At 38.6% G+C, this 72,089-nt stretch overlaps 1 protein-coding gene and 1 long non-coding RNA gene across 14 annotated transcripts; one reads left to right on the forward strand and one right to left on the reverse strand.

Annotated features, from left to right (window-relative positions):
* The first annotated feature begins 14,943 nt into the window (after window positions 1-14,943).
* Window positions 14,944-55,888, forward strand: TANK (TRAF family member associated NFKB activator). Of its 13 annotated transcripts, none has more exons than XM_034426131.3 (11): window positions 14,944-16,836; window positions 22,881-22,979; window positions 28,809-28,967; window positions 32,961-33,060; window positions 37,086-37,216; window positions 38,918-38,983; window positions 43,022-43,201; window positions 44,445-44,518; window positions 45,877-45,995; window positions 48,497-48,804; window positions 55,135-55,888. In XM_034426131.3, the coding sequence occupies exons 3-11, from the start codon at window positions 28,869-28,871 to the stop codon at window positions 55,309-55,311; spliced, it is 1,254 nt and encodes a 417-aa protein (XP_034282022.1). In that variant the 5' UTR covers window positions 14,944-16,836; window positions 22,881-22,979; window positions 28,809-28,868; the 3' UTR covers window positions 55,312-55,888. The 13 variants fall into 13 exon arrangements, with proteins under 13 accessions (XP_034282022.1, XP_034282032.1, XP_087738081.1 ...); XM_034426141.3 differs by having other exon boundaries at window positions 22,881-22,971; XM_087881955.1 differs by having other exon boundaries at window positions 14,944-16,825.
* On the reverse strand, window positions 40,940-55,213 carry LOC148116588 (uncharacterized). Its single transcript, XR_015731129.1, has 2 exons — window positions 55,175-55,213; window positions 40,940-41,847 (listed from the first exon to the last, which is right to left on the reverse strand). It is a non-coding gene; the product is annotated as an uncharacterized LOC148116588 (long non-coding RNA).
* Window positions 55,889-72,089: the final 16,201 nt, after the last annotated feature.

Below are 72,089 nucleotides of genomic sequence, written 5' to 3' on the forward strand. Positions count from 1 at the left end.
ACAATTACTCACAGCAGCCATTTGGGGACTCTTAACCATTAAAGCTCCCAAAAGATGCAAAAAGGTTGGAAACCTTAGAAACCCTTGTGTGTTATATTGCCTGAAGAAGAAATTTGGAAACGATAAAAGCTCGTTCACAGTTTAATCTCAATAGAGGTAGCTTTGATTTCCCCTCCCCCTTTATTATGGATGAAGATAGGTGAGTTTATTTTCAGATTTTAATTGCAAAGCATAAATTAACCCTCTAAGTTAAGGCCTAGTAAAGTTTATTCTGTGACGACTGGAAATGGCATTTTCTTTTCATTAATGTTTTTCATACAATCCATAACAGGGGTCTCCAACCTTGGCAACTTTAAGCCTGGCGGATTTCAACTCCCAGAAATCCCCAGCCAGCAAAGCTGTAAGGTCAGCAAAGCTGGTTGGGGAATTCTGGGAGTTGAAGTCCACCAGGCTTAAAGTTGCCAAGGTTGGAGAGCCCTGATCCATAACATGTCCTGCTATAAATCTCCTTCAAATCAAGCTTCACTGCTGATGAATTCATGGACATTTTGTTGGCAGCAATAGAATGTTGTCACTCCTTTCATTTTTTAATTTCTTATTTCCGAGTCAACTTCCCAGTAGGATTTCCTCCGTTGAACTAAACCTGGCTTCACTTTTTGAGATCAGTAAGATCAGCTGGTGGCTATCATTTAACTTTTATGGAAAGGTTACATAAAATTAACCATCCTTTCTTGTTAAGACAGGCCATGATAGGTAGCAGAAGACCCAATTCACTCCTTAAGCCTTATTTCCCATTTTTTTTGCAAATTGTTTACAGAGCAATTGAATGGCCCCCATATGCCCCCATATGTTTGTAATGGTTCTTATCATTTTATTATAACATTAATAGGCTTTTTTTTAAAGAAAGGTTGTTTTGTTTTTCCAATATGCTGGGCTGTTTGACTGGCTGAAGTTTTATTTCTTCAGTTTATGAATAAATAAACTTCTCTCATCCAGTAATTTGAAAATGGTTGGCATTCTATTTGGTGTAATTGGTAGATGGAAGCAAAATAATTATGTTTTTGTAATATAACTGATACATTCAACATAAGGCTTATGATTTAATAGCCAACATGTTCTCTTTAAGTGGTTCCTTAAGGGAAGAAATTAATAAAGCAACAATAAGAGTAGCAACAATTATAATGATGATGATAATGAACCATAATAGCATCTTTCCTTTGTTATATAACTCACCTAGTATTTAAGTCTATTTCTTTGGAATTTACATGATTATGTCTACAGAAGACTAAAAACAGATAATGGTCTGATGGGGGCAGGGAATGAGAAGGAAGTTATTTTTGTTTACTGCATTTGTTGTAATTTGCAAATAAAGGTTAATTGAAATGGAGTTCAGGTAAGTATTTTATTATACTTTTAAATATTATATTTCAAGGACTGTGATAGTTGAGACTTCTGTGAAATTATCCTTAATTAGTATTGCTGTCTCTTATTTTTGTGTTCTCTCTCTCTCTCTCTCTCAGAGAGAGAGAGAGAGAGAATATGATGTGTTTCAGTTTTAAAATGTACTGATATATGATGGAGGTGAAGAAGTGATCTGGTAACTGAATGACTTTCCTGGCAGAAGAGAATCTGACAGGATGGCATTTTACTAATTAAGAAGAGTGCTGGACTAACCAGATGGGAGAAATGCAGATTGGAACTTAAAAAAAAGATGGAAAGGAAAAACAAATAAATACATAAAATGAAAATATCAGAACAATGATTTCGTAGGCACTTGGGATATATTGGATGACGGTCAATACACCGCAAGCATAATTAAAAGCTCTCCTAAGAGCTAGACAGAGAAGACACAGAATTTGGAGGCTAGTAAGACGAGGAGAAGAGTTTGCAACCTAACTGGATCATTAATCTGCAGAAAATTGCAAGTATTAGGTCCCAGAGCCACTTGTAGGCTAAAATGCCACCTGCAGAAGGCTTTGCATAGGTAAAGCCTTTCATCCCTCCCTCCATCAAGCCACATGCCACAAAATATAATCCAGGTTAGTTCGGTCCCGTGACCTGACACATATTAAGGAAGTGACTCAATCCAACTCTTCCTAACCAATGTTGTTATTGTAGATAAAGTCCCTCTTCTGAACGTTGATACTCTTCCCTTTCTCAAACATTATAATGAACATTCCTTTTAACAGAGACAAAGAATTACAGCCCCATACCTCTATCCTCCCACATAATACTTTTCTTCTTGTATGCGGGAGTCCCTGGCTTCACAGCATTGTGATATCTCACACTTTGGGGTGGGTACCCTTTTCCCCAATTTTAGTGGCAAAATTCTAGGAAACTGAACACTGAACGAATTGGGGATAAATATTGTGGCTACCAGAGAGCAGCTTCTCCTTTCTAACACAGATGCAATCAGGTGCTTGTATCACCCTTAAGAAGTGGTGCTGCCAAATGGAGCTATACAAAGTTATACAAAGACAGGGTGGGTGGGTGTTTTTATGTCATCCTGCTGAAAATCATGCAAAAGGAAAAAAGAAAAGATGGTATTGTCTTGCCCCCTTTGCCACCTGAAGAGACAGCCAGGAGCAATACAAGCCGGCACCCCAGCAGTGATGCCAGGCAGAACAGTCAAAACAACAGCTTTACCCTGAAGAAGGGCAATTATTCTTGGGTCCTGTCTGAGCAAATGGCCAATGAACATTGGATGAAATTATTTATTCAATTTCTATATATTTATAGTTATTACTGCTGGGTCACCCACTATTGGGGTTATAATATGAGTGACTTAAGGTATTTTTTTTAAATCTCATAAACCACCTTGAGGGCAAGAGCCATGATTAGGATGACTGGAAAAGGATGCAAAGAATTGTAAAGTGTACTGTATCTACTAAGATGTTTTGGATAGGAATTTGGTTTTCCTCCTGTATCCATTCAAATCATTATTTTTAAGAAACACACATCCAAAGCACTCTCTACATGATTGTGTCTTCTCTCATTGTTTGGTGTTCCGTGTCATCTAATTCACTCACTCACACTCTCTCCCCCCTCTCTCTCCATCCCCCCTCCCCTCTCCCACCTTCTCCCTCCCTCCCTCCCTCTCTCTCTCTCTCTGTATACACGGAAGTATGTAAGTGCTGCTTTTATATGTGCTCTGTGAGTGGCGATTCTATTACCCGTTGCCCTGCTTATGCTCTAAAAGGTTTTCTTTAAGAATATGTCTATAATTTCAACTGCCAATAGAATTTATTTATGTAAGTCAGTATGAATAATGCTAAGTTTACTTTCATATAGAAGAGTGTCATCTGATTATCCCAGTTTTTATTTGGAAGTATGTCTTATGAGTGGAAAAAGTACTTACCTTCAGGTATATGCTTAAGATTACACCATCAGCAAAACAACTACCAATTGGGGGTGGGAGGGAACAGTTTTTCAATTCCTTAATTTACATTGCACCTTCAAACAGGTATTCCCGAGAATTCTTATTTACTTTCAGATTGGGCCTGCAGACTAAACTGTACAAGCTAAAGTTATACCTTTCTTGCTCCCCCCCGCTGCATACCGCTCACAAATTTTCAACACAAAGCTCTTTTAAATGGTAACAAATTCAGAATTGTCAGACAATCCTCTTATAAAAATGATCTTGGATTTCTTATGAGCAGGCAGCCAACAGAAAATGGGTACAGTGTTAGAAGAACAGGTGTGTTTTCATTTGAAAGAAGCCGCAAGATATATGAAAATGACTTAGCAGCTGGTGAATAAAAGAAATTGAACTTGTGCCAAGCAAACTGGTGTGTGTGTGAGAAAGAGAGAGAGAGCGTGCACACACGTTTTTCATTTACTAAGGGCTTGTCCAGATGGCATCTTCCCCTATGGCTGGTTTAAACCGGAAATAGTAGTGGAAAAAGTATTGCAATTAATCCGTAGCAATTAGCCTCTTGATTTGGACCTCATTCACTCTTTGGGATTTTTTTTTCATCTGTACCAAACTTTAATCTCATCTATTATTTGGACTAGCAGAGATAAGGACAACACACTTTACAAGGAACAGGTGCAACGGCGGACTTATTCACCACCAAGAAATGAAAGGATAATTAATGCAAAAGTCAATCACACATCATCAAATTTTAATTAAAAATACTAGCAATACAAAATGATTGGGTCATCGGAAATTATGTAATAGAACAGTAATTCTTTTATGTAGGAATGGATACCTTTACCTGACCATAGGAATGTATCAAATTTCAAATGCATATGCAAATGCATTTATGTTAATATTGAACACACCTTTATATAAAATATATTTTCACATACAGAAAGACTTTCTAAACATACTTCATCAAAATCTATATATCTCTAAATCAATTTTTTAATAAATTGTGGCTTTTAGGGGATATTTCTGTAAAATTCAGAAAAGAATGAAACCCAAAAGATCATACATTTCATTTTGCCCATTAGTCCAATAACTATGAATTGAGTCAGGACAGGAAAATAATTGTAATCTTCCCACTTTCTTATTTCTATTTTTACTTATTTGATTTATATTCTGTGTGTCATTCAGAAGGTATCATAAATGAAACTCACTCTTATTTCCCCCTTCCGCCCCCCCAACTTCCCTGTCAAATAATTTGGGATGACCAAGATTGCCTGATCCAAAGTCACCCAGTGACTGAGGCTGAGAGCAGACTGAAACCTGGGTTTCCTTGTTCTTAGTCCAACAGTCCTCAACCTCTGCATCCCATATGGTCTCATTTATGTCCCATGTTGGTTTTATTTGGGATTCTTGCACTCAGAAGCAACACTGCAGTAAAACTCCCCTTAACTTTTATAGCCCTGTTCCACACATTTTTTTTTAATTTAATTTATATGCCACCCTTCTCCGGAGACTCAGGGTGGCTTACAGTGCGTTAAGCAATAGCCTTCATACTTTTGTATATTTTATACAAAGTCAGCTTATTGCCCCCACAAACTGGGTCCTCAATTTACCTACCTTAGAAAGGATGGAAGGCTGAGTCAACCTTGAGCCTGGCAAGATTCGAACTTACTTTAATTGCAGACAGCTGGTGTTAAATTACAGTGCTTAGTCTGCAGAGCTATCCAGGCTCCATTAAATGCCATCTAGGAAAAGACCTGTCCCCTGATTGCTATCATCACCTATACCAAGGGTGGACAACTATAGCGACTTTACAACTTGTGGACTTCAACTTCCAGAATTCCTGAACCAGCATTGCTGGCTCAGGAATTCTGGGAGTTGAAGTCCACAGGTCATAAAGCTGCCACAGCTCCCTATTCTGATCTATACGAAAGCTGAAGTTAATTAGCCTCCACTTTATTCCTATAATAAAGGTAAAGGTTCCCCTCGCACATATGTGCTAGTCATTCCTGACTCTAGGGGGCGGTGCTCATCTCCTTTTCAAAGCCGAAGAGCCAGCGCTGTCCGAACACGTCTCCATGGTCATGTGGCCGACATGACTAAATGCCAAAGATGCACAGAACACTGTTACCTTCCCACCAAAGGTGGTCCCTATTTTTTCTATTTGCATTTTTTACGTGCTTTCGAACTGCTAGTTTGGCAGAAGCTGGGACAAGTAACGGGAGCTCACCCCGTTACGTGACACTAGGGATTCGAACCACTGAACTGCCAAACTTTCGATCAACAAGCTCAGCGTCTTAGCCACTTCCTACAATACCTCTGTGCAATAGATTGGGCTAAGAGAGGGGGGTGGACCCAAAGCCACCCCACAAGTTTCTTGGTTGCCATGACAGACCTTTAAAGCACATCAACACCTTGAACTGTGCTCAGAAACCAGTAAATCTCTTTAAATACTGAACTGTCTCTCCACAGACCTCCAATAATCTGACTCTACTGTCCAGGTTGCCATGGCATAATTAGGATTCTGATGGGTGGGGCCAGTGAACAGCCAAGCAGCTGAATGGAGATGGAGTTTGCCAGTTTTGTTTTGATTTGGCTTGGCATATTTCAGGAATGGTAAAAGATGGCACATCCCCATCCCAATAAGCCACCTTTGCATAGCCTCCTCACAGTTGCAGTGACACAAATCATAACTGTTTTCCTAGTCTTGGCTCTGTAAAATTGCAGCTGGTATGATGGGGAATTTCAAAGCTGCAATGGCCCTGCTGTGCAGTGAACATAAGGTGGACATTCCCAACACCTGCTGTCCAGAATCACCTAATTCTAGAAAAGGCCCATTCTCTTTTTAGTTTATCTAAGAGTTAAATGTGCAAATTACATTATGTTTCTTCACAAAATTTAGCTGAAATGCTTCAGATATTTTTCTTTCTTTCCAACCGTTATAACAACAACAGAAAAAACCATGCACTAGTGACATTTCATTTGCAAAGAAATTCTTTTAAAGTTATTCTGTGGTTCAGCCTGACTACATCCCCTGCAAAGACACGTTCCAAATCAAAAGAGAAATTTGCTCGAGAAATACAAGTTGAGGCTTATACAGTAAGCTGCTTCCATTGCAGCTCTTATGCAAATATGCTCAAAGCAATCATTCATGACAATATGAGGCTGTTGTTTGTGTTTTTCTGTGAGATCACAATGTGACTAAGAAAGCCAGAAGCCTTTATAATGGGTTTAAGTCTGTAAATTATGTTTTGATTGGTTTGTTTTCAATTTACCACAGATTTGGTGATGGCATTAGATGTTTGTTTGTGTGTTGTTAGCAATCTTGTAAATGTTTGGTATAGCTGTAAAGCAGATGTTTTAATAAACAATAATAAACATAATTGGGCTCTGCTTTCATTTTAGATCAGTTTCCTTCATGTTGCCATCCCTTCCACATAGACTAAAAATATTTCTCTCCACAATTGTGATATTAAAGGTGTCTGGTGTACTTGTCTATTGTGCCAAAGAGACTGTGAAAGGTGGCCATTTTGACATTTAGTATAGGCAGTCCTCGATTTACAACAGTTCACTTAGTAACTGTTCAAAGCTACAATGGCACCGAAAAAAGTGACTCATGACCATTTTACACCCTTGACTCTTGCAGCATCCTCATGGTCATGTGATTTACATTCGGATGCTTGACAATTGGTTCATATTTATAATGGTTGCAGTGTCCCAGGGTCATGTGACAATCAAAGTCAATGGGGAAGCCAGATTCACCTAAGAACCATGTTACTAATTTAACCACTGCAGTGATTCACTTAACAAATGTGGCAAGAAAAGTCGGAAAATGGGGCAAAACTTACTTAACTAATTTCTTACTTAGCAACATACATCCTGGGCTCAATTGTGGGCGTAAGTCAAGGACTACCTGTACACATTCTAGACAATGCAGATCTTATCTTGAGCTCCATCTCAAAGAAATGAAAACAATAATCTTCCTTTAAAAAGCTCTTAAGGAAGTACAGAAATACTTTGGATCAGCCTACTCAGTCACCTCTTGAAGGTGTTACCGTCAGCTTTTTCATAGATGGAAGCCAGGTATGGGGAAGACAGTGTCCATCTCTAATGCCACTCTTCAGATGTGACCTTGGAAAGTATCACTGCTACTACATCTGATTGTGTAGATCATAAATCAGGATCTCTCTGTGGCCTAAACAGTTTTGCATCTTTAGCGCTCCTTTGAAAGTTTACATTCTTGTCATTGTTGCAAAAGCACATCCTCTTGCAGAATTATCAAAGGCGGGGGGGGGAAATGTCTTTATTCTGGAGACCTATCACTAAAGAGCCAAATATTGCTATTTTCTAGACCCTAAATCCTCACAAGAACTGCAACATTGGGCTGCCTGCCAACTTAAACAATTGCCAGTAAGCCCGATGATCCGGTTGCAATCAAATAGACAGAAAAAAGCAGTAACCACTCAAAAATTTTGAAGAAACAGATTTTTCATGTTTAAACAATTTCAAAAGAGGGCTTGTTCTACACCCATCAATATAAGGAGCAGGAGTAATGTATTACTTTGAAACATCACCAACAATGTTAAATAAATCCAAGAACTGTTATCTGATAGGAGTTGCTTTCAGGTGCTTTTGTAGAACAATGCTGATTTCTTCCCATTCCCTTTGGGTTTTATTTTTTATCAACAAAGGGACAGATAGAGAGAGAAAGACTGCCCTTCTAAAGCTTTAATTTAAAATTTATCACCCCCACCCATGCATGTTGAAAGAGATACCTCTTCCAGTGTGGTATGATGTTATATTCATAGTCTTCCCTTCTATGCCAAAACTCAAAGTATAGTGGTGAAAGAACCAGTATAAATCTAAATACACAACAGGGGTGAAATCCAGCAGGTTCTGACAGGTGCTGGAGAAGTGGTAACAGAAATTTTGAGCAGTTCGGAGAACCGTAGCAGAAATTTTGAGTAGTTTGGAGAACCGGCAAATACCACCTCTGGCTGGCCCCCGAGTGGGGTGGGAATGGAGATTTTGCAATATCCTTCCCCCAGGAGTGGGGAGGGAATGGGATTTTGCAGTGTCCTTCCCCTGGAGTGGGGTGGGGATGGAGTTTTTGCAGTATACTTCCCTGCCACGCCCACCAAGCCACACCCACAGAACCGGTATTAAAAAAATTTCAATTTCACCACTGCCACACACAAAAAAAGCAGTGAATGAAAAAAAAGTCTGACTTCCTACTGGCTTCTCTATTGACTTTTCTTGTAGGAAAATGTCAGGGAACACTGGAAATAACAATCACACGATCGCTGCTGATTACGCTGAAGCGGCCACAACTCATCCAAATTACAGTTCCACGGGAGTCATGGGTTCCAGATTTTGACTGCATTGTGTAAGTTATCCCATTTGAGGTGCGTTGATTCAAAAACTGTTTAAATCCCACTATTTAAGGTGTTCCAGATATAAGTTGGCTGTCTTTAGAAGATCATTTGACGGCCGTGGCCAGGGGGGCTTTTTATCAGGTCCGCCTGATACGCCAGTTGTGCCCCTTTCTAGATCGGAACTCCCTACGCACAGTCACTCAGGCACTCGTCACTTCCCGCCTGGACTACTGCAACACTCTCTACATGGGGCTCCCCCTGGGGTGCACCCGGAGGCTCCAGCTGGTCCAGAACGCAGCCGCGCGGGGGATTATGGGGGCGACGAGGCGCTCCCATGTGACACCTCTCCTGCGCGAGCTATACTGGCTCCCGGTGGTCTTCCGGGTGCGCTTCAAGGTGATGGTGACCACCTTTAAAGCGCTCCATGGCTTAGGGCCGGGGTACTTACGAGACCGCCTTCTGCCACCAATAGCCTCCCACCGGCCAGTACACTCGCACAGAGTGGGCCTCCTCAGGGTGCCGTCTGCCAGACAATGTCGGCTGGCGACTCCCAGGGGGAGAGCCTTCTCTGTGGTGGCGCCCACCCTCTGGAACAACCTCCCCCCAGAGATACGTACAATAACAGACCTCCGGATTTTTCGTCGGGCCCTGAAAATCCATTTATTTCAACTAGCTGGGCTGGCTTGAGTTAAATTTTAAATTGATTTTAAATTGGGTTGTTTTAATTTTCGGCCAAAATATTTAATTATTTTAAATTGTTTTTAAATTTTGTATGTTCTGTTTTTTACTTTGGCTGTTCACCGCCCTGAGTCCTATTTGGAGAAGGGCGGTATAGAAATAGGAACAAACAAATAAATAAATAAATAAATAAATAAATAAATAAATAAATAAATAAATAATGCAGGGGTGTCAAACTTGATTTCATTGAGGGCCTCATCAGGATTGTGTTTGACCTCGGGGGGCCAGAGTGGGCGATGCTGGGGTGGCCAGCTTGGTATCACTCATGTTGGGGGCATCTGTGGTGGCCCAAGCGCTCTACCAGAGAAAACGGGCTCCCAAGCTCCATTTTTGGCTATGACTGCCTCCTGCAACTGCCAGAGAAAATGGAGCTCGGGAGGGCCGCACACAAGCCTCCCGAGCTCTGTTTTCACTGGCAGAGGCACCATGGGCCAGTCCTTTACTGTTTCCAGAGCGGCTCCATGGGCCAGATCTAAGCACCCCTTGAGTTTGACACTCCTGGTCTAATGGCTACGTGGTTGAGCTAGACGCAGAGGTGTCAAACTGGCGCCCCCAAGGGCCAGATGCATCACACACAGGCCATGCCCACCCCAGCTCCGTGAATGGGAAAAACATCGCAAAACATCATGTGACGGCAACGTGACACAGTGAGTTTGACACCTATGAGGTAGAATGAGAAAGACTACAGCCATAGAAAGTATTTGGGTGATACTTTAGCCCTACTTAATGTTGTGAGCTAAAATGAAGGAAAATTCCCTTCTATGTTGCTCGCGTTCCTGAATAAAAGGTGGGAAACAAATCTGACATAGAAGTAAATATAAATCAATAAATTATGAACTGGCCTCAAGTAAAGAAATCAAAAGATGTGCATTCATCCATGAATTTTACAATAAAGCCTAAACAAACATGCAAACCAAGAAATGTTGGAGTGGGGAATGTTTTGATTCAGTCCTTGCAAGGTAGCTTTTAACTATAAAATAAAATAATATAATTTATCCATTTCATTATATTCTACCTATTATCAAAATGCTCAAAGCTTATTTTTCAACCATACCAAAAGACACTGCTTTACCACAATGCCTGGAAGGAACAGGAGATTTGATTTGGGCTTGAAATGCAGAAATCTCTTGCAGTGTTCATCCACTGAGATCAGTTCTAATTTGGCTATAATGCCACAAGATTTAATTTCTCCACAAATTATTTGCAGGAAATTATTCATTGCATTTAAGTATTTAGTATTATGTTTTCTATGCAATATTCTGCTAATAACAATCCAGAAAGTCTGCAGAACAAAAAGTTTCATTAAGTAGGTTCAAAAACTCATGCACCAAAGTTAGGACTGATAGGACTACTATATAGAGGTAGTCCTCGACTTCAACACTTCATTTAGTTAGTGACCATTTAAAGTTACAACGGTACTGAAAAAAGTGAGCTATGACTGTTTTTCACAATTACAACTGTTGCAGCATCTCCGTGGTCATGTGACCAAAATTCAGATGTTTGGCAACTGGTTCACTTTAATGACCGTTGCTGTGTCCTGGGAGGGTCATGTTGTCCCCTTTTGCGACCTTCTGACAAGCAAAGTCAATGGGGAAGCCAGATTCACTTAACAACTGGGTTACTAACAGCAGTGACTAAATTAACAATTGTGGCAAGTAAGGTCATAAAATGGAGCAAAACTCACTTAACAAATCTCTCACTTAACAACAGAAATGTTGGGCTCAATTGTGGTTGTAAGTCGAGGATTACCTGTAATAGTTAAGCAATCTGATCCAATGTATGGTTCCATTAATTCATTCCACCAAATGTCTTCAAAAATCTTCTAGACTACAGAGGGCATCCCCCACCCCCAATTCCCCCAAGTCTGCTGTGGAGAGGCTGAAAATCAAATCCCTACAGTTTTACATATATTTGCTATATGAACTTAAAACCTTATGTTTCCTGTTTGGTATAAAAACATGATAGTAATATTACAAATATAGCTGCCTATTCAACATTGTGCAAAAGGATTTCTGCTCACGCAATAGGATTTGTATTATCCTCCACACACTGTATTCTTGCCCAAGTCCCCCAAATCATCAGTTAATTGGGAAAACAAAAAGAAGGATCTATTCCTATTTTACACTAGTAAATACCAAAGATCAAGGGTTTGTTTTTTTTCACTCTCGGCGGCTTTTAAAACTGTAATTCTATTTCTGTGTCTCCTATATTTTTGTCTGGCACTCATCTTCAAGACTGTTTGACCAAACACTATCAGATCTGCTGATGTCTTTAAATTTACTTTCTCTGAATGGTTCAACTTATAGACTGTATCATCGTTCCACATTTGGCTAAGTGTAGACAAACTTTTACAGCCATCTGTTTATGAATTATGTCTACCATGATGATGGATGATACAACTGATATAGTTGGTGCAGGCTGTGTATTTGTGGATCCCTGCCGTTAATAAACTTTCCCTGTAATCTTTAATTCTGTCCTTTGTTCTGGAAACTTGTACTAAGTTTCTTAAGTCATTCTAACTCATACAGGCGAAAAAACTTTTCCAGAAAAAAACAGTTTTCTTATTGGCCAACATAATAAAAATACAAACAGTAGCGCCATTGTTTTAATTGCAGCTGCTCAAATTCACACAAAAAGCTATTCTTAAAATAGTTGTTGATTTGCTGATTTGAGATTTTGCTTTAGAGTAATCTACTGGATTATCTGTTTATAATTTGATTTAACAGATATTTTAAATTTGTAACTGGATTTGTATTTTACATTCTAATGTTGTTCTGCAAAAGGGTACACATCAGTGTTATATATCAGCACTTTTACTCTGGAAAATTGCAAAGGCTTTTAACTAAACACTAACAACTATTCCTTTGCTACCATACGACCAATTTAAAAGTTCATACAGAACTTTGCTACAGAAACTTCCAATTATCCAGAACATGCACCACCATTCCAATTTGCCACCTGATTTACAGCTACACAGTGGCTCAAATTCCACCACAAAAAGATGACTCAGAGTGTGCAACACTTTTCAAAATGCGAAAATGGCAACTCCTTTTCAGTGCAAAACTTTTATCAACAAAAATACACCTAACCTATATGTAGCCTCCCAAATCTGAACAAACTGTGCATCTTCCCCCAGAAAATATTTGTAATTATTTTTCATAATCTATTTGTCTGGTCAAAATAAGCCTTACAAAATACTCCTGAGTCTCTGCCAATTAAAAATCATTCAACACCTCCATCCTTTAATTCATATCCATACAGCAGAAGTTTTACTGTAGTACATGGCATTATTGACAGGATATTAAAGTTCTACGGCTAGTTTATATTCTGTTTTCACTTTAAATTCTGATTTAGTGAGAGTACAAATTATAATGATCAGCTCTCTGTGGCTACATACAAGGAAGTATCATGTGGGGGATTTTTCAGTGGAAGTTCCCAGCTAACATCAGTCATTAGCTAAACAAGATAGTACTGTACTTCTAAGCTCCTGTTAAGAAAACTTTCTGATAACAAAACAGGGATGGAAGCAGACTAAAAAGGTGTGTTGCCAATGATTTGAATGTTCTGGAAAGCAAAGACTGCTGTTGCTAAGATAGAAGGTATGTACTCTGCATCAAATCCATGTATTAAAAAAGGGTGTGGATTTTATAATTCACTTTACATTTAGGGCCTACTTCCTCTACGTGCTTTGGTGTAAATAATTACAGTTGGGCTACCTGCGATTATTCTGTCCTTTCATAATTTTATAAGCAATAAAAATATTAACTCTGCAATTGGAATTACTGATAAAAACCTGGGACTGTTCTTTAATAACATCTCCCCCCCCAAATAAAAGCATCACAACTTGTTAAAACAAATCAGAATTCTAAAACGAATACATGTTTTTTTAAACTGTATCTCTGTTCATGAGGATACCAATTCCTTCTCCTAGCTATCTTCCATCTGCAACAGAAATTTTCTCAACTTCTTCCTTTAAATCGAGGCAGCATTTACTAATCCGAAACACACTAATTAATTAATAGATTATTAATTTATGATTTGTCACAGAGTCAGCCAGATGTTCAAACTGGATTTGGCATTTTTGTCTACCTATTGAGTCCTTTCCAAGGACCTGGGATAGGCAAATGTGGATGTTTGATGGTGTTATAGATATCATTGCAGGATGTAAGCTGTTCCAAGGAAAGCTGCCTTGTTGTTGTTGTTGTTGTTGTTGTTGTTGTTGTTGTTGTTGTTGTTCAGCTATTATCATGCTGGGCCCAACAAACTGTAAACATTTTATAATGGTGACTTAGTTTTATCTGTAAGGAAACTGTATTTCAATGTTGACAACATCAGTATAAATGCAGTAGTCTCAGCCCATTAGAAGTAGAAACATTTCTCGTGCTACTCAAATTTGTTTCCTAGAAAACTTCCCAGTATTAAATTATACCCAAGTAAAGATTTAACTTAGTTGTCACCCAAAATAAACATGCTTTGTTTTGCTACATGAAAAACAAGACAGAGTTAGAAAAAAATTAACCTGCATTCACCCCTAATCTTAACTTGGAAATTATGCTTCCCTGAACAGAGGAACCTACCTCTGAGTACCCCTAAAAACCTATGGTAACAAGAGTACCATCCACAAACAGGGAAGTTCTGTGAAAACAGGCAATCAGCTTTTTAAAAATGTATTTTAAATATTGTTACCTTTTGTGCAATGATTCTTCTGGTACTGAAGAAAATCTTAAGAAACATGATTAAGCACATCAAAATAATGCAAGAATAATAAAACAATGGCTGTTAACTAGTTCAGCTATGCCATCATGAGCTCTCAAATGCTGGGGGTAAATAAACAGATTTTCATTTCACAGCAATTGCTATTCAACCATAGCAAAGTTGGCACGTGCTCAATTTCTAAAGCAGAGAGTGTTTCAAAGAAAGAATGATACAATAGAAAAGTTCTTTCATGCTGATACAAGTGAATGTCTAAAGCATGTGGAACAACCAGACTGGCTTTTAATTATTACTAGGGGAATAAGCAATATAACCATCTCTACAGAATGAGGTCTCCCACCCATTAATTTCAACAATATCACAAGATTCGCTAATACAATTTTGTGTTTAAGGGAGGGTAACGGTACAAGAAAAGGCTCATCTAGAAGTATCCGGTGTTGGTAAGGGATAAGAATAAATTCTGGCTTTGAAAGTTCTCTCTCTTCTCTAAGCCTAACAGTGTCTAAATTAAAAGTAGATATGCTATTCACATAATCTGCTGGTCGCTTTTTTTCCAAAATGGACCTGTTACATAGAGTTCATACATTTTAAAAATTCTTTTTATTTTTCCAGGCTACACTTTAGTGCCTTTAACATTTGTACAATAGCTTGCAATAATATACATAATCATTATATCAATGCATAATTATGTATAATGTATCAGGCATCGCAGCTTTGTGATAACACACCAAAGTCTTTTCCTTTTTCCTTTTTTTTTTGCAAAATATACATCTACACAACTTTGATAGAGGATAAGAGTTTTTTCTGTGGTAAGATTCTCTTCCTTGTTAAAAATCTTTCCAAAATCTATATATGGTCTTGTTTGTTCTAATGGCATCAACTATAACCTCCTGTTTTCTTCAGTAAAACAGGAGTAATGGTTTTAGATCACAGAAGAGCAGAATTGTTCCACTTTAGGCCGCCATAAGATCTGCCAATCAAGACGGGCTTAATTTTCTCAGGATTCTGTTGCAGCAAGCAAGGTAGGCTGCAAACATATATGAAAGTTGAGCAGTTTCCCTTATTTCCAACTGAATCTGTCTGTGATCCATCTGTTTCCCTCCTTCCTGCAAAGGCAGCATTACTAGCTTTTCTGGTTATCAGAGATACACTTATTTTTTTTACATATCTGTTGCAGAAGCCAAATATTTAGCCATCAATATAATAAAATAAAGCTTTATACAAGGCAGTGTCCAAATGTTTAGTCTTTATGTTGCAATTAAAGTATAACAAGTAAGTCACTATCAGCCACCAAACTAGTATTAATGGGAAATACTGAAAATGTCAATAGTCTTGACTGGTAAATGTTCACCTATGATGTTCTACATCTGCAGAAATCACTAAATCATAGCCAGCTAAATCTTAACTCTAGTATGATGTACAACCCCTATCCCCGTAAGGTTCAGTATGTTTGATACCAATTTATAGTTCAATAGGAGGTCCAAACCCATAAAACTGAGACAAGGACAGTTGTGCTGGTTTCAAATATTCCAACAACTGTTCCAGGGTAGCAGAAATAACAGAAATCTCTACCCATGGCCTGCTATCTGGTGGTCATCCAGATTTTTGTAGGCCAGATATGATAGGTGGAACAAATAACTGTCAGGGTAAGCAACAACTTCTACATATGCAAGGTTCTAGATGTCCATTATGGTGGGCACTTCCCTGCAGCTTAATTTAGAAATTAGTAACTAGGGTACTGCTTGATTTGCACATTTGGATCACTGCCTCCTGCTATTCTCTGGATATGGAACAGGATTAAGCTGTGCTCTTCCCAACCACTGTATATTAGCTGGAAGATAAAAGTGGCCTCAGTTCAACTAAAATGCTGGACTTTTCCTGAATACAACAACCGATTGTATTGCACACAATAATGTCGTAATGCTGTGCTTTCTTACAGGGTGTTTTTCCGATTGTTTGATATTGCCTAGGGAAAGATTGGGAGGATTTCCGGGTGGTCCCCCGACCTTGTATTCCGAGAGGCCAAAGGGAGAATTACCCGTTTCTCTCACAGGGGAAACAGAGAAGGCAGCCGCAAGGAGGAGCGCAAGGCCGACGACCTTCCTGTTGTCGGCTTCAACCTCTCGCTAGGCGGTGGAGCGACCGGGGCGCAGCAGCAGTAGCAGCAACCCAATTCTCCCGGTGCGGGCGGGCAAACCACGGGCAGAGGCTCTTCCTACCACTTTTGTTTTTCCCTCGCTTCCCGCTCGGGAAACCAGCAGGCCCCCCCGGCCGCCCCTTCCTCTCCCGGCGGGAAAAGTTCCCCCTGCACCGGGCTGCCCAGGCAGAGGCAAGAAGACGGGCGAGGGAAAGCTGCGAGAAAGAGCCCATTTTGCCCTCTTTCTCCGCCTAGGACAGGCAGAGAAGAGCCCGTCGGGGAACCAGGGAAGCCCGCGGGGAGGGCGGCAAGCAAGGCCGAGATCCACGTCCCTGCCACCCCCGCCGAGCTAGCCCAGCTGCCGAGAGCTGGCAGGGCTTGTACGCGGCGGATCACATGGCGGCGGCTCAGCAGGAAGTTCGCTCTGTTCCTGGGTGGCGCGTCGGAGTTTCGGTCTTGCTCCGAGGCGCTCGGAGCGCGTAGCCGATCACGGTGGGGGCTTCGTAAGTTTCTTCTCGCCTTTTATAAGTCAGAGATCGCCCGCTTAAGCGGCCGAGCCCGCAACTTTTCGCCGACGCTTTTTTCACTGTATCGCTACGCTTTTTTTTCCTCCAAGCCACATTAGCACCCAAGTTCTTTTCCTCTCGGCTCCCCCCAAAGTTTCTTTCTCTTTTCCCCACCCCACTTCTTTATACTTCAGCTAGCAATTCTGCTTCCGTTTTTCTTTCCATTTTTAAGCCCTTCCCGGGACTTCTTAGCTTTTGATGGGCAATCTCTTCACACAGGAAAACAAACAAACAAAAAAAAAAAACTTTATCTAGCTGCATTTCGAAAGCTGCCTTCGGACCTCTAACCGGGCGGTTGTAAACAAACAAGCTTTCTTTCTGGTCCGTCTCCCCTAATCCGGGTAGCGAGGAGCGCTCCCGATTTGGTGTGTTGGGCGAAGGAGATGCGGCTTAACCCGCGTCCTGTGTTTTCCTGGCCGGTTTTTGCCATTGTTTGCCAGGGCCTTTTGGGGTCACAACGCCAACAAGGGGTTGTGGATTTCCGCGCGTCCTGTCATTCATAAGATTTTTCTCACAAAGGCGGAAAAGTACCCGGAGGCTCAAGTGGGGGGTGGGAGAGGCGGCTGGAGTGGCTGCTTTGTCTAAAACCAGTTATACCTGGAGCAAAGAAATCACCGATTCGTTTCCTCTTATAAGTAACACACAAAACACATTTGGGTGTCTCGTAACCTCCGGGTGTTTACAACCCAATTGCGGAAGGGCCGAGGACCGGAGAAAACTTCCTGTTCCGGAAGCCTTGAACCCCAGACCGTGGAAGTTGTTTTTTGTTTTGGTTTTTAATTGGGAAACTCCGAGAAATTCCAAAGGGCGAGTATTTGGGAAACCAGTCTGCTCTTTCTCCCTAGATTGGATTGCGAACTGGAATAGAAACCCTGAAGGCTGTGAAGTTCTTCCTTCCAGTTTCCCTTAATGAAAAGTTTCCATCTTTGTGGTGTCAAGAGAGGTGGAAATTACACTGCTGAAGCCTTTTCACGATCATCCAGTGAACACTTATTTCCTGAAAGTAACAGAACTAAGTCGAATTAATTGCTTGCTAAGAAGTTTAGTGTGGTGTGTGAATCCAGCCATACATTTTGTATCCTATTTATTATGTTCTCTGAGTGCAGTCAATTGTGAGTGGTTTTGGAGAAGCCACAGCTAAACAAACATCATGGTTCTGTTGAAATCAGTGGGAATTATTTTTATTTTAAATCATATGCACCTTTATGAACCTTTAATCATAGGTTTTAACTAAAAGAGCTAGGTTCACATTTCTGTATTCATGTACATTAATTTAGAAGAAAACTCCTTTAAAGTGATGGGAATCCATTTTAGTTAGATTCATGCGAAGAACAGGGTAAAATATGCTCTGATTGCTTTCTGAATATGATATGCAAGTGTAGCTTCCCCCCCCCTTGAATTCAAGAACATTAGTCTGCTCCTCAAGATGAAAATGCTATGCCTTTCCTTCTAAAATCTACAATCAACTGACTTTTTTTTTAATGTACGTATGGTGCCTTCCAGTCAGTAATGATTTCTAGCAACTGTCCTCTAGACAAATCCCCACAGTTTTCATGGCAAGATTTTGGAAGTGGTTTGCCCAACCGCAATCAGATTGATCACATTTTGGGCGCTTGGCAACAGGCCCACATTTATGGCTGTTTGCAGCATCCCTTGGTCATGTGATCATGATTTATGACTTTTTTTGCCAGAAGCAGGCATTTATTTGGTTTCGAACAAAAAAAAATCACAACAAACAATGGGTTTGCCTAAGGACCACCACATTCACTTAACAACCACTGCAAAAAAGGTAATGAAATCAAGTGCAGTTGTGTGGTGATCTAGTTAATGAGCAGCATGACCTACACCGATGTCCATAATTCCAGGCTCAATTACAGTCGTAAATCAAGGATTGCCTATAGAGCCTGACAACTTTAGAAGGTGGGTCTAAGAACAGAGCTGAGTCTGTACATACAAAAGCCACAGGTGGCACAGGTGGCAAGAAAAGATTGCAGCAGATTGTGTTGCAAACCACACCAGTTTATTCATGATGTATATACTGACAAATCCTGAATTATGTTATTTGAAAAAAGTCCATTCCTCTCTCCAAATCTAGAATTAGAAAAAAGATAGGGCTGAAAGGTACTGACAGAACTCAACTATCATTCTCAGCCATAATCAAGGTTGCTTAGTTTCAGTTTAGTATATTATGTGCTTGTTCAGCCACCATTTTTAAGCAAACTAAGCTTTGGGTGATTTTGAACCCCGCCCAATTCAATATCTCGCCTCTGAAAAATGGTCATTGAAAGTATCTGTTTAAACCGTTAAACGACTTAAGCATTTGTCATAATAATGCAGATGCTGAAAACTTCGTAGAGGAGTTAAAAATTTCTGTGAGATTTTTATTCTATCACTTTAACTACTACACTGATGAGTAAAGCGTGTATGAGTGTAAAAACCTGCTTGTATTCTGATGCTAGGATTAAATTCTATCAAAACATGTCAGAATTACTTTCAGCAATGAACAAAAGAGAAGAGCTGTATCTCCTAATTATAATAATTAATTTTATGCAAAATTAAAGAATTTCAGTTAAGTATGATCATCTTAGATATTTTTAAAAGGAAAGTTATCACACACATATATGCATGGTAGAAAATAACATCTTTTTAAGCAAGTTTCTATTTCATAATTCCTGCAAAGAAGATGCAATATAGTATATGGATGTAGAATAAGCTTCAAACTAATTAATACAATCATTGCTCCAATTTCCTTTGGGTACTAGGTAGCCTTTATGATTGTTCCCTTGTATCCCCACAACTGTCTTAGGAACGTCTTCTTCTGAACCTGGCTTTAAAATGGCAGGCTTGGCAGTCACAATTGCAAAAAATGATAGATAGAATGAAGACTAACTCTGATTTCATTCTCATGCATTTCAATGTCCTTGTCATCCTCCAGTCTCTCAATTAACAATTTCATCCTTCAGTCATACAATTTGATAGTTGTTGAGGTTATGTGGCAGTTACATGTTAGGTTTTAGAGGTTTTAGAAGAATAACACAATTCAGGGGGTTTGAGCTCTCTGAGCTAAGAGATTCTGACTTGCTCAGAATCAACTGTGAATTTCATGACTAAATAGAGAATCGGAATCAAGCTCCATGTCCAACAGTTGTAGACTGCTTACATGTATATTGACTAGACTGTTCTTAACTGTGATGTTCAGTTTGTTTGCTTTTCCTACACTGCCATTCTTCTTTCCATACTTCTTTGCATTGGTGTGGGTTTTTTTTTTCTTCTGTCTGGTTTTGCATCTCAATGAGCTACTTGGATATTCAGGTATTATCTTTTCCTCTGGTTCAATGAGCTGGTGAATCCAGTGAAATATTTCTCTCTATTTTGTGTACTTCTCTTTGTTGGTGAGCTTTGGTATGGTACACATTCCTTATATTCTTTGTTATAAATAACAGTATTTGTATTTTTATGTTGTTGACTTGAACAAAAAAAAAAAAGCTACTCCTAAGTAGCTCGGGAGTAGAGATTCTGACAGGACAAATCTTCCATTTCTTTAAAGAAAGAGATAATTTTTTCTTTGCTGGCCAATGGGACAGGTTGTGGAGCTTTTCTTTAAAAGAATACTCATGTTTCAAGGGAAAAAAGGCTGACCCCAGAATGGCAACTCTGCATAGCACATTACAGAATATTCATTTCCTACCAAAAAAAAAAAAGAAAGAAAGAAACCCTAACAATTAAATTAAAAACATTTTCTAAACATTCTAAACATTTCTCAAGTGAGAATGCTGAAATTTCATTCAATTTCTTTTAGAGTTTTAGAAGTCTTGCTTAATAAAATCATGCAGCATTTAGTGAACTTGCAAGATTTGGGGCAATTTTCTGGGAATGAGATGATCTGTTGATGCTTACGGTCCAAACATGTTCGAAAGCTATGGCAGTATGGAAAAATCCTTCTCCATATTTCTTTTCCAGATGATTGAATCTCTAGTTTATGTTGACTTTGATTTTTGTTGCAAGCAATGTACCTTTCTTGGAATAGTGTATCTCAAAAACGATGAAGTTATTTTTTAAAAAAGAGTATCCTTAAGGATGCTCATAAAATTGTCCTATGATATTAGACAATGTGCTAAAAATGAAATAATGAAAAGCATTATTTTGTAATGCACCCATTACTTTTCTATATGGGTCTTATCTGTCCCTTATAACTGAGACTGGAGGGGGGTGTCCTAGGTTTTCAGTAGCTTGTGGTAAGAATTGCTTCTTTTTATTTCTTCAAGACAACTTGCAATAATTTGCTAAGCAGTGCATAGGTATTTTTAAGATAATTATGAGGCAGCTTCAAAACAGCATTGCATGCATCAATGCACATTAAATAACATACTTTAAGTGGACAGATGTGACCCCAAATAATATTCATTTCATGGCATGAAATATAAAAATCAGCCACTTTTCTGTTTAAATTACTATTCATACCTTTGAAAGGAATGGGGAAAATGAGGTTAAAAATGATAAATGTTTCACCAGGATCTCACTAAGTCTAATTTGGATTATTATTTTGGAGAACTGTCTTCCACTTCTATTTCTGATGGTCTTACCTATTTAAAAAGCTGCATTGGCACAGTTGTCTAGCATTTTTTTAAAGGAAGCTCCGTGAAACAATAAATTTAGAAAAGAATCCAGTCTTTCAAGAAAGTTTTCCAATCATTCAAGTTAATGCAGTGTAGCTACAATATTTCTATTATTCCCATTATCTGAATACTGTATAGTAATAATTCTTCAGGGGTCAAACAATTACTGATTAAGAGAAGTGAGTTTTTGGATCTGGTACAGAAGGCAGCTTCCTTTTCAATTTTTAATTGTGTTGGATAACTGTTTTGACTCTGCTTCTGATTTTCCTGCATAATGATTTAATTTTAGATGTCTGGAAGTTGAGCAACTGGACTTCTTTGCTTTGTTGCTTATTCGAGTAGCTTCTTCAGTCTTGGGTTAGATAAAACTTGAATAAACAGTGAATTGTTTCAAACCAAAAAGAAGTCCAATTGCCACGACTCAACTTCCAGACAACTCTACCTGGATGACTGAGAATCTTCATTGACTTAGTTTTAGATGGTTTTCAAAGCAACCTTTCTCAACTGGGTACCCTCCAGAGGGATGGGACTTTGATTTCTGCCATTTATAGCTAACATCATCTTTTGCTGATGCCAGATGAGAATTATGGAAATTGAACTCCAACACAACCAGAAATCCTGTTTCGAAAAACTGTTTTAAAGACTTCCACTGCCATCTCACATCTGTTTACTAATCTCTGAGGTCAATGCGGTTAAATCCCAGATAACTTTTTCCCCATTTGATTCATTTGTATTGAATTGCAACTGATATGGCATCTAAACCCACCTCCAGCAAAGTTTTAATCCATTACATCATTTCTTGAATGAGAACGAAACGTGTTCAGCGAAAAACAAAGGAAATCCAGTTGCCTTTTGAAAAAGCACTTTTGGGATGCTTTTACAACAGGGATTTTCAAACTTTTACAGGCTATGGAACCAGTTAGTTAAGAAAAAAGAATCCCTGATTAAGAGACAAAGCTCTAATGCCAGAAAATTGAGAATAAAATTATGTTCACTATAACTTATTTATGCAACTTTATGTATTTCATGAAATTGGATGCACCAATTACTGTCCCAGAAAGTCTATCCATTCTTAAGTCAATGTTCCTCAATCTTGGCAATTTTAAGATGAGTGACTTAAGCATGCTGGCTGGAGAATTCTGGGAGTTAAAGGTCACACTTCTTAAAGTTGCCACAGTTGAGAAACTCTGTTATTTTAAATGGAAAATTAAAGATTTCAGCATACAAAAATTAAAACTAGAATTACACAATTCTAGTTACACAATAGGAGGCTGATGTTTCAACCAAGCAAATCAAAGTTCAGTGATTGGGATATGATTGTTATTCTTGAGAAATAACTTTTGGTTTGTCTTTAAACTCTCACAGAATCTCATCAAGTTCTTGCAGATTCCATGGAAAAGTTTCCAAACCCACTTGGGCAATCTGTGAGCAAGGCTTGGACATTATTTTCAAGGGGGTAGGGAGGTGAGCAGATACAAGCCTGCACCTTCAGCTTCCTTTCATATAGTATAAATGTAACCCATCACACGCATATTGCTTTGAGATTTGTATTTTCTAGACAGGTGTGTAGTTTATTTTCTATGCATATATAATTCATATTGGGGAGCTGCCTGTCCTATCAATAGTTCTTGGTCCTTGATCTCTGCGTTGGGATCAGTTATTTCCCTCAAAAGGATGGGAAGGCGACTTGGAAGCTATGGCCTCCTGTTGTGATCTTCAAGGCCCCCTAAATCCTCCCCCTCCTTTACCTCCAATGTTGATTCCTGTGACAAAATATAAGTTTGGATGCTTTCAAGAAGAAACAATGCCCACAGATTGTGTACAGGTAGTCCTCGACTTACAACCACAACTGAGCACAAAGTTTCTGTTGCTAAGCGAGACAGTTCTTAAATGAATTTTGCCCCATTATACGACCTTTCTTGCCTCAGTTGTTAAGTGAATCACTGCAGTTATTCAGTTAGTAACACAGTTGTTCAGTGAACCTGGCTTCCCCATTGACTTTGCTTGTCAGAAGGTCACAAAAGGGGATCACATGACCCCGGGACACTTGCCAAATGTCTGAATTTTGATCACGTGACCCTGGGGATGCTGTGATGGTTGTAAGTGTGCATAAAGGTTGTAAGTCACTTTTTTTTCAATGCCACTGTAACTTCGAATGATCACTAAATGGTCACTAAATAAACTGTTGCAAGTCAAGGATTACCTGTACTATATTTGCACATTCTTTTTTTAAAAAATCTATTTTTCTCCCAAAGAGTATATTTTATGCTCCCTTGTTTATTTCAAAAAATTTTTAAAAGGAAGTACCGATACCTAACATGGAAGCCCTGCGAAGCAACTGCCATAATCAAGGCCAAGCATCCATTTCTCTCCCTAGCTCTAGTCCTGCCTGGCTGAGTGACCTGATGCATTAATTATTAAGAAGATGCTCTCATTCCCATTTTGAAGACACAACATTTGGCAGAACAACGCAAATGTCTTTATAGTCGTCCCCCGTCCCCCCATTATGGTGTGAATGCCAATTTGTGACATTTATCAAACTCTGACACATTTGGCTACTGTTGGGTTGGAAAGCTCAGCAGTTGTAGAAATATAACACCATGGCAACAGTTGTCATAAATATAGAATTAATAGTTCCCTAGGGCTCTAATCCTGTACCTTTTTCTCAAGGGATTCAGTGGGGCTCACTTTTGAATTAACATGAGCATTGCTGGACCATGAAAGAGTATAGAAACAGGAGACGTCGGCAGTAAGGTCAATATGTCTTCTCAGTCTTACAAGAGGGAAGAGTTCATTTTAGCCCAATCAAGTGAAGCACTTGATTAGTCCTCTGCAACAAAAATACTGAGTAATTTTTGGCCTTTCATTCAGATCCCACTCCTTCAGGATGGTTGCACAATGGATGGAGTCGACTGGAATTAACTCTTTGGCCTTTTGTGAGTTCTGTCAAGCGATTCAGATAAGCGATTAAAAGCTGGAAACTCAAATCTCTTAAGCAACCACCTTGAGCCTACAAATTGCAGTAGATTCCTTAAGTTTGGTGACGCTTATGAGTTAACTGGCTTGGGAATGCACTATTAGAAATCTATAAACCATTATGTTTCAGCTAAAATGAATGCAAAGGATCTGAGCAGGAGTGAGTAAGGACTCCTTAAAAAAATAGTTTTCCCTCAATGATAAATAGGGAAGCAAAAGAATGCTGGTGCCAAAGTTGACTCTGTTTAAATTAGAAATTTGTCACATTTAATTAATTATGTTCTGGAAGCTGTTCTTGTTTGTTTGGTATGAAATCTGAGGAAAGATAATTGGTTTTGGTTTTTCAACTAGCATTAAAAATGTGGTTAAAGAGAACAGTGCAACATTTTGATCTACACAGGGAATAAGGAATGTTCCAGTCCATAGTAACCTTCATTACTGGTATTGCATTAGATGGTCTCATATTTTAAAAGAATTATAGTGGCAACTTGAGTATTTTCCTTACATATTCACACTACATCTTGTATTTGTGTTGTCACATGGTAGCGTGCTGCAAACAGGCTTAGCTAATAGATAAATATCTTAAGTGCTTTGTCCACTGATCATTTAAGGTTTAAAATAACACTTTTCGATTTTTAACAATTTTTATTCCATTATAAGTTTTACTGTAATAGGGTAATATTAAATGGGAAATTATATTTGACTGCTTTTAGTTAGCAAGTTAAATTGTCTCAAAATTCAATAATTCAAAAGACAGCCCATTGTAATAGCAAAGGATTTTGTAAATTGCAAATTACAGATGGCTTCTTGGATAGCCCAGTTTCAATATTTATCAGTCTGTTTATAAGGTACCCTCATTGTAACTTTTAAGGCATATGTGACTTGGATTAAATTAACTTGAAACACTGCTTTTTCATCTCATGAATTTATCTAGATGTTTAAGGTTTTTTGGGAAAACATTTTTTTTCCTCCACTGACTTTTTAAAGTCACACTTAGTGGGAAAATTAAGAAAGGCCTTTTGAATGGTTTTTCCCAAGTCTTGAAATGTGTCTCCAAGATTGGTCTATTTCTTTCTCTGTTAATAGAGATGTTTCTATTAATTTAAGTGTTTATTGGATTGTTGAAGAGAGTTTTAATCAGGTCATTCTCTTTTTTATGATTTTTAATACTCTTTTAATTTAATTAAACTGTATAATTACATTAGTCATTGAGTACCATTTTCAAAAGAAAAATAACTTTTTTATAAATAAACAGTCTATATATAGATTGCTAGATCTAAACATTAAAGACTGTGGCAAAGGGTGGTGTGCCTATGACAATTTGATGTTGGGTTTTTCCTTTGTTTATAACTTTTTAAATATCAACTCTTATTAATTACCATTAGAAAACAAATTGCTGGGCTCGATGGACCTTTTGATTAAAGAAAAGGATCTTCCAACTGTTTCCTTTGGAATAAATTCTCTCCTTTTTACTTTTTCTTGCTCTCTTCCTATAAGCTTTCTAGCAGTAACTAATGCTCTTTTTCCTTATCACTTCAGCTTTTCAAAAGAAAGATACAGTGGTGTCTTAGGATCTGAATGCATATCAAGCTTTTTCATTTTTGTTTTCCAGAAAAGGGCAACATGTTGCAAATCATGCACATTCTGGATTCAAACTCTTGCAAATCTTGCATCTTTCTGACCTGGTTCATAAGCCAGGGTTTGCTTAATTATGATTTCTTAAATAAACCACAAATGGCTGTATTCACACAAGGTAATATGCCCAAACTACACACTTACCTTCATGGCTTAAACCAGCAATCCCCAATCCCCAGGCCGCAGACTGATACCAGTTCGAGACCTATTAGGAACTAGGCCACGTAAGCAGCAGATGAATGAGCAAAGCTTCATCTGTGCATGCTCAGGATCTATGTTGCATGAGAAACCACCACTACCCTGGTCTGAGGAAAAATTGTTTACCATGAAACCGGTTCCTGGTGCCACAAAGTTGGAGACCGCTGGCTTAAGCAATAAATCAGCCCTACTGATCTTCCAGAAAAATAGATGATGACTTCAGCCTTAAATATTTGTGGTGGTTCCCAAAATGTGGGCCATGGACTCCTTGGGGGACTGTGGAGTTATTAAAGGGCATTCATTTATACATCGAACATGCAAAACAAAATGAAAAGCATTCACAAAGATCTATAAATACTGCTTGGGGTGAAATAAGACAGAAATACTGGCTGGTCTAAGAGGGAGATTTGAGAGGAATAGCACTAGGCTATTTAGCCTGATCCTTCCTTCCCTCTTCCTTGCCAATGGCAGTATTTCTGTCCCTCCCAGGATACCCAATGTATGCATGGCTGCCCACCATGGTAACATTCCTGGCATTATTTCTGGCTGCCATGCCTGTAAGCATCCGTCTGTAACAACCTGTCTGGTCCTGTGAGGATGACAAGCTCAGAAAAAAGAACCTGGAAATAACTTTATTGGTTGTAGGATAATGTAACAAAATCATAAAAGCCTGCCAAAGAAATTCTCCAACTCAGTTTATACTTAGCATAATTAAGATGGAGTCACCTTCTTTCTCATGCTATCCCCTCCCCTGGACTCAAGTAATCTCTTCAGTTATAGCCCATAATTCTCTCCCTCATGAACCTGCCCAAGCTCTTCACTCATTCCATTCCATGGCCCCATAATGAGTCTTCAATTGTGCAGTATTTTGCTGTTCTTAGCTACTCTACCAGGGCTTCCCACACATCCCTTCCATTCCAACCTCCTCTTACTTCTTCTTTCTCCCATCACCATGGGATGTCTCAGCTCTCAGCAATGTACTAGCAGCTTCTTCTAGCCCCCTTTCTCACTGGGGGATGAGAGGCCAAAGGCATACGGCAAAAGCAGAGGAGTTGCCACAGCTCCACCCACCTGATCCCACACTACCAGGATCTCCCCTTCACCCATCTGGAAACTCCCATGATGCATGCAAGATGATGTTCACCTGAGTGGCCAGTCTCACCTGCATACACACATCCACCACTTCCTGCTAACTCCTAGCAGCAAAACAGGGAGACCACTATTGCTTCGGTGAGCATGCACAAAGAGCATCCTCACACAATAAAGAAATACAGGTTAACAAACAATATAGATGGCTTGTTTGTAGCTTTTTTGTTTCTTTCTGGAGGAAGCAGGGATGATTGGACAAGGGGAGATGTTACTGCCTTTTGGACTGTTTTAGTGGGTTGCCAGAAAGCTTGCTTTATAGAACTTAGCAATAGAACTTACTTATATACTGCTTCACAGTGCTTTACAGCCCTCTCTAAGCGGTTTAGAGAGTCAGCATATTGCCCCCAACAATCTGGGTCCTCATTTTACTGACCTCAGAAGGATGGAAGGCTGAGTCAACCTTGAGCCGCTCAGAATTGAACTCTTAGAGCAGTGGTTCTCAACCTTCCTAATGCTGCGACCCTTTAATACAGTTCCTCATGTTGTGGTGACCCCCAACCATAAAATTATTCCTAAAACCATTGAAAATATGTGTTTTCCGATGGTCTTAGGTGACCCCTGTGAAAGGGTTGTTCGACCCCCAAAGGGGTCCCAACCCACAGGTTGAGAACCACTGTCTTAGAGTGAGCTAGCTTGAATAAATACTTGCATCTACATGGAACATGCATCTATAATTTATGTAATCCAAATTCATTTAAAAGCATTATCTGTGGTTACTGAATTCATAGTAGCTGTGTGTTTCTTTCATGCATTACAGGTAGACCTTGACTTAGTAACCATTCAAAGTTCCAATGGCACTGAAAAAAGCGATTTATGACCCTTTTCCACACTTATGACCGTTTCAGCATCCCCATGGTCACGTGGTTTACATTCTGCTGCTTGACAACTGACTCACATTTATGACGGTTGCAGCGTCCCGGGGTCATGTCATCACCTTTTGCGACCTTCTGACAAGCAGTCAAAGGGGAAGCCAGATTCACTTAACAACCGTGTGGCTCACTTAACAACTGCAGTGATTCATTTAACAACTGTGGCAAGAAAGGTCGTAAAATGGAGCAAAATTCACTTAAAACTGTTTCACTTAGCAAAAGAAATTTTGGGCTCAATTGTGGTCGTAAGTCGAGGACTACTTGTACCTGGAATATCAATGTATCAATGTTAAAAAGAGATCCTCAAATTAAAAGTGAAGGGGGGAGCAACCCCCCTAGGAAAAAAAAATCCAAATAGTGTCGAATGGGGATTCACCACATTGCTCCATTAGTTGCTTTTTTCTTTGGACAAGCAGCAAAAATAATCTACTACAATAACCAATATTTTTCCTTTTTTTTCCTAAAGTAATTTAACCAGATCTGCTGCATTCATAATCTCATCAGTGATGAAATATTGCTGGGAAGTATGGATAAAAATATTGCAGAGCAGCTTAATAAGGCATACGAAGCATTTCGACAGGCGTGTATGGAGAGAGATTTTGCTAGAAAAGAACTAAAGCAAAAGGTACGTTTATGTTTTTAGTATCTAACCTTACAAGTTAAGATTTCCTTTAGGATTGCTTCTGAAAAAAAGGGCAACCTAGATTTCCCACCCAACAGAAATATTGTGTAGTTCAATAATGCTGTGTTGATTATCTGCCAAAATCATGCACTCACAGGTTATGAAGCTGTGCCATGATAAATATAGTTTGTTTATGAAATTGAATTTTGTATCCATCAAGGATAGTTTGCCTTTCTCTTTCAACTCTTAGGCAGTTATGACATGTACCACCAGTGGCCTCTAGGATTGCCTTTGTCAAAGGATGCTGTGCTTGCAAGGAGACAGATAGTCAGGAGCTTGATAGTAGGAAAAGAAGTCTCCCACATTTGCATGAGGAAACAGTGAAGAAATAGCATGTGAAATGTTTTGGTTTTGGGGGTTTTTTTGCTGGTAGCTTTGTATTACAGAAGGTAAAGATGAAATGAACTATAAAGTAGTGTTAAATTTAAAAATATAGTCTAGTTCAGTGTTTCTCAACCTATTTCAATCCATGGCGCAATATTGAATATAGAGCAATAGTTCTGTGGCACACCACAAAATTATTAATCTTATATATGTATTTTTAAATAGTATGTAACACATGGTTTGAAGGAAAGTTATATAATTTTTTAAAAATATCTGCACTGTATTAAATATATGGTAGAGAGAGAGAGAGGGAGAAATAGATAGATAGATAGATAGATAGATAGATAGATAGATAGATAGATAGATAGATAGATATAGACAGACAGAGCACACCCATATGCTACAGCACACTAGCTGAGAACCAGTGGTCTAGGAACATTATAGAGAGATGAATTCTTAAGAGGGATGAGAGGAATATACTATAGCTCAGTGGTTTTGCATGTAAAAGGCTCCTTATTCAATCATTGGCATCTTTATATAAAAACCATCCATTGGATTTTGTATAAAAATCTAATAATAAGTCCTAGGAAAGCTAATACTAAACATTTAGGATTGGAATGATGGAATATAGGGAAAATATTTGAAATTATATTATATCGTGAAAAGGGAGTAATGGGAGAATATTTGAATAAGATAATTTAGAGTTAGGTTGATTTCAATTTAAAGGGTTTCAAATTCAAAAAAGTAAAGAGAGAAGTGGAAAAAGAAAAATTGATTAAGATTAGAGATCAGGGCGAATGGTAATATTGTTTATATATTGGAAGAAATAGAAGGAAAATAAAACAAAAAATTAGAGGGAAAGAATGTTATGGTGAAAAGTGAAATATATATATATGGTGTTCGAGAAACTAAAAATGGTACAAATTTTGACTCGGCCAATACTCTGTTCAGAAAAAATGTGTGTGTTTGTTTGTATGTGTGTTTGAAAAAAAAATAAAAAAACTTTTATTAAAAAAAAAGAGTAAGTCCTGGAAAGCTGAAGTAAGATCATAAACACAGATGTAGTTTCACTTAGCAATGACTTCACTTAATGACTGAGTTGTCAGTCGCAATTTTATTTATTTATTTATAATTAAATTTATATTGTAGTCACTAAACAAGGATTATCTGTATACTGTCCTTTACTGGGTTGGCTGTAGATTAGTCTCATCTATAGTTCTGCAGCTATGCAGGAAGCCTTTGTGCTGTTGCTCATACCCTTCTGGATTTTTACTTTTCATTTCAATTCAAACACCACAGAACTGGGGTTTGTCTTCCTTCTATTTGAGATCTTAGATCTCAAGCAGTATTCAAGCAGTGGTCTACCCATTGCTTATTAATGTCATTTGATAACTTTTAAATTTATTTCTGGCTGTTTTGATTATTTGTAAATGTTTTCCAGGGAAAGTTTTTGCCTAGAGAAGTTTGTTTACTGAACAGTCAAGTGGATCTTTTTCTTAGTATGAATTAAGGGCCTCTAAATCAGGGGTCTCCAACCTTGGCAACTTTAAGCCTGACGGACTTCAACTCCCAGAATTCCCCAGCCAGCAAAGCAAAGCTGGCTGGGGAATTCTGGGAGTTGAAGTCCGTCAGGCTTAAAGTTGCCAAGGTTGGAGACCCCTGCTCTAAATGATACAATAAACAATTTAGCAGATCTCAGCTTAGTGGTCCCACCGATGCAGAGGACAAAATCTGTCCCTACGCTATATGCTTCTACGCCTCTGTGATACCCTGATTACCATTTAATACATTAACAAAATTAGTAGATTGTGTGTATCTGGGTGTCAAATGCCATTTGGATTCCCCCTTTCTTTAATTAGTTCATCAGTTTGAAGTTTTCTCTCCTTAAATTCCAAAGGGCAAAGTATAAGGCAGTTGCTTAAAGTTTGTCAACTTAGGAGTGTCTCCTATTTAACTTGGGGCGACTAAAAAGAAGAGGCTTTTGTTCCCGTGACCCTCCTCCTTTTTACTCTATGGTCTCAGGGACTGGTTGGAGCATCTGTCAGTTTATGGCTGATGGTGGATTCTGATTGGCCACTTGTTTTGCTAGACTCTGCAGATCAAAGCTGTGTCAAATGCATAGAAGCCGGAGTCATCACGGCCAGATGGTACTCAATACAGATGGATATTTGGTTGTCAAGTATATCTTGTAGTTACTAACTTGTTGCTGCCATCTGACTCTAAAAGAATCACTTGTGCACGCTGGCTGTCAAAAGCATCTTTTCTTCTGTCTGTTTTAGCTGTCATGAGTGTGCTCTGTACAGAAGTGTTGACAAGACATTGCTGTTGTACATTTTCAATTTGGGTCTTAATGACTTTTTCTTTTCCTTCTGCTTCCTGAGGTCATCCAGGCTGCTCAAATATACTGACCTCTTTGCCTTTTAATGGGCTTATGATGCAGCTATTGCTATATGCTGAGCTCTTACTGTGCTTTGAGATAGTTGCACCCTTTCCGTTGCCTGCTTGAAGCTAAGATTTTCAGGAGTGGAAGAATGAAAAAAACGGAAATTGTGGCACTGCTATTGTTCAACTCATCTGTCTGTGCCAGAAAGCTAATTGTTTTCTTGCCCATAATTGTCTTGTCAAAAGTGGAAAAAATCCAGAACTTCTATTAAAATGGCAGTTCAGCACAGGATACTAGATAAACTTGAGTACAGCCATGGATATTTATTTATTTATTTATTTATTTTTCATATTTGTATACCGCCCTACTCCCGAAGGACTCAGGGCGGTGAACAGTCATAAATAAATACAAAGACATATAAAAGTTAAAAACTATTAAAAAACAGATTAAATAATTTAGGCTCAAAAAATTAAAACCAAAACATCCAAATTTATCTAAAAGAGATCTAAAACCCGATTTAAAAGCCAATTTAAAAGCCAATTTAAAAGGGAGAGTTAGGCCAGACCAGCTTGTTGGAATAGAAACGTTTTCAGGGCACGGCAGAAGATGCGTAAGTCTTGGATCCTTCGTAACTCCGGGGGGAGCCCGTTCCAGATGGCAGGTGCCCCCACAGAGAAGGCTCTCCCCCTGGGGGCCGCCAGTCGACATTGTTTGGCCGACGGCACCCCGAGGAGCCCCTCTCTATGGGAGCGAACTGGTCGGTGAGAGGCTATTGGTGGCAGGAGGCGGTCTCGTAAGTACCCTGGTCCTGAGCCATGGAGCGCTCTAAAGATAGTAACCAAAACCTTGAAGCGCACCCGATATGATATTGGTACTTTTGACAAGTCACTGTTTTGCAGCCACACCTGCCTTTATCAGATTATTGTGAAATAAATTTGGTGTGTGTGTGTGTGTGTGTGTGTGTGTGTGTGTGTGTGTAAACAAAGCCTTATATTCCACCCTGGTTCCTCAGAACAACAAGCAAATGAGAATATAATAAATAAACAAAAGGGAAACAAGCTACGTAGGCATTTCTAGCTCCTTGAGTATAAAATCAAGCTAGGGTATTTAGAGTTTGAGGCAGAAAATCTAAGCACTAATGCCATGGCATAGCCATTCTTTGTGCCTGTCTGAGGTAAAACCTATTCATCAACATAAAATGATTGCTTCCAATTACACTATCGTTACAGACAGACAGCTATGAGAAGCAGATACATGAACAGCAGGAAAAAAATGAATTTCTAATGAGCATTGTTGCAAAACTCAAATCACAGTTGGCTGCCAACAGAGGTAGGTAGTTTTCAACCTGCTTTTTACTGACTATCTCCCTGTTTGTGTCTCTTGCCATCTTTAGTATCTGTGTTTGTGTGTCTGTCTTGTGTGTATGATGTCACTGGACTCTTCTTATTTTCACATGATCCTATTGGAAATATCCACATTAAAAACTTTTTAAAAAACCAGGCAGTCTCTTATAAACTGATTTGCCTCCATTCAGAATTGTATTACAGAAACAATTTCTAGTCACCATTTTATAGCATAAAAGGTTGATGTATGAATATTGAACAAGAAATTGGGATGGGTAAAAATCAAGGACTGATTTTAACTGGGCGAAATCGTTCGCCAAAGGGCAAAACTTTTTCAACCAAGATACTTCAAATATCACTTACAGAATATGTCCAAACTCCAGGACCCATAACTCCCATGGAATTAAAATTTGGCAAATTTTATAAAACATGACATAAACATTTAGGACAACCATGACCTGGATGACTGAGAATCTCCATAGACATGGTGCGGGAGTATGAATAAATTTCCATAAGAATTATAGACTACATGAACCATTTGTGCTTCAGTTTGAGATGCAAACAACACAGACTCGCCCCAATAGCCTGCACCTGTGTTCAACAGTGAAGGGACACAGGGCAGAAAACATCCTGCAGAAAGCACAGCTCCACAACACAGTTCTTTCAGCAGTTCCAAGAAGGCACCACACCCATTTTCACTACTCAGGTCACCTTGAGGACACAGAAAAAACTCCCAAGTGGCCTCAAGGACTCTAAAAGAATGCAAATGACCATCTGTCTGAAAGGAATATAAATCCTTCCATTCCCCATCATCCAGTCAGAGCTGAAGAAGCTTCTTGGATGAGAAGCAAAACGTCTTCAAAGAAAAACAAGAAACTCCAGTTGCCTCTTGAAAAAGCACCTTTGGGATTTCCCGTGCTGATGTTTGATTATGCTATACCATTCAGTGTGAGCTATTTTCAAGGCAGATATGTCTCTGAACGTATTCCAAATCGTCCAGTGAAGTCAGTAAATTGTTGAAGGCATTGAGGAATCCGGTAAGGAAATAATATCTGAAAGGGTGACCCAAGGAGTCATGGGTTATCTAGTGAAATCTTAGAAGTGGAGAAGAAAACTGTGTGAGTGGATCAACAATATTTTTGGCAGTCCATTCTGGACTTTATTTCCACTTCCTCCACTTGGCACCTTCCATCCAGTCTTGAAAGTACTCAGCTTTTCAGCCTGATCACTTGATCACTTTTTTGGATCTTCTTGCCCTTTAAAATTGCTAATAATATGCTACTGAACATTGGGGGGGAAATTGAACTTACATTCTCTGTGTTATTTCATAACTAATGGAAAGCATTTTAAAAATTTTAAATAACTGTGGAAGCCATGGATAACAGCTAATGCAATAGGATTCATATTTAAGTAGTCTGTAGGAAGACTGTAGGAAGTCTGTAGGTTTCTTTGATTTTTTTATTTTGACACAGAGTTGTGTAAGAGCTTATCCTTGTGTTTTAGTGTAATGTGGATATGGAGCCAATCCTGGTTGGCTATGACTTAATATGGGTTTTTTAAACATGTATATTTTACACTTGAGATAATCTGAATAGTATTTATGAAACAGAATTGACATCTAAATATCCTCATCCAATGTCTTTTTGACCACTTTCTTCTATAAAGCCAGATGTGATACCTGGGATAGAGCTGTTGACATATTGGCAATAAATGCCTGTAGTTTGTCTGGGCCAGCTCTACCTTTAGCTGAAGGGGAGCCGCCACTCAAGGTGGCAAAATGAGACAGTGGACAATAAGGTCATCCCTGATACTCCCCATGCCTGAAATGCTGATTTCATTGTGCTATACAAGGAGCAACATCTCCTGTCTCAAGTAGCTGGCCTTCTTGAACTGTCTTCTAACAATAGCACTTAGACTTATATACCACTCCATAGCAATTTACAGCACACTCTGAGTGGTTTACGTATGTCAGCATATTGCTCCCAGTAATCTGGCCACTTATTTTACTGACCTCGGAAGGATGGAAGGCTGAGTCAACCTTGAGCCTGTCAGGACCAAACTCTTGGCTGTGGACAGAGTACTGCATTCTAACTACTGGGCCACCATGGCTCTTCTGGTGATGATAGATAGAACAGGTTTACTCCTTGAAATGCCATCCCTTTATATCTATAGTACTGTATTTGAGAACATGTTCTGAAAAATCCTATTGTTTGGTTCTCCTTGCAGATGCTACAAAGGGGTTGGGAGACAGAATGGGACACAGAGTGAAAGAGGAAGTGAAAAAGCCTAAAAAACAAAGCTTAGAAAAAATAAGGAAATAATTTGTTTTAATGAGAAAATAGTGAGGAAAAATAAAATACTTTGGGTATTTTAATAGGGAAACAGAAAAGTGATTTCTCTTGCAAAAGAAGTAGGCTATTAATATTACCTGCAAGAAGGCGCAGACTCATTCTCTATTAAAAGGGAAGGCAGGCCAAGGATCAGTGAGCTGAAATTTTTAAAAAAAACATTATAAGGCAGGGGTATCAAACTGGCAGGCCACAGGCTGGATGCATCACATGCAGGCCATGCCCACCCCCGCTCCGTGAAGGGAAAAAACGTTGCGAAACATCATGTGACGGCAGTGCGCCACCATGCGTTTGACACCCGTGTTATAAAGAATGTCCTGACAGTAAGCCATGGAAGTATCTAGAACAGTATTTATTTATTTATTATTTATTTATTAATTTGATTTATATGCCACCCTTCTCCGGAGACTCAGGGCGGCTTACAATGCTTTTAAGCAATAGCCTTCATACTTTTGTATATACCTGCTTAGTAGGGCTTTTTGCCCCCCCCCCCCCAGCGGTGTTCTATTTTATACAAAGTCAGCTTATTGCCCCCACAAACCGGGTCCTCATTTTACCTACCTCGGAAGGATGGAAGGGCTGAGTCAACCTTGAGCCTGGTGAGAATTGAACTTGCAGTAATTGCAGGCAGCTGGCAGTAAATACTACTTTAACAGTAGTTTAGTCCACTGCGCCACCAGTAGTAGATTCTCACAGTGGAGATTTTCAAATAGAGCAGGAGTAATTTAATGGCTTCTTGTAATGAACAGTAGGTTGAACTAGATGTTCGAGAAAGGCCTTCCAGTGCAATGCTCAGTCATATGGCATTGTTCTGTTCCTAGATTACCTCATTTAATTATCTCATTTTATGCAACAATCAAATGCCCTATTTAGAGGGAGCAGGTGAACATACACATGCATTTTGTGTGCATGTCTTGCTATGCACACTGAGATGGATTTAAAAAGATTATATGACAGTTAAAAAAATATAGATGATGTGTTTTATGGTATAGAGATATAAGTTAGGTACAAGCATTCTGAGACATTCCAGTAGGTTGTAAACTTGACTTTAAGGGATGCTGTTTCCCAAATATTCACTCGAAAGAGCAGCTGAAATTTAAATAAGCCAGTATTTAAAGTAAGAACTCTGTCTGACACCTCCAGCATTTGTGAAGCAGCAAATGATTAAGGCAAGGTTTTGGGGGAAAGTTAGCAAGCTCTCTACTTATTCAGAAAGAACCCTTCAGTTTAGTCACTAACTCCTCTTTGTGAACCCCAATATTTAGGATTAAGTATACTCCTAAAGAAATAAGCCAGAAATGAGTAACTGTTTAAGTTGCATTGTATTACTTATTGTTTAGTGGAGTATCTGTTTTAACTGTTTTAAATAATTTGATTTAATTAACAGATTTTGTATTGTTTTGCAGTATCATTAAATAGCAATAAAACGCTATTTAAAAATTTATACAATCTTTTTATGGTTTTCTTTTGGATATCTATGAAAAAGGGTTTTATTTAGAACGTGTATATTATTTTATCTGTGTGATGGTGGAATAGGAAATTTTATGTATTGTATTTTTTAATTCAAATTGGGATTTATCTGTGAAACAAAACCCTATTGTATTCTACGGTTTTTTCACACCCACCTAAATATTTTAATTCAAAACAATACTTTCTTTTATAGTCAACACACAAAGTCAAGTTCCAGTCCATGAAGACAATGAAATGCCAAGAAATGGTACCTTGTTGAACTCAGATTTTGATCAGCTCCAAGAAAAACTGAAATTGGCAATGCAAAGGGAAAAGCTTTTGAAGGTAGGACGCTTTCTTTAAGATATATAGTGGCTCTAAAAGTTTGAAAGAGAAAAAGATAACTTATAAGGGTATATTACTGTTAGGAAAAGCCCATTTAATGGGAATGAATTTGAAGATATCATCACTCCTACTGTCCCTCAGCGGAGATAATTCACCTGTTTTTGATCCATTGCAGTGTGTTGTTCCTTGTCAAAGTTGTCAAAATGTAGATAAGCTACACCGACAAGCCTGTTTGGAATCATTTGACACTCTTCAACTAGCCACAATTAAGAGTCACCACAATATTTATTTATTTATTTATTTATTTATTCGCATTTCTATACCGCCCTTCTCCTTTCGGACTCAGGGCGGTGAACAGCCAGATAAAAAACATCTATACAAACATCACAATTAAAATAAAATTAAGATAATTTATAAATTTGGCTCATAATTTAAAACTTGTCAATTAAAATAAATATTAAAATTTTAAAAATTTTAAAACTAACCCTAAAATCAGGACAGACCAGCTAGTTGAAAAAAATGAGTTTTTAGGGCCCGACGAAAAATCCGGAGGTCGGAGATCACTCGTATCTCTGGGGGTAGATTGTTCCATAGGGTAGGTGCCACCACAGAGAAGGCTCTCCTCCTGGGGGTCGTCAGCCGGCATTGTCTGGCCGACGGCACCCTGAGGAGACCCTCTCTGTGGGAGCGAACCGGCCGGTGGGAGGCTATTGGTGGCAGAAGGCGGTCCCGTAAGTACCCTGGCCCTAAGCCATGGAGCGCTTTAAAGGTAATCACCAACACCTTGAAGCGCACCCGGAAGTCCACCGGAAGCCAATGCAGCTCGCGCAGGAGAGGAGTCACATGGGAGCGCCCCGTCGCTCCCATAATCCCCCGCGCAGCCGCATTCTGCACCAGTTGGAGCCTCCGGGTGCACCCCAAGGGGAGCCCCATGTAGAGAGCGTTACAATAGTCCAGACGAGAAGTGACGAGTGCTTGAGTAGGGTCCAATTGAATAGGGTCCAATTAAAAATGGAAAGCTTTGATTCTCTCCTTTATGACCGTATTGGTCACAGTAAACTAGTGACAAGGAATTTTCTGGTGCTCCTGAATTATTATTCCCAGCAACCTTAGCCAGCATGTCAAATGACAATGGATGCTAAGAATTGTAGTTGAGCAGGTAGCTGGAGGCCTGCAGGTTGTCTCAAGTATTATTTACAGCTCTTTTGCTTTTTGTCTTCCTAGAGGTTATACATGATTATGAAGCATAGAAGGTCCCCCAAGTCTGTTTGTGTTAAGCAATAGATAGGATCTTACCTCAATGAAATAGTATGTGGTTTATATGTAGTGCTAGCTTGGGATTTTGGCCGGTTTCTACCATCCCTAGCTGACATAAGAGAATTAATAGGTAATGGGAAAAACTCAGTCTGGAATCTTAGAGAACTCAAAAAGATTAGTACTTAGCTAAATGAATCTTCTGATGTGGATTAAGGCAGCTTTTCTCAATTCCTAATATCAAACTCTTTTATGAAAGCTTATTTTTTTAGCTTGCAGATAATGAGCTAGGGACTTGTATTTCTGTCAACTAAGCATATTTTAATCATATGTGTTAATTTGTTAATAAAGAATACCTATTTTGTCAAATTAGTGACACTTGATAATTATGTTGAAGAAATCTAATTTCAGAATCTCTCATTCTCTCTTTTCTCCTTTCTCTTTAAGCAAGCTTTGCAATTTCTGCTTCAGAAATTTGGAATTGGAAGCAAAAAGAAAAATTACATTCCTCTGGTAACAACATAGTATCTATATTTACACACTGCAGATATGGATATAGCAATCATCATTGCCCCTACAAAAATATCCTCAGTATATTTGCTTATTTGTGTTTAAGCAGCGTTTGCATTGTGACAACATGCAGATGTCCAACTAATATTGTGTTTACAAAGTAACCTTAATCCAGCCTCCTTTCCTCTGCTTCAGTCCTCTACCTGTGGTAACACTAACCTAATTTAGAAGAGGGTCGCACAAATTGGAAAAATAAAAGATGGCAAGCGCTTTGAAATTCAAATGTTATATGAAGAAGTGCAAATATCATTGTTTTTAAAACGATGTACTATTATTTTCAGTATATATCAAAAGGAGAGGGGGTTTGTCATACTTGAAAGTCAGGAGGGAAGAAGTATTTCCTGTTTTATCTAAACACAAGCGAGAAGAAAAAGAATATCTCAGTAAAACAGGTAGCAACATGCTTATTAAAAAAATTGTACTAGGAGGACACTCCTTGGAGTGTTCAGGTCACCTCCTGATCAGAAAAAGAATAGATTTATTGGGAAACATAGAGGAAGAGCAGGATGGAAGTCAGAAAAAAATAGGGGTTTTCCCTAATACACACCTAAACCATAAATTGTGAAAGCAACTGCCAAGGCCTTAGTCCCACTCATCAGATGGTAATAGTGAGGATTCCTATTGAGCATGCACATGGTTTTGTTAGTGCGGCTATGTAATCTGAATTGAGCTCTTCATACATGTGAAATTTAAGGCTACAAGCCAATAATAGGAAAATAATTATTCCTATTTTTACTTCTTTTTCTCCATTGCTACATTCATGTTTGATTCTCCCGTGTTCTCTTGAATAAGTGTGATGCTGTTGTTTGTTTACATAAAACATTAAATCTCCTTCAAATCACACTCTTCTCATTCTAACTCCAGGGAGGTATAGCTGTGTAAACAACACTACAGAAGTAATTTGTCATTGGAGGTTCCAAGGGTTGTTTTTTTTTTTTTTTTTTGGGGGGGGGGCATGGGATTGTTTATTTAAGTTCCCAATAGAGCCTACAGCTGGAAATTTCCTGGTGTCCTCTCAACTATTTCAAACTCATGTAATGAAAAGACTTCAGTCTAAAATTTAATACTACAGAAGCAACAAAGGAGAGAGGAAAAAAATGACCTAGGATTACTTTTACTTCCAAGGATTCACCCCACTTCCTGGGCGATGTCCAAAGGTTTGAAGAAGATAGGAAGATAACATAGCCCAACACAGATATTCTATAAAGCAGTTCCAAATTTAAGAAAGAGCAAGGAAAGGAGAATCTAGAATGATGGAGTTCCAGGAGGCAAGGAACAAGTTAACTGAATAAATGTTAACCTTGTTTTGTAACTTTTATAATTGTTTTTATTCTTCCAGCATTCTTTTCATTTTGAAAATCAAAGATTTACGACCCTCCAGAGGTTCATAAATGAGCTTCAGGGACAAGACTTAAGAGACAAAATAATATTGGGAGTTATAGACTGTTAATCTCTGCTTTAAGCATTTTTAATGTGTTGTTTAGTTGCGTTTTAGGATTTATTTTTAGCAATAAGAAGTGGGTTCAAATATTCTCAGTCTCATAAATAGATGTAGTTATGCACCTTCTCCAGGTCCATTCTAACTTCCTTCAGTTTATCATGTGAAGTTTGGGATTAGAAAGCCCTCATTCCATTGTATTGCTTTCTGTTAAATTTTAAATGTTTTTTTCTTTTTTAAAAAATCGTATATTCCTTAGAAAGGTCAGCTTGCTTGTTGCTGTTTTTAGAAACCTGTCACTGTCTCAGTACTTTTCACATCTTTCATTTGTTTCTTCTTCTGTTGTTTCTCTCCTATTATTTATTACCATCTTCCTTGGCTCCTCTCTGAGCAAAATGTGGTGCTAATAGCTTTTCCCACCCATCCAGAAATAGAAAAATAGATTTCATCCTTCTAAAACCTTTCTATCAAACACATCCGCAAATTTATTTTATTATTTACATTTACGCAGGCAGCTAATAGCACCAAATGTTCTCTAGGTGGTTTACAAAAAGAAAAGAAATACAGAACCCAGAGAATGACTGAGCAGTATTTTTAATAGTGGTTAAAGTACGGGTGGTATCCACCTTATTTTCTTATTTCCTTTTTTATTTTATTTATTTATTTATTAAATTTGTTAGCCACCTATCTCGCTTCAAGGCAACTCTGAGCGGTTTACTATATCAAAATAAAACCATAAATATGTATACATTTATATAGTCACACATAAATAAAATCTTTGAAATTTCAATTGGGGAATTAAAAATGTATTTACATAGGTGAGCTTTCATCACTGCAGCAGTTTGCCCTCTTTTCAGTTTGAGAAAATACTTATCTTCATAATAGCATTTTGCAACCCAATATCTATCCAGAAGTAAATCTTATGGATGAGCCACTAAGAAGATAATATGACTGCACTTTTCTTCTTTCCCATTCAAAATGTGAACAAAAGCAAATGTATTCCGGTCGTTTTGCTTGTCATTAGTTAAACAGATTGACCAGATGGAACCAACTAAGGCTTTAACTACTCATCATTTTCACCATGTTCCTACTACTGATACTGTTTTGCAGTTTTGACTCTGGACTGCCATTTCTCAAAACACACGCATGCAACATGTAATATGATTACATTGAATTACTGTTCTTCATAGTAAATTGACAAATGCCACACATCCATCACAGCTGGAGATTTTGATCTTCAGGAAAACACAATGTTGTTGCCACTGCTGCTGGTGGTGGTATAGCTTCGTGTTTAATTTTTTTTCTTGCTGAGGTCTTCCCCTTTTCGGTGTAGAGTGTCATTATATGCAGATAATTCATAGATTATATCCTAATGATGCAGGAGAAAAGTAGACCATTTAAAAGTAGACTATTAAGCTTATTTTTGAAGCGTAATATCTTGAGTCTTGCAAAATCCTAAGTGCTAAATAGCTACATTTTAACTGTTCCAGAAATTAAGAGCCTTGAAGACTATTGTCACTTTCTTTAAATATATTTTATCTTGATTCTAGCACATGCTGAAACTAATTAAATATTAGTGAACAGGCTATATAAATGGAATAAGACAACATCTCTTGCATTTCTAAGCACTAATATGCATAGTGGTGGTGTGACTCCTTTTATGTATGTGTTCAAAATAAAGCACAATTGTTTTGAATAATTGTCCACAAGAAAATTAACTGCATGTTGTAAGTAAATGAATTATAATTATTTCATCTTAACCTAATGGTACTTACTCAAGTCTGATTTCATATAGGAGCACAAAAGGAGTCCTGATCAGATCGAAGGCCTATCTGGTCCCTTAATCACATGACTTTTGAGAAGCCCACAACTAGTTTTGAGGACAATAGGACTTCCCACTCAGTTGCTAAGCAGGTGCCATTGAAAAGAGCCATAGTATCTTGGACCTAGGGTGCCATATTTAGCTATCTTAGTAATCACTTTTCCCTACCAACATCCTTGATGGATTTTCCTGATATTGTCAGCCATTGTTCAATGGTGAATGTCATACACATCCCATCTTTCAGTTCCATTGGATAATTCCAATGAGTGAAGGAGACACTTATTTATACATTACCCCCTTACATTGTGGCATATTATATACTCTTATGCTATACCTCTCTTAACTTACCATTTCTATTTTCTTCATAGAAAAATTGCACCATTTCCTCGATCATTTTAATTGCTCCTTTTCTGCCTCTTTTCCAGCTCCATCACATAATATTTTTTTTTAAATACAGCTACTAAAACTGTGTGCCATATTCCAAGTGTGGTCACACCATAGATTTGTATAAAGGCATGATGATATTGTCAGTTTTATTTTTCAATCTTTTTCCTAATGATCTCTAACATGGAATTCGCCTTTTCACAGCTTTTTCACAGATTGCTAAGACTTAATTTAGCCTATAACAATCTATTCTATAATGACATTCCTCAGAGCTTGAAAATTAACCAACTGTGCTCTCTCTTTCTCTGTGTGTGTATGTGGTTTTTTTTTTTTTAAGGAACAATTGGAAAGTGAGAGTGTAAAATTAAAAAAAACTGAAGAAGATAGTAATTTAAAGGAAAAGAAATTTGAATCTATTATCACTGCCAAAGAAGATGAAATAAAGAATCTAAAAAAGCAGCTGAAAGAAATAAATGAAGCACAAAATTGCGTACAGGTATCAAGATACGAAAAAGAGGTAAGAAAATTCAGAGATACTGCAGAGATCTGAAGACATTGAGATACTGTAGGACTGAAACTAATTTCATAAGCCAAAAACTAAATGCAGTGTACTCTTCTGTAAATAAAATACTCAGAATACTGGTCTATCTATTAAAAAAAATAATCAGATTAATTTCCTCTGCCTTTTGGAGTGAAAAGCAGATATACAATCTGTCATTCCTTTGTATACCTAATTTTACTTTAAAAACCATACTATACTGGCTTCATTTACCCAGGAAGACCTTTTCTAAACTCTGAAAGCTATATAAAAGATGGATTAGCAGCATGTGGCAACCCCTGGCCAACCTTAATGGGGCTCTAAAGATAAGCAAGGTGGGTCCAGTTAGGGCATGCGTGAATGTGCTGGAAAAAATTGGGCTGTAGGGTAAATTGATTTAAAAAAAACAACAACAGTGGAATACCACTTTTTTACAATTATCAAGAAAGCTTCAAGGATATGTCCATGAAGTTCCCATAAGTCAAACTGCCCTCGAAGAAGACTATTTTAGTTAATACGCTTTGAAATAAAACGCCCATGTAATACAGGCGTAATCCACAAGGTGGTAGTAAAATATAATAACTTCTCTCCTTACTTGAAAAAAACATGTTATATTAGCCCTGGATCAGCTTTAATAAAAAGCAAAAGTGGAGTTCTTCCTGATAGTTTTATGATGCATGTTAATGTACAAAGGCTGATGCATAAATATGTATGGATTTAGTAATCCCTGCCCAGTTTCATTATGTGGAGAGAATTCTAGGTGGAAGAATATTTGTATAAATTCTTTTTGTATGGAAATGACTGAATTATGGGAAAGCCTTTAATAAAAAAAAAAAAAGAATGAAATGCAAGTCAGCATTCAGTGTGTCCCTCTTATTTAGCTAAATTGATTATTTCTGAGGTATAAGTGCGAAACCAGGGTGAACAGCACTTCTTGGTTAACTCAGCTATCCAAAATACTCAGGGCGTATTCTAGTACCTAAAAATAATATGATCCATAATAGATTTCCAGCATACATATTTCTAAACAATGATTGATGGATTTTATTTTTATTATTATTTTTTTTTGCATAAAAAGTAAGGCAAGATGCCATTAACAAATGGATATTATATTAGTACTTTGTGGTTCTGTTAATTTATAAGGGTACTTCTTGTAACAATGTTATAATTCAACTATCTTCTTTTCTTTCTTTCTTTTCCTACTTCTGATCATCTTCAAAAGGCAAGGAGTGAAAAACATCCTTCGTCTAGACAGGAATTATCATCAGGGGTCTCTTCTGCGTCTGTCTGTGAAAGGTATGGAATTGGGGTCCCCCCCCCTCCTATAATAATGCATTGTTTTGTCCTTGCTTTCTAGTTTTAAAAGGTATTTTCCCCTTACTTCTTGCCTTCTCCCGTCCCACTTCTAAGATAGATGTCTAGAACTTCTTTTAGGCTGGGTTGACACATCACAACTAATGAGATTAGCTTGGTTTTGGCTTTTGCTTTGTAATTTACGATTTAGGACTTAGGCATAAGTAGAGAGGCAACTGCAAATAAACCAGGCTTATCCATTAAGTCGTGATTAATAAAATCACGGCTTAGGATGATGTGTGCTCTAAACTGAACAATTAATAACATAAAAGCTGCACTGGACACCTGGTGCCTTAATTAACAGAAAGGAAAGGCTCGGTCCAAGCAGAAGAGCAAATGGGTATGCCTATGCATTAAAACCTTCACTTGCTGGATTTCACATGGGTCGATTTAAATGATACTTGAAGCCTGGTTCGTTTTTCAAAAATTCCGGATCTGGATTGGAAAAAGAATCAGGCTGGTACAGACTGTCTCCAAAGTCAGAATTATGATTTCCAAGAAGAGAAAAGAACAAAGTGATTGTTTCACCTTTCACTGTGTTCACTGTTTTGCATCTTTTAGGACATATTCCTCTCTTCAAACAGCTCTAGGTCCTCAGTCAATCTCTTCTGATTCCAAGCTCCTCCAAGAGAACCCTCACTATCCGAATATGCTTAAATACTGCAAATGGGGAGACATTTTATCCATGGATGGTATCAATAAAGGCTGTTTTCTACATACCATTCAAGGATAAATGACAGGAATATGCTCAGATTTAATTTGCTTTTATCCTGAATACCAAAAATAAAGGTATTATATGGGTTCATGCTGGATCTCTCTACTTTAAAAAAATAACATATGTAGCAAAGAAAAACACTGGTATCTTTATGCCATAAGTTACTTCAGTTACTTTAATTTCTCACACTTTCCCCCTGAATAACCCCCTCATGCTCCAATATTAATATTTGTTGGAGACCAGAAAGACAAATACAAAATCCCTATAGTATGCTTGTTGTATTCTCTAGTGGAGGCTGTAATAAGTAAGAATCATTTAGTTTGTGGGGAGGTTTAATCACATCTCTGTGTGGTATTGTTTCAGCCCAGTTTGAGAATCTCTTCTTCCCATCAGCTACCTTATGAAGTTACCGTTTTATCAAAATTTCTTAAAATTTTGGATCATGGATCCCTTCCCATAATTTCTGGCCCCGAGTCTGGGTTGCAAACACAGATGGTGCTGTTGTTTTTAACGATATGCTTGTTGGGCTAAAGGAAACAGAAAAAGCACAGGATAATACTTTATATCTGAAATCATTCATCTTTAGGGATGAACTGGAAAGTGTTTTCTGGGGCATGAAGGAAGAATTCAGTCGAATACGTGCACTGGCAAGAGCACAGACGGACCAGCTGAATAAATGTAACCTAAGGAGAGAACCTACAACTGGTATCATTTTATTGCAGTACTTTCTTCTGAAAACTATGCTTTACTGCCTTCTAACTCTTTGCATCGACTGCGTAGAGATTCGGTTTAAGATTACCCATACCTTTTTGTTATGCAGAATGCCACATAATACAGTGCATTTATTTGATATGGCAATAACCCTTGGGTTTTGGGGGAAATACCAGGGCATATTCATTTATGGCATGTGATTTGACAGCTCACTTTGCTGTGAGTGCACGAATTCCATTTTGCAGTGGTTGTCTTGATGGGTTTACTGGCAAAATAAAGACTTTTGGTCACTCCAAAAATAGACTATGTAGAAGGAGAAAGGCAACAGTATCTGCGTTACCTCACTCCTTCCTAACCACCATATATTGCTAGCAAAAGCCTACTATGACCTCAGTTGGCATAAAGCCACTTAGATTTGGGAATTTGGTCAATTAGGTTTACAACCACATTCTAATGAATACATTTACATCTTTGCAGCAGACATGTTCACTGACTGTGGGAACTCTAAATTAAGATGTTTGGGCTAGAAAGTGAGGCCATTAATCCCCTTTGATGCAATACTGTATCAGTATTTGTTTGTTTGTTTGTCTGTTTCAATACACACTATAGTGAGATAATCTCAGTGCAACACAAGCCTCATGTGAGATTGTTCTGGTTATTTAAGCAGATATGAATTTGCATGTTGTTGCATGGTATATGGAAAGAAAGCATACTATACAGATTTGCTTTAATATATGTTTTATATACACCTCTATCAATCTAGCTATCACTTGTCATATCCAGAAGTATAATGTGATGGATGTAATCCACAGTCTAAGATACCTGATTTCTTTTTTTAAAAAATGAGTGGCACAAGAGGATTTATCTATAATTCACGTGTATTTCTAGGGATCGGGCTGCTGGTAACATTTTGAGCAGACTGAAAAAGCAGCAAACTATGACTTAATTTTCTTCTAGCGATAAGTCATTTAATGTAATGTGAATGTCTAAAAGCTACTGACATGCAAAGCATTTCAGGTTTGAGCAGATAAATACTCTATTTCAAGTTGAAAGCTATTTTGCAATCGAAACGGACTAATTTTGGAAGTATTTTGCATTCTGATAAGTCCGTTTTCGAGTTCAAAACACACTGTTTCAAGCTCAGAGCACTTCCGAGTGATTGAAAGAGCCTTTTTTAAAATGCAAACTTGTTTCAGGTTTTGAATTTAAAACAGTTGAAATTTGAAACATTTGCACACCCCCTACTGAAAGCCCTTTCCTCACCTCAGTTGTAAAAACCATCTTTGCTAGATCAAACCAAAATCTGTCTAATCTATGACAGCCAACAGGGGCCGATCAGATGCTACTGCAAAGTATATGTGCTTATAACCCAATTTTCGACATTCTTTGTTCTCTAATAATAGCTGCATCTGATTGCTAGGCTTGACTGATTTATAGCCAACTTCCAGAGCTTGGGCAGCTTACGAATAGCTGATGTAAGTGCTTCACAGTATAACATGCATTGGAAGAAGTTAAGTCTGGACAGAGCCAGTCATTTCCGTGAATAACTATAGGGCAAGCTAATTCAGACATGGCTTTTAACCTGCCAGAATTGTCTGTATTTTACTGGAGACAAACATGGGCTTAACTTAATTTAGTCTCTAGTAAGTGCAGATATGTAGCTCTTTTAGCAAATTCTTCAACATGGCTGAAATGATATGACCTGATGTGCTAAAAGGATGTCTTATAGTTTCTCGTTCAGTAGTATCTCTCTGAGCTAGGATTTAAAATCATGGAAGAAGGAATAGTTAGTGACCCTTTTCAATCCACTCTTCCTCCAAGGACTCCCCTCAAAGGGTCTCTGGAATGAAAGGGGGAAATTTTGAGCAAAAGGAGGAAGAAATGCCCCTTCTCTGTAGAGTGAAACAGCTGAAATCTGTGTTAGAGCACTGAAAGAAATGAGACTGGTTTGAATGAAACCAAGCTGAATTGAAAGAACAGATGTAGTTAGAGATAGAAAGGTAATTTAATTTAATATAGAAAATAAAGATATTTATATGTAAGTAATGAGCCCTCAGAAAAAAAGACCTGATAACTCTGTCTAATTGCTAGGCTACTAATCAAGAAAGCTTTAAAACTTTGACACATAAAAGCAATTGTGTAATATTTTACTTTAGTTCCAAGCAAGATTTCTAACATGTTTATCCCTGAAGAAAGGAATTAATGGTTTGACATGGAGGAACACCAGCATCGGCCTGCTGTGTCAAATGAGGCAATGAGGGGAATAATGCAGTTTCAAAAAAATATATGTTTAGAACCCAAAATCTACCATAGTGCATTAGGGGGAATTTTTTTATTTTATTTTATATTAGAAAACATATATATATATTATACATATATATAAAAATTTAACATATTTTTGGGTGGTGGAATTTGTCAGGAATTTGTATAACTTAACGTTATATTTTAATCTGGGATATCTTTTAATCTTTTCCTTTGCGTCTTTTTTTTACTAGAAATTCCTTTCTCCAAGCCTATCCAGTGCACTGATGAACAAACGGATGACCTTTGTAATCCATGGGTTAAAAAGGATACCAACAGAGATGTACCTCATTTCTCAACTATTGCGTCAAGAGGAATGGGACCAGACGAGGAAGAAAACTCTGTGGAATCCCTTTCTAAGCTTAATGTCAAGTTCCCACCTACAGATAGTGATACTGAATTCTTGGAGAGCTCCCCAGAGACTACTCCAATTCTAAATGCTCTGATGACTGAAAACATGCTCCCAAATCAGCCATTTAACATGGACCATGGGGACCAGGAGGTGAGTTTCAATAAGATGAACTCTAACTGGAGGAGTACGAGCAAATGACTGTACTACTTCAGTGATGCAAAACAGGTCAAAGGTAAGTTTACCCAACCTTCAATTCACCCAAACATGTTCATCCAGACTCTTTTGAACAAACCTCCATGTTATATAAAAACACATTTCTTTTTAACTCTGGAACTAAAGACTATAATAGATAGAATATCTCCGAATTTAATTTTCCCTCTTCAGAAGCTAATGAGAAAATGTTGGGGGACCTCAGCTGGTATCAATCTTTTAAAATATATACTTTTATTTTTACTTATGATTGATCTGTAAGCTATAAAATTGAGTAGGGACTTCAGTTTCTTTCTGCTATATATTTCCAAGGCAAAACTTACTGCTTGCTGTTCTAATCAAAAATATCTGCATTAGTCCAGCAAAATAGGGTCTGTAGGCACCAACAAGCTCTGAAACATCTGCCTTGGTATCTGTCAAGCACTCTATCCACCTGATTTATTTTTACATTTGAAAAAAATGAAACCAGAAATTGGCATGCCTCCAAGTACCATCCTTTACCAATTTTTATTTATGCAAGTATTGTTGGGTCCACCAAGATCCCAATGAAGTAGTAAGACATTGCCTGCCTGGTGCTGATTTGCTTTCTGATAATGCATATTTTGTGCCTGGACCTGGCTAATTTACTGTGTAGGCAAGTCTCCCATAGCAGCCTTTTCAGGATCACATGCTCACAATGTACTCCCAATCTCCAAATATTTGCCTGCGCTTTTACTCAGTGTATAATAGCATGATATATTAGTATTCTAATGGTATTTAAAATTTTGCTATGAAACAAGAGCTAGTGTTCTCCACTCTAGTATTTATTTATTTAACTTATTTATTCAATTACTATAGCTGCCCATCTCAATCTTTTAACTCTTGCTGGCTTACAATCTATTACAATTAAAAATACTAAAAATATTTTAAAATAGTAAAAACACTAAAAAAATCACACGATGATAATGCATGTTTTTAAATTAAAATGGATGTTAATATTAGGAAAGTTTACCCATGATGCGTAAATCAGTGGTCCCCAACCTTTTTATCGCCGCGGCCCGCTGAGTGCGCACAGGGGTGGGGGCACGGCCCAGGAGCTTTTGCGCACGGCCCAGTGCGCAAAAGCGGCCGGGGGACATGAACGCTGCAGCGCAAAGGCTCCTGGGCCGTGCGCTGCAGCGTTCATGTCCCCCGGCCACTGCACGGCCCGGTGCCAGGTACTCCACGGCCCGGCACCGGTCCGCAGACCGGGGGTTGGGGACCACTGGCGTAAATGATTGCAAATAAGTGGTTTCTTATTTGTTCTTAGTTTACTTAAGGGCCTCATGTTGCATGCATTCAGATGATTCAAATTTCTTTTTCTTGACCTGTTCAAGCAACTCTCTGGATATAGTCATGATGTATGCATGGAGTTGCTTTAAAACAGGCAGCAATAAGAAAACCTCATTTATTTTTTATTAATGTTTTATTCTTCATTCGTTCCTAGGACAGTCTTCCTCTACTTTATGTATTCAGATGTATAGGACTTCAGAGATGGCTCAGTGAAGCCCTATACATCTGGAAGTCTGATCACAGGAAGTCTGCTTTCGGAACTTAGTATGATATCCTTGATTTCCTCTCTTTCTCCCCATTTTTATTCTTCGATAGCCCAGTAGTAATGGGCAATGTTGCTTACAGATAGCCTGGTTTCAATCCTTGCAATCCCTAAAGGTAGATGCTGGAAAGTAATTTCTTTACAATGCACAGAAGATTTACAACTTTACTTCTGAAGTGACTCGAGATATTTAAACCTTTCAGATAACATCACAATGAGTCTTGATTCTCTATCCACTGGGTCAGATCTGATTGGTTTTCCCATGCTGCCCCACTTCTTTTCTGTCTCTGCACTGTCTTAGCGTACTGCTGTGCCATATTGTTGCTGCCCTGTTTCTATATACTGGTAGCAGATTGGGCTTCTATTAAGCTGCAAACCTAAACACGCCCCATAAAGAAATAGATCCTGTTGAATTTAATGCAGCTGCCATCTGAGTAAATTCACACCAGATTGTACTGTGCAGGGGTTCAGACACAATTTAAATATAATCACCACTTTTATGAACAGTAGCTTCTCATCTTTAAATTGTTAAAGATTACATACATACACCTTTACCTATTAGAGAATTTTACAACATTAACATTCCTAAAGTGTTTGAATTTTTCATACAATAAGATGAAATTTTTACGATGCATGTTTATTTTATGGAGAATAAAAGCTGATGTAAGCATTTATCAGCTATGTTCTAGACAAGACATATTAATGTCATGTAAATACATGCAGTATAGATTTCTGAAGACTCCTTCAAGTTCTGGAATGTTTGTTCTAATATTGAGAGATGACTCCAATTTGTATAATTGACAGAGAATGGGTGTCCACGCAGTCTTGTAGAATCTATTTTCTTCAATCATAAAAGCACATAATAACCATGTCTACTCTCCTCTTACCAGTTTTCAAATGAGTATCAAAAGAAAACATCTAAAAGACAATGTCTTCCAGAACAAAACTCTCATGAAAATGAGAGTATTTTATCATACATAATTTATATACACACACATACATATACCAAACTGTTTGTTTCCTTCACTAGGTTTTAGTTTTTCACTTGCATTATTTGATAACTAACCAGTTTTTGCTTTTCATTGCATCAAATCCTGAGCTGAGTTGGTATAAAACAAATTAAACTATTTTTTTCTATTACTATGAAGATTCCTGTGGCGTTACAAAGCATCCGTTCTATTACTTCTTACTTTCCCTTTTCTCCAATATGTCTCCTGCTTGTTCTTTTAACTAGTTAGACTGTGTATTCATTTCTCAATAGATGGCACCCTGCATTGTATAGTAAAGCATGTGAAACAGCTGGTATGGGATTCTAAGTTGATAGAGAATTATGCAGTTTAAAGCAGACAGGCGAATAAAAGCTAAAGTGTCATAATTTTAAAGATATTAGGCTATTTTTTTTGTTTTTGAAAAATAAGCACATGCATTTTTAAATTCTGAATAGCCAGTACCGTACTATAATTCAGTGATAGCCAGGATGTCTTGATATCTTAAGTGTTTACATTTGGAAAGACAACTGGCGACAGAAAATAGTTCCAATATTTGTTAGTTGTATCCAGGAAGGAATGTAGAACATAAGGCCTTTGATTAAAATTATGTATCTTATCCAGAAACGTAGGCATAAGAAGCCAATGCTACTTTAGACTTCATTAAAGATACAGACACATATATTTGCTTAAGTATTCTGTTACTTTTCTTATCCTTAAATTCTTGCATTCCTTTCAAATATAAATTTGTTTTTATAATTTATTTTTAACTGATCAAAATTACCGCTCAATTATAGGCAGGAAAAGAAACTTAAATGCACGGCCCTTTTTAGCAACAGGAGGAAATGTAAAAGTTCAGTTTTGCTAAAAATAATAATGGCCCCAATTCCTTTAGCATGCTAACATGGCTCTAGCAAGCTGGCATTAAAGTGAAGGCAGGGTCCTTCACTTTAAAGACAAATAAAGTTGGCCTGATTTGAGATGCATTCAGTGAGACTGTGAGACTGTCCTCTCCTGATAAAAGTAGGTAGATTCACTCCCTGAGTCAGCTGAAGATAGCTTGAGGCACCTCATTATCTTGCCTGCAGAGTAAATGTAGACAGTATGAAAATGCATTTAAAATGTTTGGATCCTTGTATACAGGATTAACCTTGCTGACATCCTAATATTGCTGATTTACACACTTGATTCCCCCATCCTTTTTTTTTTCTTCAGCAGACAAGAATTTCTGTCATGTATTTAGTACATGTGTTAACAAGTAAAGATGAGGAGGGGAAACTTAAATGCAGCGTAATTGGCAACCATAAGTCGTTAGAACTGTGGCTCTCAGTTGATGTAATAAATTTAGCTCTTCCTTGCAGACTAAATATAAAAACTTGAGTCTGCTTTCTTGGTGTATTGCAGTTTCTTAAACACCTGGATTGAAAACTGTAATAATGAAAACAAGAATGTAGACTGAATTGAACAGTTAGGGATGTTGTGCATCTCTGTACTGTGGCTCATTTAGGGGTTTTTAGTTCAGAATGGATTGCTCCTTATTTTGAGGAAAGCAAATATAAAGGGCATGCCACACCTCTTAAATAAAGTACTTTAGCATATGCTTAGATGTATACCATTTAGAAGTATATATCCCAATACTTAAAACAAATACATGGTGTTTAACCATCTGTATGAGCCACTCAGGCGGCCACTCAATTTCTCTAACTAAAAACTACGTTAGCAAGGAGCATGCATAAAGTAGGATACAGCAATTAAAATGCTAATTCGTTTGTTTTAACCAATGGGCTGCAAGTTAAGGGCACCTTTGTTTATCATTAATTCTCTTTGGATTCTTGTTTGCAACTGAAATAAACACATTAAAGTTTTTCCTTTTAACAAGAAGTGGTACCTAGTAGTTACTGAATTTTAATTGTCTTTTTTTAGTATTTCAAACATGTATGCATGTTGAAATTATGGAAATGAAAAAATGTATTTCATTAATCACTTAAAAGGCAACTAATTAATTGCAACATTAAAATTATTGCAAACATTCATAACAACATAACATAAAAAGGACACCATCAGCAGCAATCCAAAATAAAACCTACTCAGCTATCTTAATTTCTTCTACAGTGCAAATTTAATCCAAAGAAATCATTTCTTCGGCAATGTTATTTTCATTAGATCATGGGTGTCAAATTCTATTGTGTCACGTGACATATTGTGACGTATCACGATGTTTTTTGCCTTTGCAGAGTAGGGGTGGGCGTGGCCTGTGCAGGACGCATCCGGCCTGCGCGCCACCAGTTTGACAGGTCTGCATTAGATGTTAAGTGAAGTTGTTAAGGGGAGATTTTAAGAGAATTCTAGATGTCTAGTCAAAAGTAAGTTTGATTGTATTCAATGAAACCTATTCCTAAATAAATATAACTGCATATTAAATCAAGTTGCAACACAAAACTCAATTGAAGGTTAAACACAGCTTGTTTTTCATTATGGTTTGTTAAACAAACAACAGTGTTCTACTCTGTACAGAATACTAAGACATCATGGGTGAATTCACACATCATACTTACCCAAAAACCAAACAAATCACATTATGGCTTAGTGTCAAGTGTTAACCAGGCCAGTAAATAAAAATTCTCAAGAGAAGAGTTGGTGTGTATATGATCAAATATTACCAAAAAAGCATGAAATGCTTCCTGTTACAGTTATTAAAACTGCCAGTTTAAATGAAGGTGGAGTTGCAAATAAGTAATTAAAAGCACACTTCCATAGTGATACTTAAAACACGCATCAATGCTTAGACAGGTTTCCAAAGCAATTTACACCAACAAAAAAGTAGTGTTTGTTAGAACTTGATGTAATTATACCTAATTAGCCTAGAAGGATTGATGACTGACCACAGTACAAGATGTACAAGATAAATCTGCAAAGGCCCTGTGACAAATCTTAAATATTGTTTAGACAAAGCATTAACTCCTAAGAGAAACAGTAGCTGCTTCTCTGTTCTCCATCCCTTTTAAATTAACTACTTTATTTCAAAATTCACACATCAATAACATAGTTAGGAGTAGATATATACATATTTGTGTATATTGTGTTTAAATATCAAAGAAAACATGTAGATTCAAATGGCATGTTCTTACGTAATAACAAAGAACTTCTAGAAATATATCCTGGGTTTTGTGCCCTTGTCATTTTGTTATTGCAGTGTCACATTTTCAAAATACATATTATCTTTAAAAAGAACCCCCGTCTTGAAACACCAAATGAATATTTGCTTACCAAAATTATTTTGGCTTGTGTGCCATAATCAATGAACTCCTTAGTTAAGACTTGAATATTCATGTATTTCAGTTGTTTTAAAAGTATGAAGTGCTGATGATCAAAATTCTTACATAATGTGAATACCAGTACCTTAGCATTATAGTTACAGAAGTAAAATATGCCTATATTTATCATGCTAGAACTGCTGACCAAATGTGCTAGTTAATGGTAATCAGTTCTAAAATTAAAAAGAAATAAAATATTTTATATGCTTCAGGCTTTAGATCAGTGTTTCTCAACTATAGCATTTAAAATATGTGGATTGCTTTAGAGAAAATCAAAGCTTATTATTTAGTAAAATGCTACATATTTAAGGAAACTAACCAGCACTAAACCACTGTCAGTGAGAACCAACACTGATTATACAGAAAGCATTCACTCCTTTTTCCCCGTTTCTTACAGCCTCCGTGGAACTCTTACTGCACTCAAGGCACTGACTTACTGGCACTTGCTTCTGAAGACTCGGAACTCAGTCAGTCAGGAATATGTGAATTCTGTCAGAAAGTGTTCCCACCATCTCTTACATCCAGGGAGGATTTTCTGAGGCATCTGAATTCACATTTCAACTTGAAGTCTTAGCATCACTTGAGAACAGACAAGTTTTATTTAATTTAATTGTAGATGCTGTCTTTGATCTTGGTCCCAACAGATATACAAATTTCAGAATATAAGGTGGCATTTATAACAATCTGTCAAGTTCATGCCCCACATTAATATAATTAAAATCAGATACAAAGCCCTACAATAAATATATTGAAACTCCTTTTGAATCAACATGTCTTGAGTTCAAACTGTAGTTGCAGAGGGATGCTGAATATTATGATCCAGTCCAATATGTAACAAATGAAAATTGGGATCGTGTTTTGTATATAGAACTGATAAGGGTGTATCATCGTTTGTATTTCTAAATAACATTTATTTATTAGTATTTTTTTTTAACATTTGGCATACCAGTTAAGTACATGAAAATAAGTGCTATGCATTTTAGTGCTTGCAAGTACACACTGACCCTTATATTAGGCATTTACTTATGAACAATTTATTAAAGTAAATTTCTTGCTTATGTTTCCCCTTTTGTAATAAACCAATGACCCACATGTTTCACCTACTTATAAGTGGTATATTAATGTCAAAATAAACCATAAATGCATTTACATATAAGTATGCATGGAACATGTATACAGGTATGAGTGCTTTATTCTGTGACCCTATATCTATTTATTTTATTCCTAGTCCAAAAAAAAAAAAAGTTATTTGGAACAGAACTTTGTAATGCTGTTGACTTGGTAACAGAAAGTGACAATCAGCTACTATTTAAATACAGCAAATACTCTTACCTCTACTACAGTAAGACTAGAAGTAGGACTTTCCATACTTTAAAGAAAAAACCCTGCTATTCAAAGTCAGTGTGGCATGATAAATTTGGGTTGAGATTTAGTGTTTAGCTTCCTATATCTAACCTTGAACAGAATCATGGACTTCCATGAAGAAGGAAGGTGGCAATGGCTATGTTGCAACAGCCTTATCCTACAATGAATGTCCTGCTATGTGCTTAACTAAAGCCACTGAAGGCAAAGGATTCTGTCATCGGCAATTCAGTCTGTTGCATACAAGAATTTATAACCAATGCACAATGACATTTTCCTGATTGGACTGTCCCCCATAAAAAATATTTAATAAATATCCAGCTGACTTTGTTCAGACCGAAAGGTGAGGCAAAGCAGGGTTAAGTCTGGTTTGTACTTGGGAAGGGGACGTGCAGCCATATCTATGAAATTACTAGGAATCCAGCTCAACTCCACAAGCTTTTTCCTTTTTTTTTTTTATCTAAATGGCACTCAGATATTAAATATACAGGAAAAACTTTAGTTCCTTGGTAGGTGAAGTCCAAGTTTTGCACACAGTATCATTGAGATTCAGTCCCCATCATTACCAGAGCTGGAGACATGGAGAATCATTACAGACAATGCAGATAATATTGAGCAAAAGGGTAGTCCTCAACTTACGACCACAATTGAGCCCAACGTTTATGTTGCTAAGCGAGACATTTGTTCAGTGAATTTTGCCCGTTTTACTACTTTTCTTGCTATAGTTAAGTGAATCATTGGTTAAATTAGTAAAATGGTTGCTAAGTGAATATGTCTTCCCCCATTGACTTTGCTTATCAGAAGGTTGCAAAAGGTGATCACATGACCCTGGGACACCACAACCATCATGAGTCACTTGCCAAGCATCTAATTTTGATCACATGACCATGGGGACGTTGCAACAATCGCAAGGGTGAAAAATGATCATAGGTCACTTTTTTCGTGCCATTGTAACTTTGAACAGAATTGTTGTAAGCCAAGGACTACCTGTATCCGATTCTGTATAAGACCCCTTATATATAAGCACATAAATATGGTCAATTGTTCAAGCTTAGGAGAGGTGAACCAAAATTCCTTTCTCCTCTAATTGATTCCTCTTGCTACATTGTTCATAATGAAAGTTCCTAATAGTCTAGTCTAGTGGGTTTTTTTTTAATCTCAGCAACTTCAAAAAAGTATTATTTGGGGTATTCTGGGAGTTAAAGTCCACATCTTAAACTTACTAGTGTTGAGAAACACTGGTCTAGTCAGCCCACAGTTACAAGTTTTCTTGTAAGCTGAGGACTGACTAGGCCAGTGATTCCAGCCTAGGTTATTTTCATCTTTCTCTAAACTGACTGGTATTATGACTAATTTTAAAACTGGAAACAAGAAAAAAAAGGAAAGAATTAAATTAAGGCCTAGTCTAACAATTGTGGGATATGATAGATGAAGTTTGAAACTTCTAGATCAGCGGCCTCCAACCTTTTGGGCCCCAGGGACCAGTTCCGTGGAGAAAGTGTTTTCCGCAGACTGGAGAGGACATGGTTTTGCATGCTGCCTGCGTCCCGCAGATGGGGCTTCACTTTTTGCGCAGACTGGTTGCTGGCATGCTGCGGACCAGTGCCACTCCATGGACCAGGGGTTGGGGGTCCTGCTCTAGATCTTGAACTACAACTTCCAAAAGTTTCAGGCCAGCATGACCAACAGTGAAGAATCCAATTATGGATCAGCAACATCTGAGATTCCCTACTTCTGAATTAAGAGGAAACTGTACTTTAGTAGTAGACTCACAAAGGCCTAAAGTCAAGTCCACAATCTCCAGTTTAAAACAAGATTAGTCATTTATACAGTGTTAGTCATTTATTACAGTAATCCAGTAATTCCAGTATTTTTCAGGAAGCTTTACAAAATGGATAAATGCAGCCTATTGAATTTTTATTGCAGATGTAAAAATTTATACAGTGATCAGTTTTAATAAAGTGTCAATATAGTAGAACCTCTGGTCACAATCATAATTCGTTCCATAATTTTGGTCACAACCCAATTTGGTCGTGACCTGAACCTAATTTTGTAAATTTGGTGCTTACAAAAAAAATGGCACAGAAGGGGAAATTGGCAGCAGGGAAAAAAAATTGTGAATTTTTTGGTCGGAACCCAATTTGGTCGTGGTCAGAAGTGTTCATGACCAGATATTCTACTTATATGCAATTAAAGGATTTTTTTTTTTTACTTTCTCAAAATGTCTTGTGCAATAGAAATGTGACCATGTCCAGGTTATAACTTGGCTGGGGGAGTGATGCCTTGCACAATTTGTTACTCATTTGGTCATGCAAACATCTTTTACAATTTTGGTTACAACCTCTAAGATATCCTTGACAAGCTGTTAACTACCTTTGTGCTAAAATAAATATTCTACAAATTTTACTTGTAGTGTGCTCCAGAATATTTTTGGTTTTTCAAACTTTTTACAAATGTATATATGACAGGAACAGAGAGACCTCTTCAGTCCTGCCTGCTTATGCTGCTTTGGAGGATGTATTTGGGAAAGAAAAGTCATGGCATGGCTTGAAAATAACATCTGATCCTAAAGTTATGAATATATAATAGGAATATACATGTTTAATGTATGTTATGTAATCCTTCAATCTACAGAATTCTTCTGCATTAACAAAAACAATCAAACTGGACAATTGAAAAATGAGAGGGAGCTGCTAGTTTGTTGAAAGGGACTTCTAGAATATAAATTGAGAGCAAATCCCATTCCCTACTTGCACTGATGATGTTACCTAGTTTGGGTAATGAAACCTCTGCAAGAAAACAACCAAGTCTAGAGAGCACCAAAGACCCGTCATTTCAACCCTGAGCTACATTGTCCTTTATTAAAAGGGACCTCTAGTTTGCACAAGTAAACACAAGGTCTCAATATGCACCCATTGCATCTGATTTTGGGAATTACAGAAAGATAAACAAATCATTTACATTACAACCTCACTAATATACTTTAAGAATAATTCACCTGTCTAGAAATAACTGCTTATTCAACCCATCAGATTTTATTTGTATGTCGCCCTAAATTTGTTTGACACTAACTTTGTTCCTTAAAGGGTAAAGAAATCCTGTTCTGGAATTCTAGGGTAGAATATAGTTTATAGATAAGGCAATCATCAATGATTTTCAGCCTGTGGAGGACCACAGATGCAAAGTCAGAGAGTATATTGTATATTAACCTCTCGGTATCTCCCATGTTAAGTGGAGGCCATTGTCTTGAAAGCAAAATTCTGCCAAGGCCTGCCTAACAGGATGTCACTGTATACCCTGATTTGCCCATTGCAGAAAGCAACTACTTGTAAGCAAAAAACCCACATCGGGACTTGGGAGTATATGGCATTCTGCCCTCCCGGATTACGCTATGATATTTAGCTAGGGGTGGGTAGGAAACAATGAAGAATAAACGTGTTCCTCCCGGAGCTTTGGGGGAGGGCGAAGCAGCCATCCCCGTCTGTTACCAAAGGAACCTCAGGCGGTAAAATGGAATAAACGCGGCCTTAGCTCAGCAGAAATGACTGGATTCAACAAGAGGCCCGGCTTGTTTTTAACGCGCAGTAATGGAAGGAAGCAGAAGTTGAGGAAAAATGAGAAGTCCCTCCTATATTACCCCACCTCGGATAAGGCGCTATTGCCATTCTCTCCCTCCCCGTAACTGCATAAATAATCTACGGAAGGGCTCGTTTTCCACGCTCCGGCAGGCGAGCTTGGGGAGGGGAGGGTGGCGGGGAGCAAGTTCCAACAAAACGCAGCAACCGGAGAAAGGCACCGACGGGCGAGGAAGCTCGTCCGGGGGAGCCACGTGCGGCTTTTGCCTTGGATTCCTCTCCTCCGCGCTCGTCGCCTACGCACCGCCGCGCACCTTTCTTCCCTGGCTCTCTCCCGGCTACCTCGCCAGCTGCTTCTTGCAATGCCGTTCCCGTAATTAGGCTGTCACCGCTCGTTAGAGGCGAGCGGGAAAACGCTCTTGTGACAGATTCCACTAGTTCATCGAGGGGGTGCGATTTTTCGAAGGGAAATTTAGTATATTAATTTGAGGTCTCAGCTCTGTCCTTTTCTGGAGGTTCCCTCCGTAGTTTGTTTATCGCCACACTCAGCTAGACTTTCTTTCCCTTCGCCTTCCAGCCCGCCAAGAAGCGCCAGATCTGAGCCAATCCACCATTGCAGCTTGGCCGGAGCCGCGGGGCCTCCCTTGCAATGATCTGCCGTCAGCTGAAGGGGGCGTGCTAGAACTGCCACCCACACCGGCCCGGGAATGGTCGCCAGGGGAAGCCGGCGACCGACTTGAAGCGCTTCCTTTCGCCCGCGGCGGAGCTCAGGCGTTCTCCTCTGCCGCCCCCACCCCCACTTACTAACCCACCTATTTGTCGGAAGCTTTAGTAGGCTCGCATTTCCTCCTCCCCCCCGTCTTCCTCCCTTTGCAATTCATGCGAGGTTAACTCAACAGAGAAGACTCAATCCAAATGGCAACTGGCATTGCATTTATTAAAAAAGAAAAGAAAAGGAAAAAAAAATCTGAAGGAAAAGAGGGAGCGCGGGGTGGGGTGGGGAGGGAGATCAGAAACGGAGAAAGAAAAGAGAAAAAGCAGCAGGCTGATTACGAGGTGTCAAAACTGCCAGGAGCAAGAAGGTGATAGCAATCAGGGGTGAGAAGAGTGCGCCATTCGTGCGGGGCAGCTAATTATCCGTCTCATTTGAGGCAGCAGCGTTCGAAGCAGCAGCGTTCGCCTGCTGAACGGTGACAGATTGGCGCGGAGGAGAGGGGAGGTGTTAAAACAATGGAGCCGGGCTCGGGAGCGCTGCTGCATGCTAATCAGCCGGGCCTCCTTCCTTCCTTTTCGCTGGGCTCGATGCGATCCCGCCTTCCCTACTACTCCTGCGCCGGAGAGTGAAGCTCATCGCCGACGCTTCCGCGCTCAGGCGCGTCCCTCACATATGCCCACGCTCGCTTCCACGAATCGGGGGGACACGGTCCTCGCTTCTCCAAAACCCATTTGGGGGGGATCCCCCGTTGCCTTTAACCCAGCCGTCGCTACCAGCGTCCCTAATTACGCGAGGGGGAAAGGGGGGCAAGAAGGCCCCCGGAGGGGGGGAGCGAGCGTTTAATGGCTTGGGTGATCATCCACAGACCAATTAGGCCGACTTTCAACCGGCTGGCGCCCCGTTATTTACTGAGCACGTTATTTAACTAGGGAAAGAAGCAAGCCTGGTTTGACGTCCTTGCGTGCGGCCGAGTCAAGAATTCCTGCTTGCTGAACCTTTTTTTTTTTTTTGATGGGGCGATTGCGACCTGGACTGGCTAAAATCAACAGCTGGGGCTATTGGGTGGGAATTTGGCCCCAAGGGCAAGATGCACCTTTTGATGCAAGCAGTTTTGGACGAATTGGTGTGTAAGATGTTAATATCTGCCTTTGAACTTCATTTGGGATGGAGTCCTTTACCCTCTGTTTCACAGAAAACCTGGCTTTGAAGAGCAACCTGTGTATTTTTAAAACAAGTAAAACTCAACTTGGCTCACTTCCAAATAAAAGATTCATAGGATTGATTTTACTAATGAATTATTTGTTTCTGTCCTGGTTTGTACTCAGCAGGTCCCTCACGTTTCTCAAAATGTCTTAAATAATCCATCTTGGAGTAAAATAAAAAACACAACTGGCCAATTTAAATCAATTCAAAATCCAAGAAACCACTACTGTTTCCCACACCAAATATAAGACTCGTTTTCCTCCATTATAACTAACAGTACAAATCCTATTCAATTGGATTTGCTTCTGAATAAATTGCCTAAACTAGTACTGTAAGTATGAACCTTTGCTCCAGGCCATGGCAGAAATGCCTTTGTGAAAATGAAATTAATTTAGCAGATAGCATCACTTTCTTTTCTTGTGAATGTTTGGGAACAAATTCTTCGGGAACCAATTCTTGATGTAGATGTTTCTCTTCAAATTATTGATTACTGGTTACAATACATTAACCCTATGATTGAGTTAAGACAGCCCTAAAGTATCCATATTTTGGCCTATACAGTTATATGAATCCAACTATAAGATGATGGAATACATCGGTTTTAACTTTTCCCCATTAGCATTATTGCTTATAACATTATTAGCATTTGTACATGCTGTCCCTACCGTATCTTATTTCAGCTTTAGAAACTATTTCTACTGTTTTGAGTTTGACAACAAAGGGCCAGTGGCTTAAAAAAAACAATCAACCCTTGTGCCAATAAAACAAGCTGCTACAATAGAATTCACCAGATTGTACCTTCTATTTTGTGTTGATACAAGTAGCCCTTACAACCATTCATTTAGTGACCATTTGAAGTTACCACAGCACTGAAAAAGTGACTTATGACCATTCTTTACATGACCACTGCAGCATCCCCATGGTCATGTGATCAAATTTGGATGCTTGGCAACTGGCTTGTATTTATAAGAGTTGCAGTGCCCCAGGGTCATGTGATCACCTTTTGCAACCTTCTGATGAGCAAAATCAATGGGGAAACCAGATTCACTTAACTGTCTTACTAACGTAACTGCAGTGATTCACTTAACAACTGTGGCAAGAAAGATCATAAAATGGGTCAAAACTCACTTAACGACAGTCTTGCTTAATAATGGAAATTATGGGCTCAATTGTGGTCATAAATTGAGGACTACCTGTTGTACCTAGTTATTCAAATCCACAATTGTCATGCTCTCTGAAGTTCTAACTTTTTTAGGCCAGTGACATGAGTAAAGCATTCTCCCTGTCACATAGGGGAGAAGCTGACCACACCTTTCCAAATGACTTCCCTTTCCTAAAAAGACTAGTGAAGCTCTATGGAATGATGTACACTGTGTTGTGTGGAAGGACCTTGTTAAGTTAAGCAGGAATAACTAGTTGCTTTCTAGAGAATAAGACTGTCCACATTCTGACACAGATCAGCATTATATCATCAAATGAAAACATTGGAAGTGCTAGCATATTCTGGTGCTGATGGAAAACTATAGGAAAGGTTGCATTATGCAATCTGTAGACCACAGACTGGTTCTGACAACATTCTGAATTAAATTGACTGTGACCATTTTGTGGTTGAGTGTGTTGCACAAACTCAACAAAAGGATTACGTCTGTGGCAGTGGTAAGTAGGATTTCTCTCCATTGAGAACTACAAGGCCCACTGCTACTTTCATTATAGTTTCGAACTTCAGACCACACATAATTGCCCATATCACTTAACAGAAGTGTAAAGAGTCTTTTGCATACTGAAAGTGCAGCATTCCCAGAAGCATCTGGCAGTAAAAAGTAAAAAAAAATCCAGTCAGAACTATTTGGTTGACTATGTACACAGAATAATAGTTATTTGAACAACAGCTAAGTAGGGTTACATATGGTTAATACCTCATTAGGAAATCAATAAGACCTGCCATGATTCTGAATTAAACTGAGAAGTTAAAAATGTTGGATTTGCTAAGAGTACACAAATACAAATTGGAAAATTAAATTATAGAAGGATATGGCAGACCACTTTATATTAGTTCTAGGAAAAATGGAATGAAGATGCCCAGGTTATCATTCCAGTTCCAGGGAAATATTATGTTTAAATCAGTAATAGCATTTTCAGCTGCTATGCAAGCTTACAGGTCATATTGGAAGAAAGACTACCTTAAACAGAAGTGTCTCCAAACAAAGGGCAATGAGCTCACACAATACAATATGGTAAGATAAAATATGGTTGGTTACTTCATGGTTCAGTGGCTGTGTTCTTACTACAAACTGAGCCACCAACTGGTAACCTACACTTTAAACCTAGCAAAGTGTGCATTGCTGAAACTCAGAAAAAAAGGAAAAATGAATATTCCTAGAAAATGCAGTCAGGCTTATTAAGAAAACTTCCAGAACATGGAGAACGCTGTATTAAGTTAACAAGGATAAACATGTAATATATCAAGTATGTGAATTCTACCTATCATTTATGGCTTAATGGTTCGTCCAAATCCAGGCAGTTAAGACTAATTCAGTCAACTATGTTTCAACTGAGTTATACAGTATGAAAACAGCTGTAGCATGAGGATGTCACTCCACCATCACAAATGCCTGGTTCCAAATGTCAGAAAAGGGCAACAAACAGTTATATGATCTGTCATTATTCAGTTTTAACAGCTAAAGGAAGAAAAGGCTTGTAAAATTTTCTGCCAAAATAATTTGATAGGTTTTGGCTCCTGTACCTTGGATTAGGTTGGGGTGGGGGTTTGCAGTTCCTCCAGATCAAGCACCAAAATGTCTTCCACTGATAAATTCCACAATTCAGAATAGATCTCTAATCCCCGGGCTCAGAATTGCAGCCTAATATGACAGAAGATTTAGATAAATCCGCAGTACAGTGAAAACACAAGGTGGGAATCTAGCTGAGAATCAAATCTTGTGGGAATGGTACAGTTACCATGCTTGCACTAGCACCCCACTTCTCCAAAGCAGCCCGAGTTCCTCTTTCAACCCCTGGTCTCACCTTCAAGGATTGGACTTTATGCCTGCATACCACCTCTTCCTGATGTTTTAGCTTAAAAAAAAAAGCCATATCCTTCCTCCATGGCAACTGGAAGCACCCGGTGCCTTTTACTTGTCTTGCGAGGCAGAGGAATGAGCGTTGGATTGTTTACTGTCAAATCCTTCTCAGCTTCCATTCCATCCTGCCCCTAAAGATTTTGATTACTATACACTTCTCTTTTAACATTAAAATATTATTTATTACAGATTTACACAAACGGCACGGCTGCTTTTAATGTGACGAGAGCAACATATTGAGGCATGCTGGAGAAGGATCCCCAGTAATAGTGAGGGAGCGAAGCACTTGAGAGCCATGCGTTCCCCGGGATAATTCAAAAGGGAAGCCCGCCAAGCCAACGCCCTTGGGGAAGCGAAGCGAAGCGGCTAGGCTCGGCCCGGCCTGCCAGCATTTATGCAACCGGCGAATCCCTTTCAAAACAAGACCCACGAGAGATTGGGGAAGACCGTGGGCATTTCCCTTCCCTTTAAAAAAAAAAAAATCGCACACCTCCCTTGGTTTGAGTTCTACCCTGGGCCCCACAAGCCTTAAAAAGCTGAAAGGATCCGGTTGCATTAGTATAGTCGGTGGATTATTTTTCCTGGAGATCCTCAGTCTTTTTACTTGTGGAAAAATACTTTCAGAGAGGCGTTCAAGCCTTTTGCAAGAAGGCGGCCAGGGATCCAGAAAGCTGCAAAAAAAAAAAAAAAACTGGGGTGGAGAGAAAGCTACGGAAGCGGTTGGTCTCTTGGACGCTCTGTCGAAAAGAGCGAGGTCGTCGAGCATTTTTCCAGAGTCGCTCGCTCCTGGTTCTGCTTGGCGGACAGAAGGGGGACTTAACGCATTTTACTCTGGTGCGGTTCCCCGACCAGATGGCTCTGGATATCGCCGTAGTTGGTGCCTCTGGATCGTCTGTCCACGGCTTTCCTGAGATCCCACCAGATTATGCTCCGGGGAACAGAGAGAGAGAGAGAGAGAGAAATAACTGAACTGAGACAGATCCGCAGCCGCCTGCCTGGGACGTCACTTCGTTTCCTCGCGTAGAGTAGTTAGGCCTGGTAAAGGGCGCGGAAAAACAGCGCGTTTAAACTGCGGTGCAATTAACCTCGAAACTAAGTGATTTGAGACGCCTCCGAACGTGTTTCCAGACGGGGTCCGGGCAAGGAATTCTATCAAACACTTTCTATTATGTGTCCAAAAGTGATGTCACTCAGGAGAGCGGGTGAAGTGGACTATACAGTCCACCAAATCTAATGCTGAGAAATAAATTTTAGATGTTGAAAGTCCTCGTGGGCTCTTTGGGGATATTTTCATTAAGCCTAGGTCATTTGCTTCTCGTATGAAGCGGGAAAGAGGCGGAATAAGAACCCTCCATTTATTAATTGGACAATGAAAAATGGAGGTGTTTCCCCCCCCCCTTTCTGATTTTACTTGCAGTCCCAGGTGCTAAAGCGAAGGACTGAAGAGATGGTTTTCCTCCATAGTGGGCTGAAGGTAATGTCAGGGATAGAGGCCAAGAAGGCAAGCAAATATTGATAACCAAAATGTAAAATGTTTATTGGTCAAGCAAAAAAATTATCCAGCACTGGAATTTTGGTGAGCCTGTTGGCTTGGCATTTTTTGCACACTCTTGCTTCAAACCCCATTTTTTGTAAGCTCAAAAGACTCCTGAAATGTGCAAGTTTAAAGACACTGGGAGTAAACGAGTAAACTCAGTGGGATTTACTTCTGCATCAAGCTATATACAATAACATTGCAAGACTACAGAAAAAAAAACCCAAGCATGCCACAGCAATTGAGTACTGAGTACACAGCAATTTGAGTACACAAAATGAGTACTTTTTGTTGAAGAAACAGTTGTATTTAGGTAGAAATAAGCTGCATTGGATTTGTTGTTTGCAGGAATCACCAAATCCTTTGATACAGGTCCAGGCTGCATAGTCCACTGATTTTAGCAGCAAAGAGCAAACTTTATTTTAAGAACAGTTTGCTCACAAATACCTCTCACTAGTTCCATATGGCTTTCTCCCAAATCCTTGTATGTAGATTTTCAGACTTCTTAATTCTTGAAATTTAAGGACTTCAAAATTCTATTAGTCTTGATGGTACTCATAACTTTTAAAAACATCCCAAAAAACGTTTTTTTCATCCCTTTCATGCTTCATCTGACAGCCTTCCAAGGCAGAAAATCTATTGATTGTGGGTTGTTGTAAATTTACTTAGAAGCAAAATACAGTTTTGGGCTGTTGTCAACCAGAAGTGAAAGAGAGACATTTTGGAGGGAAATCATAACCGCTGGGTGGTAGATGGAAGGTTTTACTTTATTCCAAGTCCTGCTTTCCTGTTAGAAAGCAGGACTTGGAATTAAGTAAAGCCCTTCCATCTACCACCCAGCAAAAATGTTTCTTTCACTTCTGGTTGAGACAGCCCAAAACTGTATTTTGCTTCTGAGTAAGTTTAACATGTTCATAATGATCTTTGCTTCAATTCAAGGTATAAACTTGTCTTCCCAGCAAAATTACTATTAACAGTCTGACAAATAGGAGCCCAATTGATGAAACTTTTCCCATAGAATGCATGGCACACACAGTACACAATCTGGTCCTTGACCAATTGTAAATTGCCTAAAAATTACTACTGTGTTTAGATGCAATCCAGTCTCAGTGGCAATTTGGGTCCCTTTTTAAACTTAAATTCTGCCAACTGAGTTAATGAGATACACAATATTCAAAGAGATATTGTGCAACTTGAGTGGTATCCAATATGTCATTAAATTTCATCCGCCATATCTGAAAATGTTTGAAATTAGTATTTTTTTCCAATAACATACATAAAATTATTGCCACTATATATTTAAATGTTGCACAAATGTAGCAGTGCCTCTTTATTAAATCACATCCTTAAAATGCAGTAAAGTTTTTGGTTTTTTTTTTAAGTTTGGGTGTTCAAAGAATACATACCAGCATTAAAGGCGAGCCTATAGTTGCCCTGAATGGAACATTATTCCCATTTCACAGATAGGAAAAAAGTCATTTGTCCACTAAGCACAATTAGTACTAGCTTAATGACACTGAATAGAGAACTAGAAGGGAACCCCCCCCCCAACATTTTCTTTCACTTCTGGATTAGGATTCTGGTTAGTTTTAAGTGGATAGCAAGGAGCAGTGTTTGGGGAGTGTCAAATACTTAACCTTTGAGTTGGAAACAGCCTTTTAGTTGTCCTCTAATTGATAAACGGCCTCAGGTGTCACTGGTGGACTTAGCTCCAACTAAAAACAATAACTGCTAATTAAGGATAAAGGACTGGAGGAAAAAACACTCATAGTCCTATGGAGAGGCTGTCCTCTGCCGATAGCTATGTGGAAGAACTGCCTATCCCTCTTTATTATTATTTATTATTATTTATTATTTATTGAATTTGTATACCGCCCTACTCCCGAAGGACTCTTGCCCAAAGTAGCTCCATCCATCCAGGAGAAAACCAGTGGGCCCATTGTGGAGTTTCCTCCCACCTGATCAGCTGTTCACGGGTGGCACCACCTATCTTTCACTGAGACAGCAATGTAATCTACCTTCCCCCCTACCCCATTCCAAAGTCTCCAAATCCACAAGAAAGGGCTAAAACTGAGAAGGCGTGGTTCTACACAAGCCAAAGTTCAATTGTCTCATTTCCTATTATAATGCGGACTTCAGAGCAGGTGGTGTGTCCGGATTGCTTAGTGAACAGTGAGCCTGTCTTTTCATCTCGCTGATTAAACTACTGGGGAAGGTAGCTTCACACCCCTTTTGATTTTGAAAAGATCACTCAATTCATACATTGTCTTGGGGACCCTTAAACTCGACCCATCTCCATGGATAATATTATCATGTGACACATTCCTGAATCGCAATGAACTTTCCTGAATTGGTAGAAACATCCTGAAGTAATGATTTGGCCTGTTTTACCCAAGAGCTTCCTGCACATCCAGTCTTTGAAAACACATAGGTGAGAAAACTACTTGTCATTCAATGCAGGATATTTTAAAAGGGTATTTAAGGATATTTGAATGAAATATGAAGGATTTCATATCAAAGGATATGGAGGATATTTAAAAAGCCAAGCACCCCTTTTGGATGTTATATTAAAATTAAGCAACAGAGGGACTCCAAGGAGCCTAAGAGATAAACTTGTTATGCTCTTAAACAATAAGTGTAGGTATTTCTGTGGGGTATGTCTGTTAAAGAAAAGGGAAGCCCCTGGAGATCAGTCTTAATGGTGAAGTTCTAGGGAGGGCAGACTAGAACACTGCAGCTCTTTTGCCCAAGAGAGTATATTGGTGCTTCTGGACAGTAACCTCCGTATTAAAGGGCAAGGACAATAAAAAGGGCAGTCTTCCACTAGATGTGAGGCCTGCTTGGACACAGCAGCTAGGCGTTTTCCAAAGGAGGCCACTTGAAGCCACGTGGCCGCACCATTGTTGGCATGCGGAAATGGGCCACTGAGTTGAGTCACTTGTTCTCCAGCTGGGAGGAGGAGCCACCAGCCTGGGGTTTTTTTGTTTTTTGGCTTCACTTAAGCATCCCACGCATGAATCCCCAGCTGCTGTGAAACTCTTCCAGTCATTTTGCAAGTGAAGGGCTGCCCAGTATTTTACTTTTCATTTCTTTGCAACCAGAAATACAAATCGGGGCTCTGGTTACAACACCTAGTTATTTTCTGAGTAACCAAGGAGTACTGAATAATAAAGCCACAATGGGCTTGGATATACAACTGACCAATCAAAACAAACACCTCTATGGTTTAGTGTGATGACTACATGCAAGGCAGCTGCTGTGGGACACAACATTTGTATGTCTTTCCCTTCCTGTCTCTTCTAGGATTGAGTTTACACAATTTACAAACCCATAACCCAAACCACAAAGGTAGTTTGCCTATTGGCTCCTGATATTTTTTAAATCTGCCACTAGTGTCCAAATAGTTTGCCTTTAGTATGAATACATAAATTTGCAGATACAATTATTAACTATTGATCAATTATTCTAACCCATTTGGTGGGAAAGCTTGGGACAGGTGAAATAAGTGAACATGAAGAGCAAAGCTAGCTGTGGGCAAAAAAAAAAAAAAAGAACAAGCTTGCTTGTTGGGGCTTAGCCTATTCTCTGAACCCAGCCAATAATGTGTTTGGCTGAATGCATTGGGTGAGCAAAGCTTGTTATAACCATTCCTCTTCAGTGGATACCTCATTTAGGAACTGTTTGCAAATATGCAATAATATATCTTTAAATATTTTCTGACCAATGCTTGCACTTAACAACCACATTTCTGCACCTGACAATAACATCTGAGGCAGGGGTGAAATGTAAAATTTGTTACTACCGTTCTGTGGGCGTGGCTTGGTGGGGGGTGTAATGTGACTGGGTGGGCATAGCCAACTTTTTTTTTTTTAACTTTTCAAAGCATTTTTTTTACCACCTCTTCGGCCAAGAGGTTGCAGAAAAAAATGCTTTGAAAAGCCTCTGAGGATCCCAGCTGAGCCGCACGATCATCAGAGACTTTGTTTTTTAAACTTTTAAAAGCATTTTTTTCGTCAGAAGAGGTTGTAGAAAATATGCTTTTAAAAGTAAAAAAAGAAAAAGCTTCTGATGATCGTGCGGCTCAGCTGGGCATGGTGGGGGGGGCAGGGATTTTTGCTACCAGTTCTCCGAACCACCCGCTTCCATCGCTACCAGATCAGGTGATCCGGTCCGAACCGGGAGCATTTCACCCCTGACCTGAGGGAGTGATGAGACTAACATTTGAGATTTCTCTCCTCCCCTTTCCATATAGATGGAGGAGGAAAACTCATATGTTTTTTCTTCCTTCTCCTACAAGCTAAACTCTGTAAAATCAAGCAAAATATATACTCTGGAAGGCAAAGATGTACCAACTGCTAAGAAGAACCTGTATTGCCCTGCCCACCATGAAACCAGCTTTCACCTTAAGATCTCACTTCCTTTTGAATTGTTTTAAGGATGTTATGGACCTTATTTTACCTTTTCCCCCTCAAGATCAGCTGTGGAACTTGGAATTGGGGAGTCAATCTCATTGGGTGTGATCCAAATCTTCATTTCCATAAATACTGAATTTTACTAGACGCTTTTAGACTCGGACCCAGAAATCCTCCAATATAAGTAAAAGCAGAAGATAATCTGAGGGGAAACTATATATTGTTTACATGGAAGGGCTCCTAGTCCAAATTCAATGAACTGATTTAATTATTCCCATGAATATATGTAAGCAGAAAGTCAGCCATGTTTCAGCTTAGCATGCTATGTCAACCAAGCCAGCCCCATGTGCTTGGTTATATTAACTCAAGAAACCATATTGTGTGTGTTGCAAGCTAGCTATGGGATATGACTGAACTGAAGGGTGGAATAGATTCAGGATCTGGGAAAGAGGCTATCTGTTTTCACAGTGATAGAGAACATTGGGGGATAAACTAGGAAAACTCTCCCACCCTATAGAAAGCAACATATCTTCATTCTCCCCCCTACCTTTCCCAGCATCTTTTTCCCCTCAATTGAAGCTTGTTTGACTGTTTTAAGATGGATCATTTCCCTTTCAGGCCATCTTGGAAAAACTCAATTGACTTACAAGGCAACAAGAGTTAATGCTGAGATTCTACTGAGTGAAGGTGTGGAAGGAAAACTCTGTGCTAAAAATCAGGAGTGGAGAAAGAAGGCAGGACTCTTTTCACAAGCTAGATTTTTATTGGATGCTACTTGACAAATCTTAGTCTCTCTCAGGATGTGACTTCACTTTTATTGACTGAGATCACTAGCCACAATGACTAGAGAGTAGGTCCAGAGATGGGTCATGGAAGGGTAACATATTGGGTGTGTTCACAGGAAAGAAACTAGCCAGCCACATTTTAACCTAGAAAAGTTTGTCAGCAGTCTGATATCAGTTCATACTTTTGTACATCCTGCAGAACCACAAAATAGGATTACAGAATAAAAGTGAATGTGTGAAGCCAATCCAGTCATATGCTTATTGCCATCTACTGACTGACTATGCTGGAATCTCTTTTGAAATTTAGTGATTAGAAGTGATCACAGTATTTTCAGTGGGCAATTTTATCCACAATTGTTAAGACACTAAATTGATATGCTACATTCCATATAGATTTGTCTAAACATTTAAGATTGCTGTGACATCAGTATTAAAACAGACTGAGAAACTTAATATTTGATTTAAGCAACCTGGACAACCACTAATTCAAAGATCCTTACTGCTGGCAACACTCAATCACAGTAGCTATTTCAACATTATTGGGCAGGGAGGAATATAAAATACCCATTCATTTCCTCCACTTCTACCCTATACCTTACCAGCTTTTAGGCTAGGAGAGTATTAGTATATGTATAGTCTTCAACTTACAACATTTAGTGACTATCCAAACTTACAACAGCACTGAA

The sequence above is a fragment of the Pantherophis guttatus genome, chromosome 1 (assembly GCF_059756535.1).
Source record: "Pantherophis guttatus breed Tessera chromosome 1, ASM5975653v1, whole genome shotgun sequence".
Classification (NCBI taxonomy): Eukaryota; Metazoa; Chordata; class Lepidosauria; order Squamata; family Colubridae; genus Pantherophis; species Pantherophis guttatus.

Coding starts and splice junctions, on each gene's coding strand:
- TANK (XM_034426131.3), top strand. CDS start 28,869: ATGGATAAAAATATTGCAGAGCAGCTTAATAAGGCATACGAAGCATTT. Junction 44,519..45,876: donor TCTGCGTCTGTCTGTGAAAG/GTATGGAATTGG, acceptor ATTCATCTTTAG/GGATGAACTGGAAAGTGTTT. Junction 45,996..48,496: donor AAGGAGAGAACCTACAACTG/GTATCATTTTAT, acceptor TTTTTTTACTAG/AAATTCCTTTCTCCAAGCCT.